Source organism: Aspergillus costaricaensis, assembly GCF_003184835.1.
Source record: "Aspergillus costaricaensis CBS 115574 unplaced genomic scaffold BO79scaffold_55, whole genome shotgun sequence".
In the NCBI taxonomy this organism is placed as follows: Eukaryota; Fungi; Ascomycota; class Eurotiomycetes; order Eurotiales; family Aspergillaceae; genus Aspergillus; species Aspergillus costaricensis.
In genome coordinates, this window is record NW_020291855.1 from 1 (window position 1) to 65,471 (window position 65,471).

Below are 65,471 nucleotides of genomic sequence, written 5' to 3' on the forward strand. Positions count from 1 at the left end.
TTTAAATTATATTAATAATATATAGATTTACTAATATCTACTAGAAATAATTAGATGTAATTAAAAGATTTATTTTATAATTTTATATATTTATGAAATTAATAAATTCTGATATTTATATAGTAATTTATAACTAGAGTTCTCCAGGTCGTAATTTTAATTAATTTTTTAATTTAAATTAGAAATTACTAGATTCTTTTAATAAAAATTAGTAAAAATACTGTAAATATAAAAGCTTACCAGGTTTATTACCTGGTAAGACAGTATATTTTTACAGCTTAGTTTTTCCAATAGTCAGTACTAGTAATAACCAGGTCCCATACTGGTAAGAACCAAAAATACGTACAACCTGGCGACCTGGGGACCTATACACCCGAATTTCTCCTTCTACACACAAGACGTCATCTCGCACTGTGTATGCTGTATGGTATCGGTAATACTATCTAAGAGCTCCCTGTATGTAATATTAATCATCAAGTTAGTTACCGTACACCACGTGCTCATTGGCGGTTTGGCATCAAAGGAAGCAAACATCCCCACGATTTATCAGGAACATTAAGACTAGTAGCAGCAATTCCTTTGCTTGTCAATTCTTCTCGGCGTTGATATCACCAGCCACTGCTCCGAGCTTAATTCTAGCTTTTCTCCATCTGGAAAGGCATCTTGATCTGGTCAGTATCATAATTACCCCCTTTCAGACCTTGTAAGCTATTCAAGAACGCACCTGTGGCCCCTCCCAATTCTGTATATTCTCCTATAGTGGAAGCCCCTCCGCGGGGCAGCTTGATTTATATAAAGGATGAATAGCCTGATCCTGAATATTCCTTGCAATTCCACTGAGAATTCAAGTCTGTTCAAGTCATTTCCTTTCGCCTTCTGAACATTTCCCTTGGCACTACTCTATCTAATTCGTGAACAAAGAAAGAACTAAGCCCCTCCCTGCTGGACTGCAAACACGGACAGACACAACGCTGTAGATCGTTGAGCTTCAGAAGCAGTTCAGCTTCCACAATCTTTCTATCTCAAGCACTCTGAAGAGCTTCAGGCTGCTCCAAAACCATGGCTTTTCAACCTACTCCGGCGGACATTTCTGTCGCCATTACCACGCCCATGGCAAGTTCCAGTGCCGAGCCACGCTTGCTAACAGAGCGTCGTATCACTCCCACTTGGAGTGTCTCGCAGCTTAAGGGCAAGCTGGAGACTATGACAGGCGTACCTCCCGGTAGCCAGCGGCTGCTTCTCAAGTCCCCTGGTCGTCCTGACCAATGGGTTGAAGGCGACGACTCCATCATTGGGGACTGGGGGTTGATGAAGGGTTGTGAGATTGAGGTAGGTCTTGTTCTTCTGTTCATCTCAATTTTTGGAATCCTCGACATTCTCCAGTCTCTGGGATAGTAGATCCTGGTCAATGATCGGTTTCGATTTATTACCCGCTCAACGAATCCATGTGTTGCTTCATTGAAGCCCTTGGTTTTCCTTTTATTCATCTTGGAAACACGTCTCAAGCAGGAAATTACCAACTATATCATGAGCATATACTCATGTCTCAACCTAGGTTCACGACACTCGTCCTCAAGCAGCCCGGCCAAATTTCACCGACCTATCATCCGTCGAGAAATACGTCCTTCCTACATCCACCTACGAATCACTCTCGAACTCTGTTCTAGCATGGAAGAAGAACCAAAAACTTGGCCGGTTCGATCCGAACGCTCTAACCCCGGAAGAGTCGGTTCGTCAGCAATCAGAGAGAGATGCTGCTGAGATTCAACAGAGAGGTGAGTAACCAGATGTCCTTGATCTTGTTACCCTGATCGGGGAGTTGGCTTCGCGAACTTTCCACTCGAAAAGGACCTGTCCTGGGGCTTGAAGCAGATGAATTCTGATGATTTTACTTATGTAGGTATTGCTGTTGATAAACGTGCTATCGTCTTGCCCTCGTCCCCGCCTCATATCCGACGAGGAACGATTCGATTTGTTGGTCCAGTGCCTACGATCCCTTTCCCGGGCGTGGACCCTAAGAAGGTGCAGTTAGATCCCGAGGCTCTCCCTCTCTGGGTGGGCATTGAGCTTGATGAGCCGTTGGGGAAGAACGATGGCAGCGTAGGCGGCCAAAGGTTCTTTACCTGCCCGAATAAGACTGGTGTTTTCGTGAAGCCCGAGAAAGTCGAGGTAGGAGACTTCCCGCCGTTGGACTTGGATGACTTGGATGATGAATTAATGGAGGAAATTTGATATGTTTCTTCCAAAGCGTCAAGTATGAACACACGGATTAACACAAAAATAAAGCAAAGCCTGCTACAATGTACTCCTAATCTCCCTCAAGTTACTCCGAAAAATCTACAGCTCATGTCCCCTTGTTCATTGATAACCCACTGTCTGCAAAATAAAAGGGGAGAAGAGAAGGAAAGAACACAGGAGAAGAAAAGAATGGGGGACGAAGCCTTGAGGACGTGAGCAGACTTCCATCCCAACAATTTCACGTAACTAGCGCTAATCCAGAGGTCAAAGCCCGGTGCTGGGCAGGATATAGGTGGTGGGTGTTTCAAGATGATAGGAGACGTATAGAGCGAACTCGGACACAACGTTTCATACGAGATCACGTTGCCTTACGTCCGCCTGCTTTCTGTTTGCCCTTCGGTCGACCTTTTACGCCGGTCGGACGGCCAGTCGGTGTACTTGAATCCCCGTCCATGGCTCCGGGTTTGGTTGCCGACCCGGGAGCAGAGTCGTCGTTCTCCACTGGGACGCAGCCTTGTGTGAAGAACAGCCGGGCATCCTTATTCTGCGTATTGGCAAAACTGTAATAGTTGCCTGCAAACTCGATTAGGATCTCCATCGGTACGGGGCCAAGTCTCCCATATTGTCAAGGAAAGTTGTAATACGGAGCTCACTCACCTCTTGGTACCTGGAAGACACATCCTTTGCCGGCACTGAATCGTACACCGGAGATGTCTACTTGCACCCGACCCTGGCAGATGTAGAAAACCATGTGCATCTTCTTAGAATTTTTGGGCTTCTTAACCCCTCCAGGCGGCAGTTCCACAATCCCAGAGCCCAAGAAAGGCGAACTGAGAAGTTTGGCAAACCGCCACGAGGAGTCCTTGACACTCCTTGTCTCCATTCCAGCAGGGGCGTACGCAAGGTCTACGAGCGACTACGTTAGTATACGGCAACCATAGTTAAAGGAGAGTACATACCAACGATCTCCTCTTCTTCACCAACCGCCTGGGCTTCCTCGTCCCACCTCCTGATATAGCCATGCAAAATCCCGCTTTCCTTCTCCCAGGGATCAACATATCCGTCTTCTTCATCCGAGGAATCGTCGTTTTTACCCTTCCTTGATTTAGATTTCTTATTAGGGCGGCGCTTGTTCGATTTCTGTTTCTCCGGTTCGAGTTCTTCCGTGCGAATGATCTCCTTGATGGTCGATAGCGGATACCGTTGGCCCTCCACAGCTTCACCATCGCCATAGACGCATCGTTCATTTCGCCAGTATGCAAGAGGCCTGACAGAAACACGCCCGGATCGTGTGTGGGTGGCAGCGCCTTCGGAAGGAACTTCGCGCTTCAGGATATAGAGACTCCGACCCTTCAATGGCCCTGTGCGGTTGACATAGTTCTCCACCACCTTGTCCAGCTCTGCATTGCCTGAAGGACTTGGGTTTTTATCAGCTTTGTCCGATACCCTAGGCTTTTTCGACGGCCGTTCTTTCTCCACTTCATCGCTAGACTTGCGTTGCGTTCGCGGCGGCCTCCCAGGACGTTTGCGTTTTGGTGCCGGCTGTTCTTCCTCATTCTCCTCAATCTCCTGCGCCTGCGCAGCCGTGGATGCCCCGGCCCTTGCACCTTTCACATCTCTAACAACCCTTGGAACAGGTTTGGCCTGTCCTCTCTTGCTGCGGGATTCGGAGACGGTTACCGGCGAGTCCAGGTCGGCGCCAGTGTCATCTTGTTCATCTGCATGGTCGTCCGTCGAGGCATCATCGCCTGCATTGAAGCTGTCCATAAAGTCATCGTGTGTCTGTGCAAATGAATGCCCGTTCTCGTCTCTGTTTAGCTGATTCTCGGTATCGCTATCGGAAAAGCCGGAGTCCATAGGCTCCTCTGTTGGTTCATCATTAAGTTTGTTGTTCCGTGCACCATTGACTTGGTTTAGAACCGGTGGCGCATTTATGGAACGACTAGTAAGTGGAGATACATCTCGTCGTGATTCCCCCCTGGCACTCCCCAGGCCTTTACCGTCTGAGGGACTGGAAGACGGTTGTTCGCGTTGCGGGCTTTGGGAGGATCGCAAGCCGGGAGTCCTCCGAGGTGAGCCAGTCAGCCCGGTCTTCATGGGAGAGCGCGCAACAGGAGGCGGGAAGTAAGAGCTCCGTCTGCTCTTTAGGAAATCGGTGGGGTTCGGACCATTCCCTGCCAAATAGTCATCATCGTTAGTATTCAGCTACAATAATGACGAGCTGTGAAACGCACCTTCGTCGATAGACATGCCATCCGAGCCGGTAGAATCCTCAGCTCGGTCACTGAAGCCATTCTCTTTTACGGGCGACGTCTCGGGCGAAGAGAATATCCCATCAACTTCTTCCATTCCATATTCATCACGTTTCCCTTCCTTCAACATTAACCCCGTGCGCCTGTGACAGTCACCTGCATCAGCCTCCCGAAATTCTAATAGGTGGAAGCGACTTGAACGGGAGCAGGGGATAGAACAAATACTGAACAGGGGTGATCAATGAGAACTGGCATCGATGATACCGACCTTCCAGCTTTGCCAACATTGGCATAATCGAACTCGCGAGCCTTCGCAGGGCCCCGGGGAGCCATTGTTCCGGAGATTCGGGAGCTGTATGCGGCAGCTTTGAGAGAGGCAACGAGAGGGGTTCAGTGGTGGTGAGACGCGTACGGACCGGGCAGGGTGCGCGGGAAACCTGCCGTGTAAAACGTCAAATAGGCGACTGTAGGAGATCACAGTAGTTGCGATTTAGCGGAGAGGGGAAAGAAAATCCCAGGTCTTGGGGATGGCAAATGAATGCTGCGGAGGGGAGTTGGAATCCGTGAGGGCGGCGAACAAACACGCGCGGAAGCGCCGCTAGTCCGGAACCGTTTGGGACGCGTCCAGCTTTCACTTTCAACAATTCATCTCAGTTGCACTCCCCGACTACACTTTTCTTTCCCTTTCGTTCGCTTATCGTGATCGCAAAGTCCCGCCTGGAACCAACACAATCATGGGCGATTCAGCAGACAACTCCACTGGCCCTCCCCCCGGGGAGTCTCCCGTTACTGCAACAGGCCTCTTCATCCCTCCAAGTATAGATCACTCTCGGCTCTTCGCCGGGGAGTCCTATGCTTACTATTCACCTTGTCCTCCTATCATTGCAACCTCCAAAGGCACTGAAACTGCTACGAGCTCTTCACCAAATCACCTTGTCTTGGGCGTAGACGAGGCCGGACGCGGTCCAGTTCTAGGCCCCATGGTCTACAGCGCTTTCTACTTGCCCCAAGATCTGCACCATTCCCTCTTGACTCGTGATTACAGCTTCAACGACAGCAAAGTTCTCACGCCCGGCGTGCGCGCTAACCTCATGAAGCTACTATGCACCCCGGGAAATCCCTTACACGAATCCTGCGGATGGGCCGTGAAGCTACTATCAGCGCGTGACATCTCGTCCGGTATGATGCGGCCTGGAGCGGGAGCTTATAACCTGAATGCGCAGGCAATGGATGCTACAATTGAACTCATCCGTGGGATCATTGAGGATCGCAACATGGATGTTCGAGAGGTCTACATCGATACGATTGGAAACCCCGCAACCTACCAACAGAAACTCGAAAAGATATTCCCATCACTCAGAATCACCGTGGCGAAGAAGGCCGACTCGTTATATCCGTGCGTGAGTGCTGCAAGTGTTGCTGCCAAAGTCACCAGAGACGTCGCATTGGATCTCTGTCATCAGGCTATATATGAAGACGTCCATGCGGAAGATGCATCAGAGGCGGTGATGCCACAGAGTTGGGGAAGCGGCTATCCCTCTGACTCAAAGTGTGCCAATTGGTTGAAGAAAAACATGGATCCGATCTTCGGATGGGGTAACGAATGCCGATTCAGTTGGGGCACCGCAAAAGAGTTGCTCGAATTGAAGGGAAGGCCAAAGGTCGACTGGCCTGGAGAAGAGGAAGAAAATACGCAGCTCAGGGACTTCCTCTTATCTTCAACCAGTAACACTACTAAAGCTCAGCACGAGCTGCTGGAATGGTACGGGTCAAGGTCCACTGAGGTCCTTTCTTAGCCAAACATGAGTTTATCCTACATCACACGCAGATGCGGAGGTGACGATAATAATGACCAAATGATACCCACTTTCTTTTGCAACGTGATTGCTCTTAGGTTCTATGGAAGCATATGAAATTGTTGTATTTTGCACTTATACGGGCAAGTTGAAGCAAAAATAGAATATAGCGATTTAACATATTAAAAGGGGATAGCTTGGGGATGGTAAGCCATCGGGTATCTAAGTTAAGTACGAGAAGACAGGCTGTGTGAGGTACAGAAGGCTCCCGAGGTAAAGCAAAATGCTGGCAAAAATGGCAGAAACATCTGACGCTGGCAGAACAAACACAGCGAACTTCACAGTGTTGTAGTCGCAAAGTAGTAGTTGTCCCAAAGATACTCGTAATCATCAATGACACTGCCTACCAAATCAAGCAGAGGTTTGCCCCTCATCTTGCCGGTCAGGCCTTTCAACCAGGATCTGTGTAAAAGTCAGTACAATAGTCTATCTCCTTGTCGGTAGTGTGGGAAAGGCGGGAGTGCCATACTTGGTAATGTTTTCATAGAAAGCCCCACGCATAAACCACCAACCCATCGCCCAACCTCTCTTCTTCAGTTCCTCCCGCTCCAGCCCGGTCAATCCCCGAAGGCCGCCTGCAACTCTTTCGCGAAGATCAGCTTTGGCTAGTTGTCGACAGCCATACTCCATGCCGAACCCGATGAGCCAGGGCTTCCAACTCCGCCTGTCTCTGCAGTATCGTTGCAGCATGAGCGCATAGACTACTGGTCGGAGGATGTATAGAATCTCGGCGAATTGGCCCTGGCCAGTGACTCGGTGCAACAGCGTTTTTGGTGGCTTGATATCGTCGGCTGTAAGTACTTTAGATATCAAGTAGTTCGAAAGGTCGTCCACATTAGGCAGAGAAGGAAGCGACAGGCCTGTGCGAGGCATAGTCCAGCACAAATCCGACGACTTTTCGCTAACAGGTGTCTGCATGCCATTCCAGTCGCTATTGTCCTCCTCTTCCAGCGATCTGGGATCTACTTCCCGTTCAGGAAGTGGAGGACTGACTAATGGTCTAGAGTTGGTGAGACGAAGGAGCAACAGGCGACAGATGGCCTTAGCGGCTTCGATTAGGACGATGACACGCCAGCGCACCTTCTCTCCACGACGCCTAGCCGCCATCTCCCACAGCAGTTCCGTATACTGAATCATCTGTAGTGCGATGGCGATCCTCTGATACAGTGAAGAGTGGGAGGTCCAATACTTCGTGTAGCGCGCATGAGGCGATGGTGTAGGCCGCGGGATCGTTGAAGGTAACCTAGAAATGACTCGCGAAACCAAAGAGTCATGGTAGAGAGACAGAAGCTGTACCCCTGAATGCACTTTTTCGCAAAAGTCAGTATTAAAAGGACGGCTGCTTCGTCTAGGAGGGAACCATTAGGAACGCTTGAATAACGTACCGCACTCTGAGCTTATCTCCGAATCTCGGTATCGTCCTACACATTGTCTTCAGCTTTCCATTTCCTCGGCCAAGTTCCCGTACCTCAAGCTTCATGCACTAACCTGGGATGATGTATGTTAGAGACCTCAACGCGGACTCCACTTGGCCCACAGAACTAGCATTCTTCGTCACGAACTCCTCGTACAGTGGGAGCCATTTGGAAGGTTGCAACAGTGCGGCAGGTATCGGGTTTTGGGCGCGCCATGATGATTCCATTTTCAGGGCAAAACCATGAAAAATATAGGGTGAGCTTGATGTCTTTGATATCAAGAAGTGCCTTGAAAGAATATGAGTGGAGGTTCCCCCAAGCGTACCCAGTCGTGTCAGCTGGGCTGGAAGAACGACTTTATCTACGGCGTGAGCTAGTTCCGGGTGGGTAGGGAGAGGTAGGCCGAGGTAGGCACCAGGGTAGCGGCTAAGGCACGTGTCGGTAGCTTGCCAAGAAATGCGATCTTGCAATAATACAGTGACCATATAAGAAAGCGACTTGGACAAACAAGCGATAATGCTTGGGTTATATTGGAAGTCCCGATAGAAAAACATTGGCTTCTATCTACTGCCTAGGTAGCTTTTGTGGAAGTTCTCCTGTAAACCCAAGCGCAGCCCTTAAAGCCCAGTGAACTGTGTTCACTCATCTGCAAACTTCCACAGGCCACCGGGACGCATTGCCTCTCGATATCGGTCTCGCACCTTCTCCCTTTCAATTTCCCTTGCCTCCTCATGATCACGCTGCAATTCCTGTGTATCAGGCATATCTGTGCGCCAGTATCCCGGTGGCGATCCCGATCGCTGGTGGTGATGCCTATGCTTCCCAAACCGATTGGCAATGAGCCTGGCGTTCGCCTCTTGCAGAAGGCTCTTTCGATCCTCCGTGCTTAGTTTATCGAGTATATGTGCTTCCTCTCCCAAATAGTCCTCCAGAATCTTCCGCTCTTCCTGTTCTCTGTCCTTATTAGAGGTTGCGTTCGTCGGAAGACCGCCCAGGCGTGCCATGGCATGGAACTTGCCTCCGCAGCAGCTGGGGCGCATACAACCCTTTGCACACTTGCGCTCGTCTGTGGTGCGGATGACACTGCTAAACGCAAAATTTACCCCTTGATTATAATTTGGATTAATCCTGAAATGGGTGAGTTCGAGGCAATGCAGCGGCAAAGTTCTATATGGTATACGCGTGGCGTTCTCCTTTACCCGTTGTGCTTCGCTTCCCGAAGACGAGGTGGCCTGAGTGAACCCATGTTGAATATCAAGTTTCGAACTCCCCTGCATGATTTCTGATTCGGCATTTGTCTGTCCTCCGCTGCTATTATTAGATGTTTGTGACAAAGTTCGTCCAACAGAAGGAGAGCGCTGCACTGTGCGGCCCCTTGTGAATTCTTCATTCATATTCTTGGGTTGGAGCTGTTGTTTAACAGGCACCGGTCCTTCAAGAAGTCCTTCCAGTCTCTGTACGGCAAATTGGCCTTCCTTTCCTGGGTCTGGATGTGGCGACCTAGATTCAAATGCCGACGTGTTAAATCGGTTTGGTGTAGCGAAGTTCACGTCATTCTCTTCGCCATCCTCAGCCATCGCCGAGATGGGGTATTTGAGTCTCGGTTTTGATCCCTTCGCGGCTGCTGTGCCTAACCGTTGATCATATCTATTGACGCTTGTGTTGCCATTGACCGATTGCAGTACCGTGGGTCGTCTCGAGAATGATTGAGATGTTGCTGGGGGCAGGCCTTTGCGTCTGGCTTCAATCGCTGGTGAAGCCGCTCGCTCGGAGCCAATTTCCTTATACTTCTTTCTCTTAGTTGGCGTTTCAACCAAGACACCAACCTCGTCTAGGTCCTGGGTCCCAATAGCCCCGCAACTGGATAATGGCCCCCCCAAAGGGCTAGATGACAAGCCCTCGTCTTTGATAGGAATAGGCTGGCTTGAACCACTGTTACCATGATTAGGGGCATTATCGTGAAGTGTTGGGCATATTTGATGAGGCGGTTGTGATGCTGAACGTTTTCGTTTGATAGTTGCGGCCGGAGCAGTTGCACTCTGAGCTGCAGCTGGCTCCCTTGGCACGTCGGCATTCGAAGATTCATCATAAGCACCTAGTCCTAAAGTATGCATAATAGGGGCGGAAGCTCCTCGCAAAACTGGATGCATGGCCGATTCCGAAGAGTTTATTGGTATAGATGTTGATAGATTAGTGAATAAGCGTGAATGTTCTTCACAGCTGTTTCTCTTAGCCCGCTGAAAATCAACTGCTTCTCCATCGAGCACCAATGTGAAATTGTCGCGGTCGAGGCTCTTTCTCCAATGCATTAATTTCTTTTTGTGACGTTTGACTTGTCTCCTAAGTTCGCCAGAGGCTTTCATAAGCGTCTGAGCTTCTGTGTAAAGCGCGGCATACAAGTCCCTCACAGCCATTATCTCAGTAGAGTCGAAGCTCTCGGAGTCCCTGCGGTTGGCACATATACGATCTATAAAACGATGCGGCGCGTACGTTGCTTCCAGTTCGATGGACTTCTGAGCAGTAACTTGGTCTTCAGTGGACCCAACATCCCCGAGACGCAGCTCATCCCGTAGAAGAGTAACCTCATCCTTTAAGGCTGTCAATTCTGCATCCGCTCTTTTCCGTGCTTCATCTGCAATTCTAAACCTCTCCTCGGCCGCCTGCACCTTCGCGTCTCGGAGAGCAAGTTCTTGTTGAAGGGTCTTGTGAACATCTTTGAAACAATCGCCAAAGGCTTGGGTAAGAGAGATTTGGAACTGCTCAAGAGCCTCCATTGGTTAAAGCCTATGCTAAATACAGGAGAGGTCTCCCGGATGTATGTAGTAGCATAGGGCGGCTGTGACACGCGACTTTGACGCGCAAAGATAGATACCCGCATTAATACCAGTAGTTTCCTGATTGTATGAAGTACAGAGGACCGCTCTATTACCTCGGCACGTACCGTATCGTTCGAAACATCGGTCCGCCATACATACCGTATCAACCACCCTCAGATAAGCCTCCGCCCTGACATTATTAGGCGGACAGGCGGAATAGGAAGTGGTACCTCCGTCTCAAGAGTGCGTTCATCCAGCAAGCACTGACTTGTGCAGTCGGTTGTTCCGGATTTCATGACTGCCTTTACCCCAGCATTGCATTCCCAGTCACAAAATGCCAAAGAGGCGCAATGTTGAAGATCTTCCCCCGCCAAAGCGTCTCCGCATGACCCCCAACGGCCATCTCGATCACATATCCAGACTGAGTGACGAGCTCCTACTTCATATATTGTCTTTTCTTCCCCTCCCCTCTCTGCTTGTCTGCCAACAGTATGTCCTCCTCATTTAGAGTGCCGGCCTCACAGCTCATCACTTCTCCCCACATAGACTCTCGCGTCGGTTCCATGTCTTAGCTGGAGATTCGGAGCTCTGGAAAAGACAGTATTATTCTCGATGGGTACGGCCTCGAGCGCGTCGGTTACCAAATGCTAGGCGTGCACTCTTATCCCGCTCTGAAATCGAGTATTCGCCTAGGGTGTCTACCTGGCTTGACCACAGTCACTTGGCAAAGGAAGGGGTGGCCACAAATTGGAAACGACAGTATCGTCTCCGACACAACTGGTCGAGGGGAGTCTGTCGGGTCACAGAGATCGAGTTTCCACAACCGCTTCGTCGACAGATGCTAGTAACATTTTGTGCTGGCATTGTGTTTACAGCGGATTCAGATCACGGCTTAAGGGCTTGGGCCGCCGAAAAGCCTGAACAATGCTTAGCAAGGTCTCCTTTGGCAAAATCGCCGTCGCGATCGTTACCCGCTCCCACAGCAATGGCGGCTGCAACGAGCGGTCCACAGCAGAGCTTGATAGATGTTACAATTGGTTTTGAGGATGGCCGTCTCGGTGTCTATACTCTAGACACAACAAATTTTTGGATTGAAACGCGCTTCGTCTACGTCGAAGGCACCGGTGAAGCCATCACGGCAATGGCCTCGTACTCCCCTTTCCTGCTTTTAGTTTCTCAACACAAGGTTCTATCTCTGTATGAAACAATCACAGACGAAGACGGTTGGTCATTAACTCCACGACTACTAACTACTCTCAAGGCGGACAGTATATTGGAGCCAATATCGCTATCTGTCCGCGCTGCGGGTCCCAAAATAGTAGCGTCTATAGTGTACAGTTTTTACCATATAGGCTGCGGCTGGTCACTAGGTATTCAAGAATTGCAATTCGGCTTGGACGGTCAGCAGCTGAGCTCTCGGCTTGCTACCACAGTCGACTGCCAATACGGGATTGTGTTACCAACTTCTCGCGGCCGGTCAAAAAGGGACTATCGCACCACAGATGTGGTAGGCTCCGGGAATGAGCTAAATACAAGGCTACCCGGACCTTCAATATCACACTATGAACCACCAACCTCGGTGTCTTATTCTCATCCTTACCTTTTGACTTCGCACGCGGACAATACCTTGACTGTGTACCTTGTGGTCTCCACTTCGACGAGCCTTTCCGTGACAAGCTGCCAGCGTCTCTGGGGCCATACATCGTCCGTCTCAGCCGTGCAGGTTAGTGATCGTGGTAAGGCAGTTTCGGTGAGTTCTAGAGGAGATGACATCAGAATATGGGAACTCGAATCTTTGGTCTCTTCACTCGGAGGGCACAGGGCGTTAAGGGACGGGAATAGCATCCGAGTAAGCCCAGGGAATAGGGCAGATCAGCGACATGACAGCCTTGACTTAGTGTCGGAGTCTTCTCAGGGTCAGCTCAACGCAACCCGATCAAGCTCGGTCGATAATACCTACGGGTTAACGAGGATGCACAACTGTGTTGGATTCGACGATGAGCGAGTCCTTCTACTCCGCGAAAAGGAAGTCGGGACGCAGATGCTCGAATTATATGACTTCACGTGAAATGACAATTTTGTAATCTATAGATACCATAGATCAGAGTTCAAGCCTGGTCAGGAAACCCCTTATGAACTACCTGCTATCCAAAACGTCTAAATATGTCGCTAATAAACTTCCAAACGTCCATTCGAGAAGAGGTATTCATGGCAAAAGGAATCAGTAGGATGAGAAAAACCGAAGAGTAAGCGTAGACCATTCCGGATCGACATGACAAACCTCAAGTTGCAAGCAACCAAGGTGTCCGGTCCCGGAGAGGACCTTGGGAGGGAGCCATAAGAGTCACGGCGTAGTTTAAAGCATTACCATCCTGCCCTGAAGTAACGGATAGTTTCCCTCTCCTCGTACCTTTCTTTCTCCTGCGGTCATGCTCGATGTTATTTACTGTTCGACACGAGCGGCCTACTAGGGGACAGTCTCGTCATACTGTCCTCACTTCTACCCTGTGATATATGGCTGCGCATACACTCGCTAATTGAAAGGCATCAAATTTATCAGCACCTAGTGCGAAATAAATTTCAGCGACTGATGAGATATCATCTTGGATAGGATGAGCCTGCTTTCGTCCTCGTTGTCGCGGAGGAAAAGCAGGAGTAATGTACCAATCTCACGAAGGTCTGGTTAAGGTCCCGCCAAAGACCCCTCCTCTCCTTCCTCATCGTGACTGCTGCGATCGCCACCACATGTACGGGCATAATGGCGGATCGCTAAACGCTACCTGGAAAAGCTAAGTAGGACTTGGCTTAAGGGCACAGCATGGGTGTGGGTATGGCGCGAAAAGCCAGGATCACACCCAGGTCTGGAAGCGGGCAGGTGTTGTGTGTTGCGGCCTCCCGGCGTTAAAGCCCTGCAGGAACCACGGGAAGCGCTCCCCCGCACCGACTGTCCGCATGTCTGATTTATTTTTCCTTCTGGTTATTATTTATCGGCGCTAGCAAGAAATCCCTACCTAAATTTCTGATCGCCCAGTTTCCACCCCCCTCTCAAACCCTCACCTGGCCATCACCATCCTCTCTCTTACTTACCTCTTCACCCCAAAAGTTCTTTACCAGTTCACCTACACCCTATATTCACAATGAGTTTCCAAGCTGGAGGTCGTGGCTGCTTCAACTGTGAGTCCCTGCCCCCCCGCTCTGTTCCGTCGATTGTCAAACCTGAGCCCTTCGATTCTGTCATGCACCTTGTGTGCCTCCATTCCCGCAGCTCCAGCCGAGGGGGAGAAAAAAAACGGTTTTTCTTGATCATGATTGCCCATCATCCACCGAGTTTTACTTGGTGTCCTCAGTTTACAGCTGGGATCCCTTGAATTTCCATGATCACCTATCTATCTTTTCCATTTTTCTCATAGCGAATGGTCTTGCCGTCTTAGCGCGGTGGCTACCATTCCTGCTGAAGCGAATTTCTGGATTGGCACGGAAAAGCTAACAAAAGATCTTCATTCATTTTAGGCGGTGATGCTTCTCACCAGGTAAACCTTTCCCTGTCACCATCGTCTCCTCATACCATCCTCGTCCAGCATTTTCTGGGATTGTCTCTATAATCATGGTTTGGCCACGTTCTAATCTCTAATCTCTACAGGCCCGTGACTGTCCCAAGAAGGGCACTCCTACCTGGTATGCTTAACTTGCACTGTCCATTTTCCTCTTACTGTAAACATTATTGACGAAATTCGGTAGCTACAACTGTGGTGGTATGTCTCCCGACCTCGTCTCTACATCAATGATCAATCTCCCTCGTTCCTTTTCGTTCACTGGCCCAATTCATTGCGCCTTTTTCCGTTGATTCTTAGCCACTCTATCTAACCGCACCTTTGTACCATCACAGGACAGGGACACGTCAGTAAGTCAACCAGCAAATTCTCCAGTTCTCCGTCTTTTGATCATATATATATCTTCCTTTGTCTTGCCGAGATGCTAACACGCCTATCATGCAGGCCGTGAATGCACTGTAGCACCCAAGGAGAAGTCCTGCTACCGCTGCGGTGGTGTGGGCCACATCTCCCGTGAGTGCCAGGCTAGCCCCGCCGAGGGTTTCGGTGGTGCTGCTGCTGGTGGTGGCCAGGAGTGCTACAAGTGCGGCCGTGTCGGTCACATTGCTAGGAACTGCCCTCAGAGCGGCGGCTACGGTGGTGGCTTTGGCGGCCGTCAGCAGACTTGCTACTCTTGCGGTGGCTTCGGACACATGGCTCGCGACTGCACCAACGGCCAGAAGTGCTACAACTGTAGGCTACTGCACCCTTCACAATCTCTCAGGTTCAGTCAGACACGCTAACACTGTATTCCTAGGCGGTGAGGTCGGCCACGTCTCCCGCGACTGCCCTACGGAGGCCAAGGGTGAGCGGGTGTGCTACAACTGCAAGCAACCTGGTCACGTCCAGGCTGCTTGCCCTAACTAAATAGTTGATCTGCATGCTGCATCGTTTGTCTTCTGTCGCGCTATCATACGCGAGACCAGGATATCGGGATGACCTTTATCGCGCTCGCCGTGATGATCTACAATCTCTTTACCCCGATTTCTCTGGTCTAATGCACGACTTGGCTTGCGAGCCTGTCTCTGATTGACTTCCTCCGCCGGCTGACAATGATATCCAAAATGATATCCAGTTATCGTGGAATCAGACGGATGAAGTCCGGTGTTCCAAACAATAAAAGCGGGAGAATCAGTTTGTAAGACTGATAAGTGGTGGCCTGGGTTTGCGGGTGGGCAAACATGTGAAATGATGTGTAATGCGGAAGAAAACTTGTCCACAAAACTAGCATATGAAAGCAATTTCAATTCCACGGTTCCATCTTAGTCAGGCCTTTGCCTGCTCGGCATGTACCTCCAGGGAATCGTTAGGGGAGTAGTCTTTATCTGTCAGAAAGAGGGTGGAAACAATATTTTTTGGTGATCATTTTCAGTTCTCCGTAGCATCAGCTACTTGCATCAAAAATTACATTATTCTAAATACATCATAACGCCGCGGACTTTAATGTATCGGTCGCCGTTTGTGGGAACACGTTCAAGAACTGCAGCTGCACATCATGGCTCTCTTGAAGCGAGGGACATCCCCACAAAAGCGCTCCTCTTCATCATGATTCTGCCCCCATTCTTCATTGAAGGGATTAAGTGCCATATGCATCACCCTTCCGAGTACCTCTCGATCTCCACGGCGTTCAACACGTTCAATAACTTCATCGAGGATCCAGCCGCGAGGCAGAAACTAAAGAAACATAACCACCCATTAGTGTCGTGGCGGGCCAGCAGCGAAAATGGTAATGGTAGGCTTACCTTTGGGTTTGTACTCTTCATGATCCTTTGTCTTTCCAAGTCTTGATCAACGCCCCAGTCTTCTATAATTCGTTGTCTCCACTTGTCAAGCCAATCTCCGACTCGTTGCCTCGCGGAATCCTCGGTGTATCCGATGCCACCAAACCCTTCGTTATGAAAGAAGATAGATGCTATCCTCTCTCTCGTCTCTTTCGTCTCTATATCCGACAGCGATATGTTTGACAGTCTTCGGAAAAAGTGATTGAAGTCTAACTCCAAAGCTTCCAATGTATCGAGCAGTTCCGAAAACAATACTTGGAAGTCAGTTTCCTTATGGCTGCGCAAGCCTAGCCTGTTGCTCATGATGCGTTTATATTCGTTCAGGAACACCATCCTGAACTCCTTGCCTGTTCGGTCAATGATCTCCTCCGCACGTTTGATGATGGCAGGCGCGGCTTCCTCTGTCACACCATCCTTCACAAACTCTTCCTTGTCAACGTCTTCACCTGCACCAATAAGTTCTCCGAGTGACTCGCCGAGCCTAACCAGATTCCACCAGATGATGCTAGGTTGGTTCTTGTAACAATATCTCAGGAGATGGTCATCATGGTTAGGCGTGTACTGAGGATCGAAGTTGTCCATGAACGCGAATGGGCCATAATCTAATGATAGGCCATAGATTGAAGTATTGTCAGTGTTCAACACCCCGTTCATAAATCCATATGCTTGCCAAGCAGCAACGGTTTTAGCATTTCGTCGTGCAATTTCACGGTACAACCTTGCAAACCGATTCTCTTCCGAGCCTGGCGGCCCTTCAACTTGGTCCCAGGATACATGTCTGGGAGGGTTGTCTACAGTATCAGATGACTGACTCTGGTCCAGCGGCAGCATAGCGGGCAAAGCCTCCCAGCCCTGGAACACATCCTCTGCGACATACGTCGCCAATTGTCTAATCAGCTCACGGTCTCCTCGTGCCCGTAGGAGGTCAAATGTTCCGATCCTCAGCCACGATTCAGCAAATCGAGCAACTATAGCTCCGGGCTCCAAACGTTCGCGCAACACCTTTGACTGAGGCAATAGGGTTATAGACAAAGCTCGAGTGGTTGGAACACCAAGTGCAGAAAGGGCTTTGCTCGCAGTTAGTCGAAGCTGCACTAATAGGACATGCGGAAGCAATACCTTCCGATACTATGTATTCCCTGATGCTAGAGCGAAGCACAGCCTTTCCATCGGCGAAGCGGGAATAAGGAGTCCGCCCCGCACCTTTCAGTTGTAACTCATAGCGAGTACGGGTTTTCGGGTTTGTGGTTTCGAAAAGGCTGATTGCACGCTGGAAAATCAATTATTAAGCTCCATCATTGAAGAGTTGTATCTAGAAACAAGCACTTACTCCGTCGCCGAGTTGCCCAGCCCACGAGCCGCTGCGATTTGTCAATTTCGAGAAACAAAGATATTTACTGTCAGGAAACATACAATTGCCATCCTTGAAGGTATTAGTGACTATTGATCTCCGTCTAAGAAATTGAAAGGTCTCCGACGTCTCTCACCTCCGTAACATTGTGCCCAAGGATATATGCCACCCTCGTTTTCATCCCAGTAAAATTCATTTCCCGCAACTAAAGCTTTGAACTTCGGGGAAAGCTCTTCACCGGGCTTTAAACCAAGATCATTCATGGCCTTTGGACTCACCCCCAGAAGTTCGCTCTCCTCCGCCGGCTCAGGTCTGACGAAGGTATATAAAGCACCTTTTACTAACCGTGGGCCGAGTGTCTCACGGGGAGCTCGATGTGACACCTCAGGGGTCTCAAAAGCTGGGTCGGGGGGAAGCTTGGAAGTGAAGACATTGGACTTAGGGAGTTCGGCCAACGAAAGCCCTCCGTTTGCGTCGGAGAGCTGCGACGCCATTTGAGTTAAGCGATTTCGACTGATCCGCGATGGATAGAGGGTACTGCGGGCCAACATAAAACGAGCGCGGAGAAGGCCAGGATGAGCGACAAATAAGCCCATGGAAGACCTAAAACAGTGAGCGAGGGATGTGTCAAATATATACGGACCCTCGACAAGCTACTTAGGCAAATAGGAGGATGGCTTTTACCGGGTTCTATAAGAAGAGTAGCTGTTAAGTTTAGTTTATCAGTTAGTTAACCGACGAGTACTCTCTGTATTAGCAATTGACCCGGGTCAGTTTAAGTAAGCCGGCGAGGCGAGACCTGGGCTATGACATCATTCTCCTCAACCATTTCCGCCTACCGATCCCGCATTTGTCTGCCCCTTGATGGACTACACGCTGGTAACGCAATGTCTACCATTGTAAAATAGAACCTCTTCGTCGGACTATGGTGGGGCAAGGCGGAAGGCTCGGAGATTCAGGACATGCGCAGCCGCAGCGCGGGATGGAGCTGGATGATGGCTTGTGGAGCCGGAGCTGATCCGATCCGGTTCGTAGTACGGAGTATTAATACATCATCCATTCTGCACCCGAGTATAGAACTTCCAAAGGTCTCCTCTGCCTTGCGAAAGAAAAGAAAGAAAGTGGGGTTGGTCGTGTTTACGAACAAGGATATCACCACACCAGTCATACTGAATAGCAACAAAGATGGCCAACACCCTGAAATCTATGCCATCCGTCAGGTTGAACGATGGCACGTGTGTTCCCCAGGTAAGTTGTGGGAGCAGCAGACTCATTTGCAATTTTATCCTTCTGGCAACCAATTCAGTTACCCTTAATAACGGAAGCAGCTTGGATATGGCTGCGGCACAGCTTGGTATAAGAAGGAAGGAGACACTAGTATCAACCGGGAGCTCGTTGAATCCATCAAAGATGCTATTCGACTGGGGTATCTCCACCTTGATGGCGCCGAGACTTACAGAACTGAGCCTGAGCTTGGTCTTGCTATCAAGGAGAGTGGCGTGGAACGAAATAAGCTATTCGTAACCACCAAGGTGAGCGTAAATATCGCAGATATTCCGAGGGCAATCGACGCAAGTCTAGAAAAGCTTCAGCTGGATTACGTTGATCTGTAGGTGATCGGCCCGCCAATATGTTTCTACCGGCTCGAAGAACTTTGGTTTACTGCCAGATGCGAGGACTAACGGGTGTTACATATAGGTATCTAATTCACTCGCCTTTTTTCGCCAGCTCAGATAGCGACCTTCAAACAGCCTGGGCTGCTATGGAGCAGGTGAAGGCCGCTGGAAAGGCACGGTCAATCGGCGTGTCTAACTTCCTGCAAAGCCATTTGGAGGCTATTTTGGAGACAGCCACAGTTCCGCCATCCATCAACCAGATTGAATTCCACCCCTATCTACAGCATGGCAATCTACTCGACTTTCATAAGAGCCAAGGCATCCAAACAGCCAGCTATGGGCCTTTGACTCCTATCATCCGATCAAAGGGAGGGCCAGTGGATGACCTGCTGCCACATCTGGCTAAAAAATATGCTGTCAGTGAAGGGGAGATCCTCCTGAGATGGTCCATAGACCGTGGCTGTATAACAATCACGACTAGTAGCAAAGAATCCCGCTTAAGCAGCTACTTGCGCGCCTTAACCTTTCAGTTGACTCCTAGGGAGATTGATGACATCTCCGCTGCGGGGCAGCAGAAGCATTTCAGGGCATTCTGGCAGGGAAAGTTCGCGTCAGAAGATCGTTCGTGAAAAGGATTGGTCGTATTTGTATACAGTGTCAACTCAAGCCTGTTCTGAGATTGTTGGATGAATTTAGATTCAAGCCTGGTGATTTCTAAGAACCCGTCAAGCCAATGGTATTTGAGCGCATTGCCTCTAATGCGGATTTACCGGTGACAACCAACTACTAGGACATCCAGACCTGAGTCTTCCGTTTGCCACTGCATACAGATAGGAACAAAAAGATCGGGGGCCATGGAGCATTGCAAGCGGTACGTAGTCGGAGAAGACTGGTTGAGAAGTAAGAGCTTCAATCTTCGAAGTATGGTACGGAGTAAGGTGCCTAGTAGATAAGCGGAGGAGACCCGCTCTAGACTAATCATAAGCAAATCAATTACTGCCAAGCGTTTCCGCTTCGACCGCCAGCCAGCATCCCCAGTCGCGACTAAGCCCCCCCAACCCACCCTCATTGTCGGACGGAAAGGCGATCCCATCTCCAGAGGAAGCTCCTCGGCGCTCTCCTTCCTTGTCGTCTATTCCTTGCTGTTACGCCCACATCAAAACTAGCGAGCCAGAGGCTCCCGTCCTCTATCCTTATGGCCTCGAGAGTCTCATTCTAGCTCCGGCATACATTGGCTGTTTGTCGACGCTACTTCTGTACGACAGGTCGGGGCTGGTTTCTTATCGCGTTCCCCATTCCAGCCAATTTTGTGCAGTTTTTCCCGCCAGCTGAATCTAGACCGGCTGGCTGTGGGTGAATTTATTCGGATCCAAAGCGCTTCTGTTGTTGAACGCTCGTTTATTTCGGTCTCTCTCTTAGCGTCACAGGTCGCAGTTTTGGGGAGGGCAGTCGGCAAAGGCCAACGAGGAGCTCAGTCCGCTCGGTATCCAGATTCCGACACGGGATAGAGGGAAAGGGGAAGACTCAATAAATAATACGAAGGCGCGCTGGCAGTTCTTGAAAGGTGACTTTTCACAAGGTCACACTACGTGGTCCCTGAACCTGTTCCTGGGAAGTGCGATGTTCGATAGTGGCGGCAATTGAACTCCAATTCGCGTAGCCACATGATACTGGGAGCTAACGCCATTCAGGGAGGTCAAAAGAGAAGGAAGGAATACTTGGTATCGGTTCATGGTCAGTCGAAAAGAGCTTGCTCGCCGTCAGCCACGTAGGCTTTTGATCAACGGACTGCAATGTCGGGGGACCAGCCCTATCGCTCCGCGGATGATGAAATAAAAGATCCCAAGTTCATTAACGAACAGACACATAACTCCGGTCAATCTTCAATCGACCAACGATTGAAGCGGCTTAGGGAAGAGATTCTTCCGTTCTACCCCTTCCTGCTCACTGTTCCCACTGATGTGCCTTTCCGCCTGGGGAGTCGCTTTGTCAACAACTGGGCTGTGGGTAATGACGGGCCGTTTACACCGGAGGAGCAACAACTACAATATATGACATTCCTTACACATCACGAAGGAGATTCCTTGCTAGTGGCTGTGGGTGACTGGTCTGACGCGACAGGAAACGTCATGTCCGATCAGCGTTCCGGAGGCCAGAGTGCTGCAAGCACACCATCCATCAACTCGGTGAAGAAAAAGATAAGTTTGAACGACTACAAGAACAGAAGGAAGAGTGGCGCCTCCGCTTCCCCTGTCGGCCCTGAAGTCAGTAAGCAAAGCACCTCAGTCCTTGATACCCCCGATGCAAGTCAGCGAGCTGCTAGGGCTAGCCTTCCTAGCAATGACTCGCAAAAGCCCGTGGGAAAAGCTCCCGTCCAATCGCGAGCTTCGTCTAACCCCGGGGGCATCGAGCGCAAGCGCCCGTTTGTCGATGGCACCACCGATTCTTCGAGGTCACAGCATAAGGTCGCGGCCCCCAAAAAGCCGAGGATATCTCCGAGTCCTGCAAAGACCGACCGGCTGAAGGGTAACGGCTTGCCTGCTCTCCTGTCACCGACCCTTCCCCCTACTTCAAGCAGTCCAAGACTGCCTCGGCTTCTGTCTCCTACTCTTCCGCCTGATATTGAGAAGGAATTAGCTGGGCTTGGAGAAGGCCTCCTGGGCCTAGTATCATCACAAAGCGACGGCGCTTCGAATAATGATTTGTCATCGGGATCAAAAATTCAGAAGGCCAAATCTGCCGTTCACGCTCCGTCACAGCCAGACTCGGCACACTCTTCGGGCTTGCATAGCAAGCAATTTTATCATGGAAATGACAAACGACGGCCCTCAAGCACGGATGTCTCAACTTTGGACAGTTCTCTGGCCTCCAAAGGTAATCCAAAGAACCATGCCGGAAATATGATGTCAAGATCAATCGGCTCGCCACCGGTTCTACAGGATACCTCGGCTAGAATGCAGTTGGTCGTGAAATTGAAATATGGAAGATCAAACCGGAAGCGGATCGAGGCTCTCCTGAAATTTTCTGGCAAAAAGAAACCGGCCCCGCCGGGGTCACCTGTGAAGAGTGCGCTAGACATTGAGCCCTCTCAGACTCAAAAAGCCAGGCAGGTGGCCGCGAAGGCTCCAGCGTCGGAACATCCCGATCACAACAAGCCACAACGGTTGGAAGGAAAAGGGAAGCATATGGGCACAATTAACGTCTCTCGGGAGCACTCAAAAGTCCCTGAAAAGCCTCAAACGCCTATGTCTTTCTCCTCAAATCTAGCTGTGAATCCTCCAGACAGATCGAAAGCTAGTTCAACGACGCCGGTAAAAGACCCTAAGTCTTCTGCCAGCCGGTTTGAATCATTCAGCGGCAATGACGGAAAGCCGTCTTCTCATCCAGCCGTCAAGCGCCCCGGTAATTCGGCCACTCCTACAAAACTCGCATCTCCGCAATCGAGCAATACGGCATCACGTCAATGCGACCGTCGAGCTTGGAAAGATGAGTATCAGAAATATTCAAATTTGGGACGTGATTTAAAGCATGCTGCGGAGCGACACACAGCCAAAGATCACGTAACTACCGTTGATGAAAAACTCGCGGCCGCTACAGCAATTGAGGCTATTCTTTGCTTCATCGTGGCATTTGTTGCCGATGATCAGTCCAAAGCGCTATCCCGGCAAACTGCAGATTCGTCTTCCTGGCTATCTATCCTCGCATATTGGCGTGTTGTAAAAAAGAATAGCACTCCCTATCCGCGCCTGCATAGCCTCTGCCTCATACTTGGTGCTGTCTCTTATGATGCCATTCACGCACTTGATCTTGAGCGACTTGCCGCCACACCTTTACCTGGGGAGAACACGCCAGCCCCCACTCCAGGTAGCGATGAAAACGCTGCTGCATCGGAAGACCATAAGAAGAGCCGGAAAGAGTTTGTGGAGCTGAAGAATAGACCGCACGAGTGCTATAGAGAATCCCAGAAGTTATGGCTCGAAGGCTCACGCGGTCTCTGCGAAGATGTGCTTTCGCGTGAGTTTCCAAGTACCTGGTCTAAACGATCCAAGAATTTCTCAGATTTGGGAAGGCAACGCTTGAGAGCTGGCGACTATTCTGGCGAATTTTTTTTGCCAGTTGGACGGACCAACGCCCCCCTAGACGTAGTCCGGTTCAGTCACGCATTTCTGAGTGAGTGGTGCGCCAAGGAAGGTGTGGGATGGAACAGCCGACTCAAGCTGTAAATGTGACTAGTTCATCCAGGCGTTCTGCTATGTCGTTCGTGTCACAATCTGCGGTCCATTTCAATGGCTTTCAGTTGGCGTTTGTGGCAGCAGGCGTGTACAGGGAATATATTTTGCCTGCTGTTATTGTTACATGATACCACGGGTTGTATGTGCTTATGCTTAAGAGGAGGCAAACATTCATCTTTTATTTATCTGCAACGTAGGTCTGGGAGATACGTTGGGGGTGCAAGAATTTTCAATCGACTACGTGCTATATCATTTAGCGTACATCCATGGGATTGGAGCTTAGAATTTGAGACCCGGGCACTGGGGTCTGTAGGGTAATGCGCCTGTACACTTAGTAGCCACGTCTGGAAAGCGAACCTAACTACGCTACTACGCTAGTGGTAGTCATCTTGAAATTTTATCTTTTCTTATTATTTTCTATTTAATGATTTATTCTCTTCCGGGAAAAAAGTACAACCAGGCGAATTAATACGCTCCGAGGTGCCTTACGCCAAAGTGGCAAAGAGTCAAATAAGATGATATAGGCTCTAATAACGATCTAGATATGATACCTGGCATAAGTCGTTCATTTAACAGCAGATGTCTCCCGCAGACATGGTGATAAAAGAATAAACACAATCGCTAAGCCGAAGCCTCTCAACACCACCCCCCCCCGGAAGCGCAATACCGCCATCGCCAGATATTCGAAAATCCCATCGAGCTCAGGATTGACAGTGCGATGATTACTAAGCGGTAGATGTCCTCTCAAAGATAATCTGACAACCCTTTCATGGTCGCACAGGTATACCTACCAAGTGATAGCTCATGGATCCTCAAAGCGCGTATTCCTGGAAACAGACCCAGGCTCTTGGCCGAAGAGCCAGCCAGCTTCTCGGCAGTACCTTGCTTCCCGGCCGTAGGCTCCAACTTCGCTACTCCAACAAATGATTGATGCATCGACAGTATCTGCAATTACACCTTCAATTGCTCCCAGCACACTCCAACCGATCGTCCCAGCAATGATCCCGACCATGTAGGCATACATGCTTCCGCGGATTGAACCGTTGGTCCCCATCACACTTAGGCTCCGAGCAGTGCTCACCCAGCCACCAAACCCAAGCGCAAGAGACATCATGAGACGGGCCGCATGCAGGATGAGCTTGGAAAGTCGATAAGGGAGAAGAGTTGCAGAATGTCCACGAGACCAAGAGAACGACCGTGGGTGTAGAGAAGTCGTCGCTATGGAGGGCGTCAGGTTTGTCATCTGCACCAGACCACGAGCGGACACTGTAAGCGGCTGGGAATGAATGGAAGCATATGTGAGGGTTAGAGGGTCCGTGAGGGCAGTTATAGGAGTTGGGACAAAGGAATAGGCGCAGAAACTCAAAAGTGACGCGATACGACCGGGAAGCAACAAAAGCGGGACGCGGATCATTAGAGCCAGGAGGCTCGATAGGCAAATTGTACCGAAAAGGGTTGTAGCGGAGTGCAGAGTTGCGGCTTGGACTATTTGCCTGGAGGTCGGCGCTGGCGTCGTAAAGCGATGAAAATACCATTGACTCACCGCGGCAGCTGTGACTGTACGTCGAATACCAGCGATGACTCCCAGTGACCATGCGTAAACGAGCACATAGTAGATTCCTAAGCACCAGCTGCTTGAATCGACAACAAAAAGGCTGGACCGAGAAATATGACCTTCCAAAAACACTCGCGTAAACATGAGCATCCATAACCAGGTCCATAAGACAATGAGAATGAGGGCACCGAGCCCCAAAGCTAGAAGCTCTGGATTCACGGCGAGGATGCGGCATGCAAACTCAAGTATGTCGACAGCCCTTCCTATAGCGCGGCGGCCTCGAACGACGTTGTAAATCCATGCGCTAGCCAAAATAAAGGGAATAATAGACCCGCATCTCATGACTTTGTCCTGAACACTTGATCCGTGCCAGACACCCCCAAAGCTCGAGATAAAGGGGTAGAGAAAGAAGGAATACAGTATTATGGGAACGGCGACGAGGATAGCGTAAACCAACGGACGTACATAGGAGCGTAATAGTGCCAGCCAAAGCAGAGATATAGATATCGACACGATGGTATAGGTACCCAGCAGGTAGAATGAACTGTGGATGGTCAAGTAGACAGTGTCACCCCATTTCGACTTGTCACCGGAAGGAGGTGAAGTGTCAAGGTAGATAAGAAATGACGTAGCGAAGAGAGAGGCCACGGATATTAGAAACAAGTGACCCCAAAAGCCATCATGGGCTGGAGAGCTAGCGCCTACCGGTGGGGTCGACGTTCGATATGGCCGTGACGTGCCTGGCGGCTGGGATGTTTCTGGCACTACTGCGTTATCTGAGTCTATAGGAAGGAGAACTGAGTCTAGTCCGAGATTGCCCGTTCGTGACTGTGGCTGCTCTCGAAACCGTTGAACGGAAGGCGGTTTATCATCACCAAATCCGGGAGAGTCAGCTCGGTCGCGGCCAACATCGGATGCCAGTGTATCTTCCAGGTGAACGTCAACTAATTTCCCCCTGAGCCTGCTTCTACTTCGCTCTGTGTGAATAGACTCCTCCGTTCCGTTTGGCTCCCCGTCGTACTCAACACGCGAATCTTGCGCTCTGTCACTAGTTTCGGCGTCGCGCCAGGAGCTCCAAATGCCCTTCCCCCTAGTATAAGGGGGCTGTTGTTCCTTCGAGCTAGCAGATTCGTTATCGTCGCCAATTTCTGAAGACTCCCTAAGGTAGCTGCTCCCAAATTGGCGCCGAGATTTTTGCAAGGCATAGAAGTCAGCAATCTCTCGCTCATGCTCAACCTCATCATCCTCCTCTCGGAATTCATCAGTAGCGCTGTAGAAGAGAGGCGCAGGTTGAGACACGACCCTTGAACCAAACGGGAAGCCTGATAGTTGAGAACCGGCAGGTTGGTATGGGTCGGCCGCATTCCTGTGGAAGAAAGAGCGCGAAGAGGGCAAAAGAGAATTTCGAGGTTGTTGCAAGAGACGTTCATGCCCCTTTCTTCGGGGGTCTTCTGGATGGTTCACGACCCGTGACTGGGACTGTGCGAGAAAACGGGAGGCATCTGGGCAGGGAGTGAGCGATGAGGAGCACGGTATATGATGTATAAGAGACGGAATAGTAGAGGGTATTCATACATTCGGAGAACATGTCGGACCTGGTTCTCTATCTTTGTTTTCGTCTTCTTGACACCTTGACCCTTAACCAATGAGCCGCTAAACCTTCTTATATTCAAATAACTGATTGTCCAGATTATAGCAGACGAAGCGGTGTGAGCGGTATGAACCCGATGCAGTTGAAATTCAGTGGGAATCGAAGGACTACATAGCAAAGAAGCCAGATGGGACAGAGCTATCCATCAAATAGGAAAGAGATGACGGATTGGGGTATAAACTGCAGAAAGAGTTCAGACAGGCAGAAAGCGTATGAAGGTAGCAGTAGTTTTCCCTTGCGATCAGTAGGTGAGGTTGCAAGCGTCATCAGGCAAGGTCATGGTGATAGATGACTCAGCATCCATGCCATTCGTCTGATCGGTTTAACTTGCTTGGACTGCAGAATGCGCCCAGTAAGTACAAATGTTCTCGGTGTGCAGAGCAGGAAACTGGAGCACTTCCGACCATACCGGAAAGAAAGGTAAAAAAAAAAACAAGGGGGTTGCGGTGGAATTTTCCTTGCAGTCAATATATGTGAGGCTTGAACAAGGTAGATAACAGTAGTAGTTTGGGGAACTACTACTAGAGGGGACTAAACTATCGCAGCTCCTCCCGTCCTTAACCAGTGGATAACTAGTCAGAAAGACCATCATTACATAACAGCTACTTGCTCTGTACCCAGCATTCCTCGGTAGCTCCACTATAGCTTGGTTGGTCATCTACTGGCTACTCCAGACTGGTTCACTACTTATCTTATCCCGCACTCTCTAGTAGGTTGAAATCCAGCGTTATACCCGACTGAGTTTAGTAAGGCTGAACGTAAAAAGAGAATCCCTTCCCGTGCTGAGGACGAAGAAGTTCACAAAGTACTACTACTTAGCATCATTAATTATCATACGATTATCTCCACATAGGCCGACTGACACCAGGTTGAGCCAACCTTTCCGTTTCCCAAGGCGAGTATCCGTTTTATTTGGTCGCCATCTTCCATCAGTTGATTTTATGGGAGCATGACTCCTACAGACCTTTAAAGTCCACGGGCATTGATCGATCGAAAGAAAAATTAATTCACCTAAAGTCTCGAGTGCCGGCATAAGCGACATTCCTCTGCTGTATCCATGTCACAGCCATGGGATTATATTGCTAAACTTGTTTGCATCGGGGACTCGGGAACTGGGAAGTCTAGTGTGGGTACACTCACGCTTGACAGACCATCATACCGCTGACACACGGCCGCGACTTTCTAGTTGACGATCCGACTCTGCGAAGGGCGCTTTTCGTCCTCCCATGATGTTACAATCGGTGTCGAGTTCGGTTCACGGATTGTTCCGGTGGGCCCGCCGGCTTCAAAGGCCTTGGGAGGCGAGTTCGACGATTCTATCCGCAATCGTGCCCCTTCACTCACATCTTCGCCCTCATTGCCCGCTACGGCTACAGCCAGCGAATCAGTCGCTTCTGGACTGCCCAGTCCTCCACGTAGGGTACAGGAGCTCCAGAAAAGAATGAAGTTGTCGCTATGGGACACCGCTGGCCAAGAAACGTACAAATCTATTACCCGCTCTTATTTCCGTGGTGCTTCGGGTGCCCTACTGGTCTTCGATATCACTAGACCTTCTACATTTGTATCGTGCACACAGTGGCTCCATGATCTGCGCCAAATTGCGGAAGATGGCATTGTAATTGTTCTGGTCGGCAACAAGAGCGATCTTGCCGCTGACGAGTCGAGATCGCATCAGACAGTCACTAGGCAAGAAGCGGAGGAGTGGTGCCGTTTGAATAACATCACACGGTATGTTGAGACAAGCGCGAAATCCGGAGAGAACGTGGAGCGTGCGTTTCTTGAGGTAGCCGAGATGATATACCGCAACATCGAAGCTGGCAAATATGACCTCTACGACCGTCGAAGTGGTGTGAAGGGCTATGGGGCTACTGGTGGATCAAACTCAGGTATCCCAAATACTGTCACTTTAGGCTTGGATGATGCCATGCGCAAGGGTGGAAGTGGCCTGGCAGGAGGCTGTTGTTGATGGATACAGGATATTATACCTTATATCGAGCTTGTTGTTCAAAGTTGTCACGGGACTATATCTTGTGCACACACGTAACGGTCCTTTATAGTCGCCCTTGGAGAAGTATAGTTGTCTAGGAATATAGAATAGGCTCAGATTTCGCCCAGTAATCTCTGTGACCTTAGTTTATATACATCTCGAGCCAATGAGGATCGAGGTAATTGGTACAGAAGAGCGAAGCAATGTACATTGACTGCTACAAAATAACAGAGGCGTGGGGCACATATACCAAAACCTGAAACACGGCCAATCTAAATGTCTTACAGCTGACTAGAGTATATATAGTCCACGAGCCAACAATAGCAGTGACAAGTATGGTATTGCATATAAGGTACAGCGATGACGAGAAGCGGTATATGTAAACAGGTGTTGACGATAAGGGTGGCGATTACGGTGGTGATGAGATGGAACGGCTCAATTGCCAATCCGCCAGCCACTGAACCAGTTCAAATGAGACCACTGCTGGCTGGGGCCTTCAATACCAAACACAATAGCCCGGAAGTATGCAAACAAGCCAACGATCGCGCAGTAAAGCAAGGTATAGATCGCCCAACGTAGCTTGTTGCTCATCTGCTGTGTGAACCAGTCAACGCAGAATCCGAATGTGAGTATGGCATAGTAGAGTGCCGGATAGTAATGATGAACGTAAGTCACTCGTGCCATGACCGCAAAAGGTAGATAATGCAACACCCACCCAATGACAGGGTATAGACCGGAATAGTGGATGTGGTCAATATCCGCTTGGGTAAGTTCAGTATATCCTCGCTGCCAACGCACGAGATACCAAAGAACCAGGAGGGCAAATATTCCAAGACTTAGAGTACTCCCCCAATATACGAAAGGGTTTCCGAGAAGGTAGTACTTGATGGTGTTGTCATCCCAGGAGCACATACGAAGGCCCACATTGAGTATAGGCCATTGCCAAAACTTAGAGGCGAGGTCATCTTGCTTGTCCGGATCAGGGACAAGAGCATTGTTGGACGTCATCATAGCGACATTCAGATGGATAAAATCCTTCCAGAACGGAGACTTGTAAGATCCGGGATCACCTGGTGGAACTGGGTAACAAAATCAATATCCGATCGCCACAATCTGGAAGGAATAGACCAGGAATAGGGATGAACTTACGCCTCTCGTTGTAGTGTGACTCGACATTCCAATGAGTATAGACATCACTGGGCTTATTCTCCTTCACGCATGTGGTCTCAATCTGTTTGAAGCCCCATTGGGGCAGGTTTACATTTCCTGCACGCAAGTAACAGCCCAGGACAGGATGTCTCAGGCGAAATGCCGTAGTAAGAGTTCGAATCCTGCTCCTGTCCCTGGATGCAACATCATCGACGACTTCAACCGCCCAATGATCTTTGTCATCGCCAATGGTAATGTTGCCATAACAGGAGACTTCAAATTGGCTCTTAGTAACCGGTGCAGATATAGCATGCGAATGTAGATTTCGACCCGTCTGCCCATGGATTAGACGGATGATGTCTCCGTCACCAACGAATCTCAAGGAGCCCTCGGGGTCATAGTCCGGCTCATACCTATTGGGGTAGATGAACCAGTCGTTGTTGGAGTCCTTGTGATGATAGCACGTCACCTGCTGTTGTGTTGACCCTTCAGGATACGTTTGGATATGCGAATGGAGAAGTCCACCACCATACCCCATGTTTTTCAGAGTCACCCTCGATCCCAGTGCTATCTCAAGAGGACTATCCTTCCCGACCTCGGTGCCCTTCAAGTTTGCCTGGAAAAGTGAGCTCATCTGGGCATCTCCTGGACCACTATTCTCGAGAACCCAGAAATGAACATAGAAAGACAGAATGTAGACAATGCAGGGCACGATAATGAGGCCCACTATGCGAGCAACTAGATGTTTCGCTACCACAACCTGCCGAGCATTAACCACCGAGCTGAAGACGTTTACATTCCAGTAAGTCACTTACCTCAGGCATTTTAAGGTCGCCAAACTTGTTCCATAGATCTTCAACTGTATAAAGGCCCACAATAGCGGTGCAGAAGAAACCGACCCATTTGACACTGCAGACACAGCCAATGCTCACGCCGGTGAGAAAGAGCCACGCAAACCATTCTGCCGAAAAACTAGCTTTCTGCAGTCGATGAAATTTGGCCCAACATAATGTGGTTGTAAACGTGAAGCAAAGTAGCATGGAATCAAGGAGGATGAATCTCGAGATGGTGGCATACGAGTTTTCGAATAGCACCATCAGACTGATAAGCCAGACAGTAGCCTTGCGAAAACCCAGCTCCCGTGCGGTATAGTAAGCAAGCGGGACACATACCGCTCCGAAAGCCGCATTGAAAACACGCATGAACGTATAGTTGACGTCTTCGGGATACTTCTCACCGGATTTGAATTCGAACGAGCCATTATAACCAGCAAGAAATCCCGACAAGCCAACTAGCATCTTCCCCAGAGGCGGGTGTACATCAAAATAAAATTCGCGCTTCAGATAGTGTGAGCCAAATTTTCCAAAGCTGCATATTATTATCAGGACAAGACGTTAGCACTCTATACTGGCAAAAAGAAAGATTAAGATAGAGAGGTTTTTGGTCTTACTGTGCCTCATCCCATGTCACGATATCTGAACGACCAATTTGATACATTCGAGTGAAAATTGCCAGAGCAGTCAGAAAGAGAGGCGCAAATATAGGCTCCCAGCTGGCCAGCGCAGAACGAAACGAGGAGGGCTAAGATACGCGTCAATATTAACGGCTATCAGGTGCAGTAAAGCTTTATGAAGCTTCGGTCTAAGGCGAGCATCATACCTCTTGCTTCGATTTCTTGGCATCATATGCATCATGATCAGGAGCACGGCTGGGCTCCTGCGTAAGAGGGGCAGTTCTGCGCCGCACTTCAGAGGAGAGATCAACCCCAGAGCTTGACGCCTGGTTTACTCCCGCCATAATTGCGGTATAATGGGCAGCTAAACAAATGCGGGGACAGGTAGTGGCGAAAGAGAAAGCAAGTAGAGAGTATCAGACTGCCACAGGAAGCTGGTTGAATGTAGAGCAGCTCGCTGGGATTGACTTCAGGTGTGAGTTGCAAACATTTCTTATGAGAAAATCACAATGATTGGTCTAGCGTGCAGGACTCCAGCTTTTGTTGAGAGTCTGGAGAGAAGAAAGAAGAAAAAAGAGAGGGGCCGATGAGAAGGTACCTTGAGAACACAAGGCAAAAGTATGGAGGGGAAATCAGGATAGATTGAGCAGACACCGCTTAACCAGGGTCAAATGGGTAAAGTAAGGTAAAGAATGGAAGGTTTGTTAAATTGATAAAGGCAATCTGAAAATTTGAGGCAATGAAAGGGAAGAATAGAAAGATCGGAAGCAAAAGAAAAGGGGTCGAATGTTGAGGGTGGGAAAGAAAGTCAGCCTCTCGAAGGGTTCCCTACTCAGAATGTAAGACGGAGTGGAAGCGCAAATGGCGAGTTGGCCTGGAGATAACACGGAAAGCTCGGGCGCGTGGCCTGAAAGCTCCGTTCCGCCTGGGCCACTTCTGAAACCTCGACTGCATCCTCCGTCTTGTTCGTCGGCAATGACGGCGAATTACTGAGAGAGGTATAGCGTGTCTAATGGGGGCAGGCATGTATGTCACTGCCATTTGTGGCATCATATATGTGTATGACCTCTACAATGGAAACTGTACTGACTGTTCAAAGGGTGGTCAACCTTCCCATCCTTGGACAGAAATTTGGTCCCAGATGCTTCGAAGTGGCCTTACTGTTCAACTGGTTCTCCAATTTTCCCCATACTTAACTAGCCGGGCTTGATTACTGTCATGATTCATCACCGTCGTGCCTCACTGTCGCGGATTAAAGATATTAAAGAAATGCGACCAAAAAAAAAAAAAAAAAAAAAAAGAGAGATTGCCGTGGGTTGGCGATTCCAGCTTTTGCTGCTCTCCTTAGATTCAAACTGAACTGAGTATCACCAGTAGAACAGGCATCTGATAGTCTATTAACGAAAAGTACTTATCAGGCAGGTACCATGGAGTCGATGAAGTTTGCCTTTTACGGTATTTTGCGAAACTTCACGGAGACGAAAGCCAATATGTCGAATCGAATGCAATCATGCAACGCACAAGTTTTGAATGGGAACATTCTTGTGGAGTCAGCGTATCCTACCTCACCGGCTGTTGGTTAGACATTCCATGTTCGAATGTATAAGGTTCTCCACCTCTATTCAGGGAGGAGGAGGAGGAGGAAGGCGGTGTGATCTGCCTGCTGATTTAGCTTCAGGGCATGAGGAGCCACGGACAATTCGCAGATGGTTCGGGGTATAGATTGATAATGAATGAATCTACGCTGGCTGTGTGTACGCAACGAGGGTCGTAAACCCGAAACTAGACGAATAACGTCTACGCTATCACTATGACAGGCAGGGTGCTTTGTTTGACATAGGGACACAAGTGCGTGCCATGGTAAGCTTCCCAAGCTTCTCATGTATCTAGGTCGGCATAAGACGTGCGAAATAATTTTCTTTCCTTTTTCGATAACCTCGTTGGTACTATGATAAGCAAGGGGACCAGAAATTATTTTTCTCTGATCGTTTATGACCACCCTTCCACATCGATGGATTGTGGCAGCATAATATGCAAGTCAGAGAAATACCTCTGAGCCTGAAAGGCCCTTGATAACACTGAGTCTTCGAGATGAAAGTTGCACGCGGATTCTCATTTTTGAAGTCACGGAGTAGGATATCGCGCGATATGTGCCTCACGCTTCAAACATTTCACAAACCGTCATGCTTTAAAACCTATTCTGGGGCATGGTATACGTCTCGGTATATATTTACATGCATACATGTAGATGATGCCAGAAAGAGAAAACGGTGCAGTAAATCGAAATAGAGCCTCGACAAGATCAGAATATGCGAGACCAGGGTCGAGAATATCCTAGTGTCAGTCCATGAGAAAAGGAAAAGAATACAGTTAAGTCGGTGTACATAAGGATGAAAAGAGAAAACAAGAGTGAAAGAGGTAGGTACAGCAACAGGATGTTTATATGTCTGTATCTGTTACATGAGACTGGACCATACGCGGTGGCCCTACTCATTCTCCTCCTGCCCAAGACGTCTATACTGACCGGCCTGTCCTGTTGATTCCGATCCTTTGTGTCGGGTAATCATATTTGAAATCCAGCCTCCAAAGCCCTCTGGTCGACTACTAGTGTCTTCCCGGAAGCCTGTCCTGCCAGGCTTGCTACCGGTACTAGAACTTACATTCGGTGGATCAATGTCCAAGCCAGGAATGGCGCTGTCTGCCCCCAGACGGCCATACTGGCGTCTGATGTCAAGCGAAGGTACAGGAGAGCCTGCACTCATGAGAGAGCCACGTTCTCCCTGAGTTGCTGGTGTTGGCATGGCAGTAGTTGCATCCCCAAACAGCAAATTCATGTCTTCCAAGCGGACACCACTCGTTTCCGGATATAAAAAGTAAACTGTAGTAATGTATTAGACTTTTGGTTAATGATGGAAAAATCGACATGGCGCTTACCCAGGACAAAGCTGCAGGCACAGAAAAACGCATGCACCAGGTACAAGCGCCACTTGATAGCAGCTTGTAAAACAGGCGTGACCTCTCCGACAAGCCAATTAAAAGCCCAATTAGTGGCTGTACTAAGACTTGCGCCTTTTGCACGAATGCTCAATGGGAGAATTTCCGGGGGGTAGAGCCATGGTATGGGTCCCCATGATGCACCAAAAGCAGCATTGTAAATCATGACAAAGATGACAGTGAGAGTAGGTGTTGCCACGACGTCGATATATATGAAATAGGAAATCAGGGAGAGTGAAACAATCATTGCCACCGCTCCAGAAAGAAGGATGGGGCGCCTCCCCCAGCGATCCACCAGATACCATGGAGGTACTGTAGAGGCCAGATACGAGATTGCGTTGATCCCAGTCATTAGGATAGCGTCACGGCCAGCCCAACCTGCTGATTCGAATACAAGCGGGGCATAATACGAGATGACGTTGATACCGTTGAGCTGAGCTAAGGCCTGTGCCGACATCGCTATCAAGACCCTTTTGTAGTAACGCCTGAACATATCAGCGTAAGATCTTTCGCCTTCTTGCCTTTGCAAAAGAACGTTCATCTTGATCTCTCTATACTCTTGTCTGGCTTTGTCACTGTGCAAATCTCCACTTCCATATAGATTTGCAATGACAACCATACCCTCTTCATCGTGGTCATTGTCCAACAGCCACCTGGTCTTGCATTAGCATGGTGAAAAGCTAAGTTTTCTCCTGCATCACGCATGGACTCACCTTGGCGACTCGCAAATGATGAGGCTACCCACACCAAGAAGAGCACCCATGACGCACTGGAACAATAATGGTAGGCGCCACGAGTAATTACTTTCTATAAAGCTACAGAAATAATCCACCCAGACGCTGGCTGCGTATCCGGAGATGTTCCCTGTAAACTCGATACATGCCAGTTTCCCTCGGTTGTGGGGAGGCTTAGAGAACATTAGCAAATCAACCGAAGCATCATGCAACAAGGGTGATTGTGAATACCGATATTTCAGACTGGTAGACAGGTACAATTGTCGATAAGGCCCCAACGCCCAAACCTGCGACGATTCGACCGGCCATCATCATAGGCAACCCGGTAGCAAAGGCCTGCAATGCACCGCCAATAAAGAATACTATGGAGCCATACAGGATCGTTTTGCGGCGTCCGATTAAGTCGCCGAGTCGACCCACAAGTAAAGAAGATATGAAAGCCCCTACTTCGAGGATCGCAACCACCGTACCTATTGCAGCTCGCGAGGGTTGATTGAAGTAATCCTTGAAATACCAGCCTCTGATCGTGTGTCAGCAAAGCCCTCCATTCCGTTGAAGAAAGAGAAGACGGACGTTATGATCCCAGACATAACACCTTGGTCATAGCCAAAAAGGAAGACGCCCAAGGATACGAAAACACTCGTAAAGTACCTACATAGCTGGTCAGCAGAGCTAGTAGGTAGCATTTGTCGATGACGAAACCTCTTACAGTAATGGCTTCCCAACCAAGCCATGCAAGTGTGCGCTTTGTCGATTATTGGGTGACATTATGACAGCTAAGAGGCGCTCTGCCCGAGGAATCTTCCGGGGTGGAGGGCAGGGTATTTCAATCTTCTCGACGTCGTCTTCGCCGATAACAAGCTGGCTGGGGTAATGGACACGATTCTGTTTCTCGGTCCGTACACTGGATTCCACCCGACCAGAGCTTTCACGATCTTCAGAGCTTCTGAGTGGGATGCGAAGATAATCTTCGGCATTAGCAAGCTGTTCCGTCAGATCTCCACTGTCAGTCCAGGTAAAATGCTCAGACCCAGTGGAGCGAGTCGCTATAGAGGAAGAGCGTCGACTGCTCCTCCCACTAGCAGGTTCTACTACTTTAGCGGGTTGAGGGACAGAGGACCTTGAACTTGAAGGAAGAGTTTGCAAGGGTATGCCAGAGGAAGTATGGGTCGGGGTCGTTGTGAGAGGAATGTTGGCGGTTGTAATGGGCTGGGATTTACAGCCCCCCTTTCTTGGTTGAATATTAGCTTTTTTCTTTCTGTCACCACTCTTTCACGCGACCAGAATATAAGATCGCTGCGAGTAAAAATCAAGGAGGGCTGGTAATTTTCGTAACGCTCCGCAACAATCCGAATTGTGAGTTTTCATCAAAGCGGCATGTAAAGACAACTGCTAATCTATTTGAAAGGGATGGATCAGAAGGACAGCGGTGCAGAGTAATCGCTGCAATAGGATGGAAGACCACGCGCCAAAGCGGAGACAAGCGAGTGAGGTGAACCAACTGTTCACAAGGATACCGAAAGGGTGTAGAAAGCGGTGATGACAATCCTTTGGGGGGTTTGCTCACGAGACAGGCAATACTTGGCAGATCAACAGCGCAGGATGACGGTGCCCGGAGGTCCAACAGCCTAAAAATGATCAGGTGAGAAACTTAAGAGGGGAGAAAGGAAAGCAGATGAGGTAAGGCTGAATGGCATATGTTTGGCAATCAGTCCAGAGGTAACCTTTGGCTTGTGTACATAAAATCGTCCCAAGGTTGCTTGCTGGGTTTCCCAGGGGGACTAGCCATGATTTAGGGAGGCAGCTGTCAAGCCATCGATGTGACTACCGTTACGTACCTTGATGGGGTTCTCGGAGACCCCGCAAACACTGACGCTAAGTGGGTACGAGATTCTGCCCAGTAAACTACGTAGTATTTTAGTGTACCAACCATGTTACCGGCAGTGCCCATCAGCGATTCCATCTGTGGCGGTGCGATCAACGAGGGTACCCTTCCAGTACGTGCCTAATGATATTTAGGAAGATCAAGAAGACTTAATATGAGGCGCGGTATTATATGATTCTCACGTACAAGGGTCGCTTTTCATTTCTTACTATATATATATAACATCTCATTTGGTGGTATTGTTTTAACAATACTGTCATGCAAGGCATATCTTTGGGTGGATCCCTTAGAGCCTAGATTATGTGAAAAGAGCCCATATAGACCCAGGAATCAGTATCGCATCATCGATCTCTGTATTATACACTCCTATATATAGACCTGTAATTGTAGGCTTGTGGTGTCTCGGCTAATTACTCGTGATACAATGAAATGCTTCAAAAGGAGTGACGCAAAGCTGGCTGGTCATTGCGGCTATCGCCTGGAGCACACAAGTAGACAAGACTCCTTGTATGTGTTGGCAGAAAATTATGATTATTTTGTAGGACATCGTTGGTTAAAGAACATTGTTGTTTATCGCCTGTTTTGATTCTAGTAGATAGTAATCATGCACCGGTAGCCCCTTTGCTACTCGTCGTTACTATGTATACCTAGCTTTCATGGACCACGAGCGACAATGAACGTTTATCATCTTGACACTTTCTATTCGAAATCAACTTAGCGGTTATACCGAACACACTACACATCGTTTCTCGATAGCCAATGGCTTTTTCTTCCCCCTGGGGGAAGCGCAATGATTAAACCAGCATATTTATCATGTCAAAAGAATGTCATAGCCATCTTTCTGGATATATACAGCGTCTGCCATATTAGCGTACTTACGACGCACCAGCTCGAATATCACCAAGCCTGCACTAGTGCTAGGTACTTGACGGATGGCGTCCCTTGCAAACCCACGGAACAGCCAACGACGCCAGCCACCTGCTCTGGATGCCTTTCTCCTGCATCTCTTCAAGGTTTCTTGGTATGCAGAGTAATACAGGCGTAGCATTTCTCGTCTTGAAGGATGAAGACTCGCTTGATGGTCAATGTATTCCAGGCGAGCAACATGGAGACTTTGGATAGCACTTAGCGGGTGCTGTATACTCTGTTGAGCAACTGAAGCTGCAACACCTGCAGCCATCAAGAAACATGGCTCCAGAGCATAATGTGGCCTTATGAGCGGTACGCCGCGGTCACTCGATTGGATGTGCTGTAACTGTTCCGCGTAATGAGTCCGCCGTGAGCCGTAGTACCAGGTCAGAAATGAATAGTAGGCCTGCGACTTCACGAACTCGAAGAAAGAGAAAAATACTGCATAACCAAAAGCGTCGCGAGTGAAGGATAAACCCCACCCTGCGAATATACCACGGACTCCAATTTGATTGAGTTTATGGCGGCCATAATGCCACATGCTCTTGTATGGGCCCTCAAGCAAGTCACTCGCTCGGAGACGGACCTGAAGCGCATCCAGAGGAGCGGCTACTACTGACTGAATTGTACCCGCTATAAACCCAGCTGCAAATGTGTTTGAAGGGGGAGCAGGTGGATATACGCGTTTGATGCCTTGGGACGCCGGTTCGTACAAAGCGCCAAGGACTTGTAGATATGACGTGTAAAGGACGGCTCCAATTCTATCTATAACAGTTAGACAACCCAGGCAACCAAATTTGAGACTAGGTAAACCAACCCAGCATTCGCTAGGAGAGGTGGCATAACTTGATTAGGGATGAAGCGCCACCCATATGTGCGAACGGCATGGACAAGTAACCCCGGAGTAGTTGTGTGCAGAGACCAACCGGTTTTCGCAGAATGAGGATTGACAGCTCTAGCGAAGGCCTAGCGAAATAACAGGAAGAGCCATATATATCAGTTGACATGGACTCCAGAGATCAGTGCAACCAGGCCGGCGAAGGAACAATGCAACCGCATACCATATAACTGAACAAGAGCATGGGCTGTCAGTCACTGAAGGGACAATACTTATGAGACAGTCTGGTATCATACTCAACTCGGGTGCGAAAAAATGCCTTGATAGGTGCTCTGAAGTAAAATGCAACCAATTGTGCACTAAGAGCACGCACCCCCGCAGCAGAGGCACCAGTAGCTGCATTCTGTCGCGATTTTCTGCGTGACGGATTCCCCGAGTCCAAGCTCGAGGTATGATCAAATGCGGGTAATGTCTGAGTAGTGGCCATGCTGAGGCGTGTGAGAAAGCATTAGAGGTGACAGTTTATCAGTGATGTACAAATATAAGCATAGCGCTTATTCCAGTGACATTGCCAGCCCGCGCTGCAAGATTCCATGAAAGATGTCCTAACTAGAGGCACATCATACACTGAATGAGGGCTAACTCGTAAGGTGAGGATAGCTATGATGAAAACTGTTGATGACTAAATAGAATGGCAGCTTCATATGAGGAGCTAGAAGTGAATAGCCCACGAGATACTGAGGAAGTCAATGTCCGAGATGAAATATTTAGCCTTGAGGTGGAGAGGTACTAAGCATGGAAGGGTACTTTTGAGCAAACAACTCAAACACCGCTGATTTGTCAGGAACACTTGAGCGAACGCGCCTTCGGAGGTTTCGCGTTTGCGCTACCCTATCTTAGTTTCTTCTACAGAAGTAAGAGCTAGTCGATGAGTTTCAATCTACTCTCTTCCATTGCTCAAGTGAAGATATTCTCCAGTATATCTCTTTCTTTACCTTCCGCAAATCTGGTACATTGAATTTCTCATCACGAAACTTCGCTCACTGACCTCCACTAAATCCCACCCTACCTTCTAAGGTTCCTACGGGGACTTTCTGCACAAGCTGAAGTTTACGCCAAGCTGGCAGGCTGCACCGATTGATACACTCACATCATGGCCGAAGAGATTGTGATAGACAAATCTACTTTCTTCAATAGATTATCAAGCTTCTATAATGCATGGAAAGCCGACAAACGATCTAGTCATGCCAGTTTCGGTGGTGTGTCGTCGATTGTAATCCTAATGGGCAAAACCGACGAAGCGAACAGCTTTCAGAAGAACAACGCAATGCACGTATGTCTTTCATTACCTCTTAATTCTATTCTTGTCGGCTCACCTGCCATCATAAATAGTTCTGGCTCCTTGGCTATGAATTTCCGGCTACGCTTCTTGTTTTTACGACGGAGATGGTGTATGTGGTGACTACCGCGAAGAAAGGTGAGTTTTATCATAAGATGTGAATTCAGCATGGCCTCGATTACTGACATGCACATTTTGTTTGCAGCCAAGCACCTTGAACCCTTGAAAGGTGGCAAGATTCCGGTTGAGATATTAGTGACATCCAAGACTCCAGATGAGAAGATGAAATCTTTCGAAAAGTGCATTGACGTTATCAAAAATGCTGGTGTGAGTCCTACTGTCCTCAGCGTTAGCGATCTTGGATGGAACTGACTGTCCTGAAATGATAAGAAAAAAGTTGGCGTATTGCCGAAAGACACAACCGCAGGTCCTTTCGCAGAAGATTGGAAGAAGGCTTATGCAACATTGTCAAATGAAGTTGAGGAAGTTGATATTTCGCCCGCTCTTTCAGCTACTCTCTCTGTCAAGGATACTGATGAATTAGTAAGTTTTACATGTCTTCGGAGGTGTGATTGGCTGACATGACAAAGGTATCTATACGTAATGCATCGCGGGCATGCAGTGGTCTGATGTCTGAGTACTTCGTGGATGAAATGTCCCGCCTACTTGATGAAGAGAAGCAGATGAGCCACAAAGCTCTTTCAATGCGGATTGATGCGAAAATAGACGATGCAAAATTCTTCAACAAGTTAGCGAAATTGCCGGCCGAATTTGACCCCCAACAAATCGATTGGGCATATGGACCAGTGATCCAAAGTGGAGGGAAATATGATCTCAAGCTGACTGCGATATCCGACAACAACAATTTGCAGCCGGGGATAATAATTGCTGGCTTCGGCATTCGTTATAAGACCTACAGTTCGATGATTGCACGCACCTACCTAGTTGACCCGACGAAAACTCAGGAGGCAAATTACGCCTTTCTGCTAAGCGTCCGCGAAGCGATTTTGAAAGACGTCCGTGACGGGGCCGTGGCTAAGGACCTATACAGCAAGGCGATGAATATGGTTCGGACAAAGAAGCCTGAACTTGAATCTCATTTCCTGAAAACTGTCGGCGCTGGCATAGGAATTGAGCTTCGAGACGCTAATATGGTTCTTAACGGAAAGAACGATAAAGTTTTGAAGAGCGGAATGACATTTGCTGTCACAGTTGGTCTGACTGACGTTGAAGACGCGAGCATCAAAGACAAGAATAGAACCGTTTATTCGATGATCATTACAGACACTGTTCGCGTCGGAGAAACCGGGCCTCTGGTGTTTACGAAAGATGCTGGTGTTGACATGGACTCTGTATCGTTCTACTTTGGGGATGAAGAAGAGCCACAGAGACCAGTAAAGGAGAAGAAGGAGGCGAAATCAAGCTCTGTTGCCAATAGGAATGTTACGAGAACGAAGCTTCGTGCTGAAAGACCCACTCAGATTAATGAAGGTGCCGAAGCACGGCGACGTGAGCATCAAAAGGAGTTGGCTGGCAAAAAGACCAAGGAAGGTCTGGACAGATTTGCCGGTACGACTGGCGATGATAACGGAGTCACACAGAAAAAGTTCAAGAGATTCGAGTCTTACAAGAGGGACAATCAGCTCCCAACGAGGGTGAAAGACCTAACCGTTTATGTAGATCAGAAGGCTTCCACGGTTATTGTGCCAATTATGGGTCGGCCAGTACCCTTCCATATTAACACGATCAAAAATGCTAGCAAAAGTGATGAGGGAGAGTATGCGTATCTCCGAATCAATTTCCTTTCACCGGGTCAAGGCGTGGGCCGAAAGGATGATCAGCCTTTCGAAGACCTCTCCGCACATTTTCTGCGCAATTTGACACTCCGGTCCAAGGACAACGACCGACTGGCCCAGATCGCTCAAGACATCACAGAACTTCGAAAGAATGCTCTGCGGCGGGAACAAGAGAAGAAGGAAATGGAAGATGTGGTAGAACAAGACAAGTTGGTTGAAATCAGGAGTAAGTATTGCTACTCAACCATCTGAATGCACGGGGACTGACTAGGTTAGATCGTCGTCCTGTAAAACTGCCTGATGTATACCTTCGGCCTCCTCTGGATGGTAAACGTGTTCCAGGGGAAGTTGAGATCCATCAGAACGGTCTTCGTTACATGTCACCTTTTCGAAATGAACATGTAGATGTCCTGTTCAGCAACGTGAAGCACTTGTTCTTCCAACCTTGCGCTCACGAATTGATTGTTCTGATACATGTTCATCTGAAAACACCTATTATGATAGGGAAAAGGAAGACTAGAGATGTGCAGTTCTACCGGGAGGCAACCGAAATGCAGTTTGATGAAACCGGCAATCGTAGGCGCAAGCATCGTTATGGGGATGAAGAGGAGTTCGAAGCCGAACAGGAAGAGAGACGGCGGAGAGCCGCTCTGGATCGGGAGTTCAAGGCTTTCGCCGAAAAGATTGCAGATGCCGGAAAAGACGAAAGCGTGGATGTTGACATCCCTTTCAGAGAAATTGGTTTTACTGGCGTACCAAACCGCTCTAATGTTTTGATTCAACCCACAACAGATGCTCTTGTCCAATTGACAGAGCCGCCCTTCCTGGTGATTACTCTGAATGAGGTAGAGATTGCTCATTTAGAGAGAGTACAGGTAAGTGCGAATTTTACCACTGGTATTTTACTGCTGCTAATGTCACCAGTTTGGACTCAAAAACTTTGACCTGGTTTTTGTTTTCAAGGATTTCCACAGGGCCCCTGTTCATATCAATACAATCCCTGTCGAATCGCTAGAGGGTGTTAAAGACTGGCTAGATTCTGTTGATATCGCATTCACAGAGGGTCCACTGAACTTAAACTGGACAACAATCATGAAGACAGTCGTAAGTGACCCATACGGTTTCTTCGCTGACGGGGGCTGGTCATTCTTGGCCGCAGAGTCGGATTCAGAGGGCGGATCAGACGAAGACGAGGAGTCCGCGTTTGAGCTTTCTGAATCAGAGCTGGCGGCAGCCGACGAGAGTTCAGAAGACGACAGTGAATTCGACGATGATGCCAGTGCCGAGGCTAGCGATGACTTCAGTGCCGACGAAGAGAGTGGCGAAGACTGGGACGAACTCGAAACGAAGGCAAAGAAAAAGGACAGGGAAAGTGGTCTGGATGATGAAGATCGTGGTAAAAAGCGCAAGCGATGATCTGATCCCGCATACTACATGACAGCTAGCTGTGAATTTCGAACAAGTGGCCTTTAATCTGCATCAGTCGCTATTTAATACTGAATTGTACGAGATGTTCAAAAATTGTAATCGTCAGTTCCTAAGGAACTCGGGGGACCAGAAAACGAGACATTAATATTCGTGCTACCATTCTTTTCTATCTATAGCTGGTATATGTGCAAATTATATATACCCCTGCATGCGTCCGTCACTTCCCTTCCCGCATAGCGGACCACATGCTCCTCATTCTCTCGGCTTGATCTGGAGTAAAACTCTCATAACAGTCATCAGATGAATAGTCCATAAAATTATGGATTGCATCGAGGCCAGGAAGATCTGGGCATGAATCCTTCTCGGCGGGGCATCCGCTCGTAGGCTCAGATTGCTCAGGGGTGTCATCAATGTAATCGCCTTCATTATCAGGGGAGCACGATTCACCTTCGAACGTGTGCAGCAGCCCGTTCCAATGGCCAACCTCATGAACCGCTGTGCCGCCCTGGTTGTACTGCGCTAAACTACCACCCGGCATGGTATCGGCTAACACGTTACAACCATCCTTGATGTAACTAGAACGAGGGCTGCTGGAATTCACGCTCGGGTCAGGCAACGTACAGAAGCCAAGGACAGTTGTTGATGATTGATCCGATACATCTGTTCGTCGATTGCCGTTATAGGGGAAGCCCCGGGAAGTGTCGTCGGAAGAAGCCTGAAGATCTGTTTGGAAATAGACATTCAAAGTGCTATAATTGCCCCTTCGTAGGGCATTCTTCATCCCCAATTCGTCATCATTCCGCGCCCAAGAGTCATTTATATGACGAGTAATGCCCTCCAACCGATAGCTGATAGTCGCACTTTCATATGCCTTCTGAAGATAGGAAAGCTAGGAGTTGTTAGTCCAACGCAGGACATTGCGCAGGCATAAGTCAACAAATCAACGGTGACGGACCTGACTGGTAATCATGTCGTCTGATACTGTGTTTGATGCTTCATTGCTGCTTACGATATGAAACCATGTCTCGATTTCAATCATAGACACCACCTCCCGGCTTTCCTCAGCGGTGCTGCCACGTTGGGCCTGTAGATCATACAATCTCCTGTGCTCTGCTCGGAGTGACTCATTGGGCGCCGGTGTGGAGCAAAAGTCACGTCCAGAGAGCAGTGCGCTGCATCTGGTTGAAAGATTGGCAACAACAATGACGGTAAAGAGCGCGTGTAAGTTGAATAACAATGTCATATTGTTTATCGGGCAGTGAAGATTTTCTATTGCACCGAAGACAAGAGACGAGGTGAGAGATATAAGATCATAAGCCTCATTGCCAACCGCTACATGGAATCTGGAAAGATCCCAAACAATCCTCCGTGTCAGGAATGCTGCATGCCAGGGAAATGTCCCACAGAAGGGATACACGCGTTTCGCCGAGAAGATTGACACTCTCCCATATCGCGCCAACAGGAAGGGCACAGCGACTAGCAGGTGCGGTTTATTTTTCCTAGATAGACAGATGTGTCGAACCTATCATAAAAACATAGGCCCACGGGAAATACCTGTGGGCATCAGATCCTTTTTAGGAACGCCACCTACAAACGCCTAGTATAAATTCACACTGTAAGTTAGGTCCGCAGACCAAGAAGAGCAAGAGCAGAACCAACATCGATGAACAATAAGTGAAGGGGAAAGTGAAAGTATGCTTCTTAAGTAGCATGAGAACCAAATCTGCCGTCCCGCCCGGTTGCCACAGCCGAGCTCTCCTGTTCATTGTTCCAGGTCAAGTAAGTGTGGTCGCCAAGTTTCCTAATAAATCAGCCTAGGCGCGGACAAAACACGTTAAGTTCACCAAATCTCCTTACCTCGGCCGAACAAGATGTGCAATGGTAAATAATGCCCCGAGAACAATGCACAGTCCACCTACAACCACGTAGGCAATACCCATGAATGGATTTTGCCCGCCCATCACAGTCCGTGTTGATATGAGTATCGATTTAGTACCTCCGTACTCGGTGACAGGGAAGCCTGTGCGCGTTTAGCGTTGACCTTGATGTTAAGTTGGATCTGGAAGCTTACGGTCTTCAATGTCCAATTGATAGATTCCTGCAGTCATTGCCGTCGTGTCGTTTCTGCGGGATAGCTTACTGAAAGCCGGCAGCGCAGCAGTTCTCATCCATACCATAAACTCTTCGTCTTCATGAAGGTTAGGTATACCGTCGACATAACCGTTAGGGTATCGATCGTGCCAATTAGGCGGAGGAACCACCTGCCATTTATTATACTGAGTCTTCTTGATGAGCTGCTTGTCACTGTCCCAAGCAATGCCTTTATTAGTCATGTTGTAGGTCTCAGCAGTCACACCATTGTTAATAAGCTTTGGGCTGCGGATGGTATCGTTGAATTGAGAATTGGCTATAAGGCCGCATGGATAATATGCTTTGCCAGTTGAGGGGTCAAGTTTGAGGGGGTCACAAGAGCCACCATTTATGGTGTTGTTGTCAACTGCTTTTCCTTTCAGCTGATCTGTGTCCATGGACTTAACGTATCTCCGATGGTTCTGATAGAAGTTCGTTAAACGATAATATAGAAGCACAGGCGGCTCCAAGGTATCCGGAATCTCAAACATCAATCGACAGACTGTAGTGCCGCTCTCATTGAGTCTTTGCCACGTTGGAATGGAATTATCGCCTGATGATTTGAACGAAGATTTAACTTGGTCTGAAATCGAGGCTGCATAGGAGGTGGGCGCCTTCTCAGCACATTCAGAATAGTCTATGACAATCTCTTGTACCTGGTGATCGCTCGTTGGTTATTGAGAAGAGGCCCTATGGGAGGTATTACATACCTGTGAACTGGCCCATAGCAGGAGACCACCAATGGGGGCGAATATCACACCGATAACAAAGAAAAGAGGCAGTACGCTCTTTGGGGTCAATATTGGTCTATATGCGTCAGCACGAGGGCAAAGTATACCATCAAAGTAACTTACTGCCAGGCTTTCAAACGCTGCTGTCTGAAAGCAGTATCTGTGGTGATAAACTAGAGTTAATAAAGAATAGTCCATCTCATTCAGAACGAGCCAAAAGTCTCACTTGCTGGTCTCCTGTTCTTAGACTTCTTATCGTCAGCTCCCCCCCTATGTTCTTGCTCGTCCAAAGACTCCGCACGGGTCGCTTCGGGATGGGACATTTTTGTTCAAGTCCTCCATCAAATGTCCTGGGCAATTACTACAGTAGTTGCACAAGCACTAGAAGAAGTGATATTCTGGGAGAGTAATTATAAAGATGGATAGAGATTGAGGGTGAATGATGGTGGCGCAGGCTTAGCAGGCGACGGGATTGCGTAATTGGCGGGCTTTGACATCCCGACATCCGCTTGGGGGATACTGTTACATTGTCATGAACATTATTTTTGTTCTTGGACGCTCCGAGGATTCTGATGCGCTCAAAAGCAGTGCATGGATTGTCACTGTTACGATACTACCTATTGCTACCCCACTGTATACCTATTTTTGGAAAATATGTCAATTGAGCAACGAGAAACAATCTACCACTCTAATGAAAACTAGACGCCATGGCAAGCCGACGGCATAATGATCAGGAGAACGACGTGAGAGACAAAACCTAACCTATCGCAGCCAATTGTTCCAGCCCTTGAGAAATAATAACGCCAGACAAAAAATGAGGGTAATTGAAAGCTGTCCGAAGACGCCAAGTGTTGAATCGAATCAATAACATCCGTATCTGATGGCCTAACGCAGCGAAAGGGAAATGGGGGAAAGAAAGAGCAATATAACACCGTATGCAGTCTTGCCACTTGTTGCAGAGAATCCAGCTATGCTCAGTGACAAATGTAAGTACCGTACCAATATCCGATGGCTAATTGACGGGCGCGAAAGTTGTGAGTTGAGAAATGCAATTGGACCAATGATGGTACAGACATGCGACCACGTCTCTGACGCATCATTACCAGTATATCAATGGGGAAGGCAGGTTATCGGGATCCACAGGGTTCAACAGTTCCAAGCATATTATCTTCGATACTGTCGGAAATGTTCGGGATCGAACCAACCAACCCGCTCATACGCCGTCCAGAGCTTGCTTGCTTTATTGACATCAATCTTGCAAGCCTGCTGAGCATCGGTCTTCCGAAATTCCTTACCAACATTCAAAGCCTTCACCCGGGCTTCGAAAATGCGACGCTTGCTGCATAGGTAGGTTGCACATGAAAGTCTTAAAGTAGCAGCAAGGTTGAGCTCTGCAGAGCTCAGCAAATGCCGATCCGGATCATGGCTAAGATCTAACACTTGGCCTTTCCAATCTGCCTTTAGTGCCTTTGCGTTGCCTCCTAGGGTCTCTATTGAGGGGCAATAGTCCTTGATGGAATTGTAATCTGTATCATCCCGGTTTGTGCCTATGGCGCGAGGCGGCTTGGCACTTGACGGGGGTGAGTCAAATGTCTCGAGAATCCTTTGCTTCGGTGTGGACTTTGGGGTCCGCTTTACCCTTGGTGTCCGTTGCAGACGAGGCTGGGCAGCAACTGCCCTCTTTGCAGGAGCCGGAGCGATCTTCTTCAGCTTCGCATCCATAGCACGTGGACGACACCGATTCATCATCAAAAGCTGGCGTTCTAAGGTCTCCCGCTCTTCCCTAGCCCATGCTGCTGGGTTCCGGTTAAATTGGGCAGATACAATCGGCACGCATGAAAGAGCTAGAAGATATTCGTCACGCGTCGGCTTGTTAAGTTTATTTTCAAATCTCGCCATGTGAGAATTTATATGCTGGTCAACCAACGCTTCCGCAGATGGGGGGAGCATGGACCCAAACAACGGCTCATCAGTGGCAATATCAGTAAGGCCTTCGTGGCGGGGAAAGAGAACAGGGTCCCTGGAGGAACCGACGACGACATCCTTATCAATCGGTTCTGGTCCATTTGATCGCCGTTTCTTATTCCCAGTATAGGGAGTGACTGGCGGCGATGGCAAGTTCATTTCCGACTGTGTTCGCTTGTGATCACTCGGCATGGGAGGAAGCCTCACTTCATGGTTATACGGCGGATCCTGGGACATTGTATACGGTGAAATTGTGGTGGGACTGAAGCTCTCGAGGGGCTTGGACTCTGGGGGGGACATTAAACTCGAAACAGACGGCAGACGACTCATATTGACCTTATCACCACGACTGGTCAAAGAAGCAGCAGTGAATGAGGTCATCGCCTGAAACAATCTGATGATTTGATTGCTTCACAATGGAAAAGTGAGCAGAATGTGTGGCGAGACGACTAGCTGAGAATAAATACAACACGAAATCTGCTTCTGAGGTCAGTTTCAGGTAGTCATCTGTTTGAAGGCGAAAGAACGTTTGTACGCTGATGAGATGGTGATATGGAAGTCAATGGAACAGATGTTTGGCAATAATGTTGGCAGACACACGTGCAAATGATTTGTCAGGGCCGCCTCTTTGTCTGGTGGCAATAAATGGATATTGGTTGGGTCTCGGCGATAAGGCTCACAATGGCCGAGTAAGTAGGCTAGAGTTACTGATTATGAGTAATCAATCTATTTCTCCTGGTGTTCCGTATTGCGTGTCCAAGTTTACTCGAATTTTTGGGTTCCTTGAGGAGCAGAATCAATTAAGACTTGTAGGACAGCGAGCTGGTTCCTATCGAACGGGTAAGAACCGGCACTCAGGCGTATGAGTCAATGTGCCGGATGGGAACTACTAGTAGCAGTAATGAAATACATCAACATTGTTCATGCGGGGTTGGCGCGTGGCAGTAAAGGGGAACCGTGCCAGCGTCTAATCCCAAACGCCTAACACCGGATAGCTGGGAGCAAGATCAGAGGTTGAGGCTGGTGACCTAGCGCTTGAGCAATTACAAGTCAAATATGAATCAGAAGGAACGGCCTGGCGCTTTGACAGCGAATAATATGATGTTATGGGAAAGCCATATGATGAGAGGGTTTGGTAAATGATCTACCACATGACGACAACAGCCATGGGAAAGCGGGGTCGAGTACTGATTACTGTGTAATAATAGAAAAAGGGGGGTGGAGCGCAAAGGCTGTTGGCTGTCTGTTTGGGATCCATTGAGGGGCTCCAATTCCGTTTAGCGGTGTACCCACCAATGGCTACTTCTTGTGACTTGGTAGGCTTTCTCCGGCATGTTAGGCTGAAAACTATGACTACATCTTCGTACTGTGTACGGACTCAACAAAGGTCAGATCATCTGTTGCTGCATCGCAGCCTAATATACAGTAGCTGACACTGAGCCCCACAGATTCCATTGTTGCCTGACAAGTCAGACTGGGCATCCTTCATGACTTCCTTAGACTAACGTATTGTACTCATGGGGGTATTTAGCCGTCAATGAGAGTTGTCATGCAGTGGCTTCGTTGACCCTTGCATAAATACCTAGTGGGGTGTATGTACTTAACAGTTCTCTCTCTGATCAACAGCCGGACAATCAGTCGTCATCTGTCCTCCATAGGCATAATACAGGCAATAAATATGTTTAATATAACAATCTATATCCGGGTTATCAACAGACAATTATAACTGCTTGCTTCGCTCGTGCTGATTCTAATAGTTTAGCAACCTAAACAAGTTACCCCAGTCAGCAGAGCAATGTCCCAGTCATCAGTCCCCCTACATAAAATCATCTGTCTTACCTGATATTAGCAAAAGGATGTCCGGAGATGTACTTCAACAGTCATTAACAAGCGCCTCTAGTGGTTTAGTGGTAAGCTTACAATCTTACCTATATTAATATGTTGTATTTACAACAAAAGGTGTTATAGAGCTATTTAAACTGACCTTTTTATGTAAATATCCTTTAATGCAATTCTTATAATTAATTCTTGCGTATCTGTCTGCCTGTCTATATATTAGAAGCGGAGCAGCCGGCTGGCTGTAATCTAGCAGATTAGATGATTCGCGCAGTGTTATTAGTCATATAATCCAGGTAAGATTATATAACTAAACTTTATATAATACAAGTCTTTCAAATCTACAGGTGGAAAGTGATAAGTTCTGAGTAGATCAGTAATTATTATTGTTACGGATGCATCATCATGGTTATAACTTCTAAAATCTTATAATATTCATTATTCTGTAGACATGAGATATAATATTTATGGAATATATTAAGAGACTTATCTGATACTGGTTCTTATTTAATAATTACATCTTATAGATTATACTGTCAATAACCATGACTCTGTGATAAAAAACCTAGTTATCAGGAGTAAAGCTGTTATAAGGATAAATATAATAAGATAGTGTGAAGAATATATCTTATTTATAAATATTAAAATACAAGATCAATTTTCTTAAGAGATTATGACTAACTATTTTATCTCTGTCCGTGAATAATAAGATATTTATAAATAATTTATAAATTATATGAAATATTAACCAGGTCTTATAATAGAATTATTATTAGTAAAAATATTTCTTATAATACTAAATATTATAAGAATTATAGAAATTTAAATTTTTATAATTATTTTATTATAAATTTATTTTGCAGTAGCCGGTAATATATAATAATTTTTATAATAAATTAAATACTATTAAAAACTCTGTACATAAATTTTTATAAAAAATTAAATAAAGAAAAAATTATTTACTTTTTTATTTTATAGGATTTTTATAAGATTTTTTATATTATCTTCTGTAGTACTCTCTCGCGAGATTTTTTATAATATAAATTGTTATATATTCTGTACAGATCAGTTATTTTTATAATTTTTTTATATATTATTTTTTTATAAATTATATAAAATATTATTTTATTATATACAGGGCTCTATAATTTACTGTAGAATTTTAGATTTTTTATAAGATTTATTTCAAAATTATATAATATATATTAATAATAAATTTATTTTAAATTATAAATTAGGATTCAGGACTCAGGATTTCTCGTAAGATTTTATATAATTTCTTTTATTTAAAATTTAATTTTTTTATAGTTCTTTTTTTTCTCCGGCTCTCTTTCTCTTGTATGAAAATATTCTGTAATAGTTAATTATTTATTTTTTATAATATATTTTCTTATTCTTATAATAATATTATTTCAATATTATTTTTTATAAAGTTAAATAAAAATATTTATTATTATTATTATATATAATTATTTTTTATTCTTTCTTACCTCTCTTTTTATAAAGATTAGTAAGTAGTTTTTTTGTGGGTAGTTATTATATCTTATATAATATAATATTTTTATATAAAATATACTTTTTTACTATTATATATTAATATATCATTACTGTTAAACAGGCTTATCTTATAATTATTATTTTTTTTCTTATTAATTTATTTTTATTATCTATAGTTTTTTTGTCTTTTTTATAGTAAGTTTAGCCTTTACATAAGTATAATTAGATTTATAATTAATTATAATAATTATTTATTATTATTATTGATAATAATATAATTTCTTTTATGTCTTCTGTAGCTCTACCTGTAACTTTTATATTTTTTATTATAATAAATCATTTTATTCTTATAAATATCCGTGTGTGTATAAATACTGATTTATAATAATTTATAATTTTTATAAATAAATTTAATATTATTTAGTCTTCTATAATATTTATTATTGATAATTCCTACTAAAATAGAATTTGCAGTTAATAATATATATTAATAAATGTATTAATAATTTTAATTATAAAAGTTTTTTATATTTACAGGTTATCCCCGCCTCCTGCAGATATTTTTAAATTAATTTAAAATTGATTTATAAAATTATTTATAGATACCTGGTTTACTAGATTTTTTATAATATATTTGATTATTTTATCTAAGTTCTTTTCCTATAAATATTATTAAATAATAATATCTGTTTTCTATTCTGTTTCCTTTACTAAGTTTATTTTATAAAAATAATTAAAAAAGTATATCTAATTTTATAAAATTATATTTATTATTTAATTTAGAGTGTGACTCCTGTCTAGTTAAAAATATAATAAATATTATAAATACTAAAATAATATTTTAATATTTATAGTATATATTAATACTTATTATTATATTTTTATAATAATTATTTTTATACTGGTTATAAGATTTGTTTATTTTAATATTAATTAAAGTATATATTTCGCGGAGCTAGTATAATTTATTTATTTATAATTAATATTTTATCTATATATAATATAAGAATATTTAATAATTAAGATTTATAAAAATTAGATAATCTCTTTAATCTTTATAATATAATTTCTATTATTTTTTTATTTTTTAATAATAAAGACTATCTTCCGGTTATATTATTTATATATAATTATAAATAATATAAATTTATAATAGGTTTTCAGGTATTATTTTTATTAAATATTTTTTTATTAAAATTTTTATAATTTAATTTTATTATTATGAGATAAGTAACATCTCTGGATAATATTTATAAAAATTTCTTATAAATGAAAATATTCTTATAAATTTACTCTATTTATTTTATAAATCTAGTTTCTTGCTAAATTACTTTTATAAAGAATATTTTATAAAGAATTAAATTATTTGACTTATTATAATGTTTTTAAATTATTCTTTATAAGTAACTGCTAAGTTTTTCTTAATTTTCTTATAAATATCTTAAATTTTCTTGATTTTTATAGAAATATTTAATTTTTTTAATTTTTTTTCTAAAAATCGAGTTTGATTATTCACAGATATTCTATGGATATAATATAAAAAATATTTTTTAATTAAAATTTATAAGAAATTATTATATATAAATTTTATAAATAATAAAAGATCTATTTAGTTATTTTATTTAAGATTTATATAATTTTATAAGTACTATTCAAGAATACTATTTAATTATTTTATTTAATTATTTATTTATAAATAATAAATTATATTTAATTTCTATTTTATTATAAAAATATATATAAAATCTAACTGGAATTTTCTTATAAATATATTATTTTAATTAGTAATAATCTTCACAGATATTTTATATAATTAAAATATCTTTTATAAAAAGATTCTCATGAGGTTCTCTTCTGTAAGATTCTTCTATAAAAAAAATAAAATAGATTATTTTATTATATTTATTTATTCTTATTAAAATATTATTAAAGATCTTTTATAAGTTCTTTATAATATTAATACTTATGAATAAATTAAAAATAAAGTTTATTATAATTTTTTTTATAATTTTATAATTACTAGAAATAGTTCTAGCAGATTTTATTATTTTCTATAAATTATTTCTTTTCTTTAATTAATTTTATAAATTTAATAATATTTTTATATAAAATTTTTAATTCCTGCCCACCACAATCTTTATAAAATTAAAATTTTTAAAAATTATAATTTTTTTATTACTTTTTTCTCTGTAAGCTGTTGCTGGATTAAAATATTTTTACATATTAGAATTTATTTAATTATTATATATTTTTATATAATATATTTATAGTAAATTAAAGAGCTGTTATGGTATTATTTTTTCTAATTTTCAAAAATTTTTTGTAAGTATTTTTCTTTTATAAAATGAATATTATAATAGGGTGTCTGCAGGATTCTAGATCTCTAAGTAATATATAATATAAAATCTAAATATTATGAAATATTATATTTATTATACTTAATTTTATAATAATTTTTTATTAGTTATAAAGTATTTCAGGATTTTATAATTTATTATAATTTTTATTGTAAGATCTGCTTTTTCAAATTAATAATATTATTTTTTGAAAATTTTAATTATCCTAAATAGCTCCTGGTCTAGAATTCTAGAATTCTATTTTATTAAAATTAGTTTTTATAAGTAAAATATAACTAATATTTATTGGTTATTCTTATTTTTTTATAATAATATTTTATTATTTATAAATAATAAGATATCAGTTTCAATATATACTTATTTTTGGAAAAAAATAAGCTATAATAATATTCTTTGTAAATATATTTTTTAATTGATAAAAACTTTTACAAGATTTTAATATTAGAAAGTCTAGACCTGGTTTTTTTTCTTTTATAAGATTTTTTAATTAGATTAATAAATAAATTAAATATTTATAAATATCTTTATACAAACTAGCAATATTAATTTATAACATCTATAAGTGATAAGATTTTCTTTATATTCTGTGCCTCTGGTTATTTATAGATTATTTTATATTAATTTATTATTATTTATATATTTTTAAAATTAATAATAAATTCTGGAAAGTTAGCTTCTAATTCTGTAAAATAATATTCATTTTATTTTATATATAATCCTATTCTCTTTAAAATTTATAATATTTTATAAATCCCGCAGAGATATTCATTAATTTAAAAATTGTAATTATATATTTAAATAATCTATACTTTGTATGGAATACTATTTTTAAATTATAATTTTTATAACTTATATCATATAATTAAAGTTAATTATAATCTTTCTTATAATAAAAGTTTTTTTCTAGGCTGACAGTAACCTATAATAATATATAATTAATGATATCTTTTAATATTATAATTTTAAAAGTATTTTTCTATAATATATTACTAATCTACATTAAGATAATATAAAAATTTCTTAAAAATTTATTAAAATTCCTGTTATTTTATTAAAGAAAATATAATCTTCTAAAAAAAAATTTAGTTCTTACTTATTTTTATAAATCTTATTGAATTTTTTTATCTTTTTATAAATAATTATATTATTTATATCTTAATATTATAATAGAAATCTTTTTTCTATACTATTTTTTAGTTATTTAAATATATAAATTACTCAGGATATATTATTAGAATATATAACTAAATTTATAAAGAACTTAAATTATAAATATATTTTAAATTTTAAATAATCTTATTTATCTTACTTATTAAACAGTTTAACTTTAAAATCTAAGAATTTTAATTAGTAATTATATATTAAAAAATAATATTATTATAAAATATATTATTTATAGTCTATATGTCAACAATACTTTATAATTTATTAATATATTAATTAAGTTATTTATATTTATTCTACTGAACTTATTAATAATAATTTTATTATTTTATTATTTTATTATTTTATTATTTTATTATTTTATTATTTTATTATTTTATTATTTTATTATTTTAGTATTTTATTATTTTATTATTTTAGTATTTTATTATTTTATTATTTTATTATTTTATTATTATTTTATTATTTTATTATTATTTTATTATTTTATTTTATTCTGTTTTATTTTATTTATTATACAGTCAGATTCTGTTCCGTGGATTATTTAAAAAGGTTATTTCTAATATTAAAAATTATTTCTTAGTTCTAAAAGTATATTATCTGTTAGATAAAAGGAAATAACTGGTGTTTAAACAGGGATCTTGAAATATTTAAGATTTTATATATATTAGTTAATCAGCAGGCAGCTATAAGACTGGGTAGCCGAGTCCTCTAGTAAGGACTTGTCCCATAATACTAGAGAAGACTAAGAATATAATTTAAATAGATTATTATAATATAGATTCTTTATTTCTTATTTTAATTATTTATTTCCGCGGTTGATTCTTGCTGAGTAATAAAGAATTAATAAATAATATAATTATAAATACTATAATATTTACTATTCTATAAAAAACAGATATAAATATTTAAGTATTTGAAAATTATATAAAGATTTTTACATTTATTTAGATTTCCGCGGGTTTTTTTTTAATTTTATAATAATTTCTAGTTTTAATTCCAGATTTATAATTTACTTGAGTAAATTAAGTTATTTATAAAATTTATCTAGAGAGATTTATTTCCTTTTTAAATTCTTTTATAATTATTTTATAATAATCTTACGGACCAAAAAATCAGAAAATTCAGAGAATTTGTTATAAATATAATTATATCTTCGGGGTAATAATCTTAAATTAATTCTATAATTAAAAACTAGATTAACCAGAGTCTCTGTCTTAGAATTTTACTAATTATATTTTATTATAGTTTATTTTAAATAATATAGATTAAAATCATTAATAATTAAATATTTACTATAAATATTCATGATTTTATAAAAAGATTTTAGTATTAAGATATGTTTCCGTGGCTCGGGATTATAAATATTATATATATAAATAATTTTAGTCTCTGTAAGGCCCAGTCCCTGTAAAATTTAAATATTAAAATATTAAATATAATATTAAATAAATTATATTTTTAAACTTATTTTTTTTATTAATAGAAAAATAAACTCATAGTAATTTCTCCTTGGATATACTTTTTAGAGTAAATTATATAATCATAAAATAATTTTATTTCTAATATTTTCCATATTATCTTTCCAGTATTTTATAATATTATAGTTATACCATTATAAAAAACTGTTAGAAAGATTACATGGTCTCTAATAACTAAATTAAATTATATATAAGAATTTATATATTTAAATAAATACTTTATTAGATGATACTAATAATTTCAGATATTTTCAGAAAAAGTAATAACAGATATAAATCTCTAGAAAGTATTTTTTTAAATTCTTTAATTATTATAATTATATTTATAAAAAAATAGGGGCCTCCTTCCTGGATATAATTATAAAACTTTTTATAAAAATTAAAAATATTATATATTTATAGTAGGCTGACCAGTTCAGCTGATTAAATTTATTATAGTGTTAAAGAATAAAAACTCTGTGGTACTTACAGCCTTAATATTATAATTATATTTAGAAATAATAAAATAAGAATTTACATCAATCTCTAAATTATATACATCTAAATAGCTTAATAAAATATATATTAAAAACAATATTACCAGCTTAATTTAATTAATTATTGTTGAATTATATAATCAGATATTAGATTATATAATCAGGTCATGTGATACTGGTCCTAATCAGGAAACTAGATATCAGAATAATAAAGATAGATGATCAGGTCAGATGATACTAGTCTTAATTAAGAAATTAGATATTAAAATAATAATAATAAATATAATTAATAAACTTGTTAAAGGGAAGCAAATATTTATTTATTTTTTAAATAAAAAATAAGTAGATTCTTTAAATAGAAAATATATAAATTTATATATATATATTTATTTACTTACTTGCTTTAGCTAGGGAATGAAAGATTTTTTTTATTATTTTTAATAAATAATTTTAGATTAAAATCATGAATTATTAATTTAGTTATTAAATAAAAAAAAATGGAGTAAGCAAGTGGGATAAAAAAATAATAAATAAATAAATATTAATTAAATAATTAGAATAATATTAGTAATATAAGATCTTATATAAAAAATAATTTATTTATATATTATTTATCTTAGCTGGAATTCCCATAAGATTTATATAAAATTCTTAGCTGAGTTGGGTAGTTAAAAAATAATTATTTTAATTAATAAGAATTTCTAATTTTTAGCTAATATACTTTTCCAGATTTATATATATATAAACCTGTTAATTTAGCTAATTTATAATATTTAATAAATTTATTTTTACTGATTTTTGAATTAAATATTTAATATCTTTTATATTTAAATATTTAATAAAATTTTAATATTTTTAATTAATTAATTATTTAGTTAGGCCATCAGCAGGCATCTAATTAATTAAAATCTATTTTATTTTAATTTTATTTATATTAATTAGAGTGGTTAACGGCCAGGGTAGGGTAGGTTAATGGAAAAATTTATACCTGCTGTCAGGTTAATGATTAGGTATAAGATTTCCTGATATCTAACTGCGGAACAGCTAAAAATAAGATAATTAACTATCTTAACTATTCTTAATACTAAGATTTACTTATTATACTCTTTTAAATTTTAGCATGGATAAGATATGCTCAGGTTAATAATTATTTATCTTGACTATTTATATCTTTACTAATAATTAATATAAGATTAATTTTCTTGATTCTAAAAATAATCAGAAGAAAGAAAACAGTATATTTTATTTATTTTTATTTATTTAATCTGATATTATCTCAGGTGGTAATAATAATTAAATTTATAAAAAAAAATTACTTTTACTATATAAAATAATAATAAATATATATATTTATAATTTTATTTTAGTTATATATTACTAGTAAATTATTAATATTTTTTAAATTAATTTTTCAGATTAGTAAATCTCTCTGAAAATTATTCTATATAATAATAAATAAATTTACTATTTTTTTTATATACTTAAAATACTATTTAAATATTTATAATAGATCTAAAAACTGCAAATTATCTGTATTATTTAATTATAATATTCTATATAATTTTATTTATTTAATTTATTTAAAAATCTATACTTTTTATAATTTATTAATTATAAATATAAAGATTCAGGTAGTATTCTTTAAGTAAAATTTATAAAAAAATTTTATAAACTCTATTAATAATATTATTATAATAATTATATAATATTTTTATAGAATTTTTTCTTATATTACTTAATAAAATCTAATTATCTATTATATTAAAGATATTTTATATAATAATTACTGGATACTGCAAACTCTTATCTATAAATAAAATTAAAAAATATTTTTAATAAAAATTTATTATTATTAAATATCTTTAATATATGTAAATATGATAGATTATATTTATATTAATATATATTTAAAAATAAAATAATATTATATCAGTTAAGTTTTTTTTATTTTTTATTTTCTTTGATTTCTTGTACAGATGGATAATTTATTATAAATTAATTATAATTATTAAATTTATTTTTAAAAAATATTATTAAATTTTTTTTTCTATCTTATAGATCTTTATAAATTATAATAATAATTAAATAAAAAGTAGCTTTTTAATCTATATTAATTTTTTTTAAATCTTAATATTAAATATATTATAAAAAATTAAAAAATTATTTTATATCTAGCTCTCCCGGAAAAGACTTTTATCTTTTATAATTAATAAAAGATAATTATCTTTAATTAAATTTATATATAAGGCTAGAAGCTATTTATTTATTTTAATTAAAAAAATAATAATAATATAAATTTATGTTTAAAAAAATATATTATTTTTTAATAATATTTTTTATATTTTTTATATTATATATTTATATATTCTACAATATCTAGTAGTTAATAACTTTAGGACTAATTTTATAAATTATTATTTTTATAAAAATTATAAAAAATAAATATTCTAATATATTTTTAAATAAACTATTAAATAGATACTAGAAAAAGAATTATTATAAATATATAATTATTAATAATATTTTTATAAATAAATTCTCCAGCAGATTATTATTATTAATATTTATTAAATTATTTCTAGACTTCTACTGTTTATAATAAAAGAAGTTTTTTTAATTAAATATTATATTTTTTTATTATCTGCCATCTGCTGTTTTGTATTATTAAATATATTTAATTTAAATAAATAATTAATTTTATTATTTTAATATTTTTTAAATATTTATTCTTTTTTATTAAATATAGATTAAAGAATATTTTTTAAAACTGTTAAAAAAATATATATTTAATTATTATTAAAATTTCCAGATAACAAGCGCATGTTAATTATAATTAATTATTAGATTAATCTAGATTAAAAAATATTTCTTGCTTTAACTAGATATTTTTTAATAAAAAATATAGATTATTATAAGATTCTATTAGATTTTTAACTAATATCTAGATTTTATATTAATAAGAATCTAATTTAGATTATTTTAAAAATCTTATAAAAATACTATCTTATTTACTGGCTGTTGGATATAATTACTAATAATATTAATAATAATAATATTATATTTAATATTATTATATTAAAATTCTGGGTTTAACTCAGCCAGAGTATCTATTTTTATAATATTTTAATAAATTTTAATTTTATAAAAATTATTTCAAACTAGTATTATATCTTATATTTAATTCATATTATTCAGCTTTCTATTAATATTTTTTTCAAAATTTTAAATTAAAATTATTAATAAAGCTGTTAAATATATATAAAATAATAATAATAAAAAGCTGGAAACCTCTTTTAATATTTTTTAAATAATTAAAAAAATATATAATAAAAATTATTTATAAAAGTTTTATATAAAATATTTTAAAAGTTATCTACAAAAAGCTTTTATAAATAATTTTTATATTTTATTTATTATTTCTTGTTTACTCTTAATTCTTAATTATAAATTTAGAAAATTATATATTTTATAAATATAAGTTTTTAATACTAGAAGAAGTTTTAGTTTATTTAATAATTAAAATTTATTTTAATATATTATCTTCTTTTTAATTATAAAATTTAATAAAACTTAATATATTTTATAATTTATTATATATTTAAATTATATCCAGCTATTAAAAGTTTTATTTAATATTAAAATTATAATAATATTAATTATCTTTATCCTATTTTAATAAAATAAAAATAATTAAAATATTTATTTAAATTTTTATATTTTTTTTATTTCCTGTCTATCAGAGAACAGTAAATCTATAATTTATAAAATTTATAATATTTATAATAACTTTTTTAATTATTTTAATTAATTTATTAATTAGCTGGCACGAAAGCAGATATTTTAAAAAAAGATTTTTTCTAAAATTTAAGAAATATATATTAGAAATTTTATAAATACTATTATTAGATTTATCAGGCTGAAAACTATATTTATATAATTATAATAATTCTAGATTTTTTATTAAAATTGAAAAAATTCAAGAAGAATGCCTGGCTAGATAATAATATTAATTAATATTTAAAATATTAAATTATTTTTAAAAAAATCTTTTATTTTTATTATTAATAAAATTTTATTATTAATATATTATTTTTAATCTTTAGTATACTCTCAGATCTAGATAAAATCTTTTATAATATCTTAAAGTACTAGAAGCTCTTGTCTTTTATAATAATATTTAAAAAGCTTAAAATTTATCTTAATATTAAAAATATATAAATTATCAAAGACTGGAATAATAAATTAATTATATTAAAAATTATATTTATATTAACAGTTATCTAGAAATTATTAGATATTCTAATATTTTTATTTATTAAAAATCCTGCTGTAATCAATTTTTTATCTTTTATTATATAATTAAAAATTTTCTAATTATTATAACTAATAATATTAATATTAAATATCTTTTTAATGATTTTTAAAATATTTATTATTATTACTGGAGCCATCTGTATCCTGAAACTATTAAAATTCTTATATTTTAAATATATATTAATTACTTTATTATTACTGAGAAATATTAAAATATTTTTAATAATTCTTTTTAAATTTTATTATATTTACAGCCGAGGATTAAGAAGATAATAAATTAATAATAATTTTTTATATTAATAAGAATAAGAATATAGATAATCTTAATAATAATTTTAAAAATAAAATATTATTAAAAAATCTAATTTTTTTTAATTTAATAATATTACATATATTCAGATATAGATAAATATTTAAATTATATACTTTTTTTATTATCATGACTACCAACCAGGATAATATAAAAAATAATTTAAATAATAATTAATATATTTTTCTTTAGTAATCTAATCTAATTATATTTAAATTTCTAATATTATTTATAAAAATCTAATACAGAAGTGACTAGGCTGCTGGTTATTAATTAAAAAATTAAATTATTATTAATTAATAATTAATCTAATATCTGTTTTAATAATATAATAATTAAAAATATATTACTCCTAGTATATTATTCTTATAAAGATTTTATATAAATTATTAATTAATCTATAATTATTAATTTTTTAAGTATACCTGACCTTTCTAACCAGTAGTTAAAATTAGTTAAAGTAATTTCTTAACTATAATCTATTCTTAATTATATAGTTAAGAGAATTTTTATATCTTAATCTAACTATCAGATTACAGTTAAGATTAGGTTAAGATATAACAGTTAAATATAATTACTCTAAATATTTATAAAATTATAAAATTAAATAAATTATTTTTATTATTTTTATTATAATTTTAATTAATTTTCATGTATTTTTGCCTTATTTTTATATATATATATTAAAATTTATTATTTTTATATATTTTTTTAAATCTTTTAATAACTTATGGATCTGGTTTCTAATTATTTAATTATTTTATTTTATTTATATATAAATATTTATTAAAAAGATAAATCTTATTATTTAATTCTAATTTATATAGATATTTTAACTTATTTATATATTTTAAATAATTTATTAAATAATCTAGTTAATTTTTAAAAATTATATTTAAATTTAATAAATTATTTATTTAATTTAAAAAAATTATATTTACAAGTTTTAATTTAAATTTTTAATTAATTTAATAATTTTTATTAAATTCATGAGTTCTATAGATTATCTTATAAAAATTAGAAATTAGAAGAGAATTTTTATTTAATTCAGTAATTCTTTTAAATTATATTATTAAGAATAAAGATAAAATATTTAATATTAATTTTAAAAATTATATTATATATAATAATTATTTAATCTCTGAAATTTATATTTATTTATATTTAGAATAAAGATTTTTTTATATTAAAATATAGGTCTCTAAGCCAGAGTAAAATTAGATCTATAATAAATAATATTAATAAATTAGATTATATTTTCTTACTTCTATAATAAAAATTAGTTTTTTTTTAATATTTATAAGATTTTATATATATTACCTATATTTAAAATTAACTTTTTATAGAAATAGAGCAGTAAATTATATATAATTAATAATATTATTAATAAATTATTTAAAATTATCTGATATTCTTTAAATAATATCTTGTAATCTTATATATAATTTTAATAAATTTTATATTAATTAACTAATAAATTAAGAATTATTTAAATTATTTATTTAATTTACTGTATTTTTAGTTAATTTAATTAATTTAATATATTTAGTATATTTAGTTAATCTAAATTAATATAATTTTATATATATTTTAATTTAATAAATATTTAAATATTTTTAATCCATGCAGGCTAATTATATAATATAATTAATTAATTAATAAATTTATTTAATTTATTTATTATATTTATCTTCTTTAATCAGATAGATCAAATCTTTTAATTAAGATAAACTAAATTTATAATAATTAAATTATATAATTAAATATTAGATTATATAATTAAATTATATAATACTAATTCTAATCAGAAAATTAAATATTAAAATAATAAAAATAAATAATTAAGTCAGATAACACTAGTTCTAATTAAAAAATTAAATATTAAAATAATAATAATAAATATAATTAATAAACTTGTTAAAAGGAAGCAAATATTTATTTATTTTTTAAATAAAAAATAAATAGATTTTTTAAATATAAAAAAAATAAATTAAATTTATTTACTTGCTTCAGCTAGAGAATAAAAAATCTTATTTATTATTATTAATAAATAATTTTAGATTAGAATTATAAATTATTAATTTAATTATTAAATAAAGAAAATGGAGTAAGTAAGTAAGATAAAAAATAATAAATAAAAAAATATTAATTAAATAATCAGAATAATATCAGTAATATAAAATTTTATATAAAAAATAATTTATTTTTATATTATCTATCTTAGCTGGGATTTCTATAAAATTTATATAAAATTCTTAGTTAAGTTAAATAATTAAAAAATAATTATTTTAATTAATAAAGATTCCTGATATCTAGCTAATAATTATTATAAAAATTTCTAAAATTTTAAAATTCTAATTAAGCTAGAGCCTGTGGCTGAAAATTTTAAAATAAATTTTTAATATAATAATTTTATTATTTTAATATAAAAATTCTGTAGGTCAAGACCCCGAGAATAAATATAATATTTAAATATTATAAATATATTATAATCTTTATTAATATAAATAAATTAAATTTTTATTTATTATTAATATTTATCACTGGACTGCTATACTAATAAATATTATATATATTAATTAAATAAGATTTTAAAAAAAAATTATTTAAAAAGATTATTTTTCTGAATTAATAATAAAATTTAATAATAATTATACTATTAGCCAGGTTATCTGTATAAAAATCTTATTTAATAATAATAATTTTAATATTATAATTTATAATTAGAATTAATATATATTATAATATTATAAATATATATATTAATATTATTACAAGTACATGGCTTATATATATTATATAAAAATTTATAAAAAATATTAATTATTTTATATAAAAATAATACTGATAAGAATCATATATCTTATATTTTTATAATAAAAAATATTATATCTTTAACTATATTTATAAATATAGAAAAATATACTTGAAGATAATTTATTAATAATATTAAATATATTATTAAATTTTTTATTAATTTCTTAATCAGATATTATATAATATTATATATAAAAAATTTTTAATAAATTATTTAATATTACTATAACTGATATACAGGATATTATTATTATTATATATAATTAATACTTAATTAATTATAATATATAAAGTATTCTTACTCAGGAATTAAAAAAAAAATATTATAATAAAAATTATAAAATCTTCTAGAATTAATTATAAATTAAATAATTTAATATTAAATAATCTTATTTTAAATTCCAGAATATTAAATAGAGTTAGTTATAAAATATTAGAATAATTTATAAATAATTTTATTAAAAGATATCTGTCTCTGTTATTAAAATTAATAATAATATAATAATAAATATAATATTAATAATTTTTTATATAAGATTCCTGACTATTCAGATTAATAAAATTAAATTAATAAATTATTATAAAAATAATAATTATATAAATTTTAATAATAATATAAATAAGAACTTTCGAAGCCTTAATTTTAATTTTAATTTTATTAATTTTAATTATAATCTTATTTTAAATTTTTATCTCTAGAAAAATTCCTTATAATTTACCTGTAAATAATAGTTAGGAATTTAATTTATATAAAAATTAAATTTTTTAATTAAAGATTTATTTTAATAAAGCTAGTCTAGTTATATAATTATATTAGCTAAAATAAATAAATCTAGAATTTAATCTTATATATAATATAATAGAATATTATAAGATTTCTAAATAATATATTTATTTAAATTAAAGAATTCTAATTAATCAGGACCAGAGAATCAGAGTTAAAATAAAATTAAAAAATCTATATAATTAATTAGAGCTAAAAAATTAAAATTATAATTAATAAGTTTTAGAATAAAGCTTTATAAAAAAAAAAATAATTATAAAAAAATTAATTTTTATAAAAATAATTATCTAATTTTTTTTAAAATATATTTAAATATATAAAAGACTCTAGAAGCCCACAGAAATATTTATAAATAATAATAATTTTATAATCTTATTTTAAACTTTTACTTTTAAAAAAGTTTCTTATATATATTAACTACTTAAAAAGTCTTCTAGTTATATTATATTTTTTAAATAAAATAATATAAAATCTTAGTATAATAATTAATCAGAAATTAAATTTAAATTTTTATATATTATAAATTATTATTTATATACAGATCCTAGAGGATTATTTATATATAATTATATAATTTATTTTAAAAAATATATTTAATAAAATTACTTATTTACTCTGGGTCTACTTTACTAATAAAAAATTAAATTTAAAATTATAATTTATTTAATATTATTTCTAATATCTTAGTATTCTAATTCTTTGAAATCTTATAAATATTTTTTATAAAATTATAAATATCTATAG

The 65,471-nt window shown here is 40.1% G+C and overlaps 21 protein-coding genes across 21 annotated transcripts; 10 read left to right on the top strand and 11 right to left on the bottom strand.

Moving 5' to 3' along the window:
* Nucleotides 1–590: 590 nt before the first annotated feature.
* Nucleotides 591–2,232, top strand: BO79DRAFT_204669 (TBCB family protein; the record flags this gene model as incomplete). Its single annotated transcript, XM_025681803.1, has 4 exons — nt 591–671; nt 922–1,329; nt 1,556–1,775; nt 1,820–2,232. The coding sequence occupies exons 2-4, from the start codon at nt 1,060–1,062 to the stop codon at nt 2,230–2,232; spliced, it is 903 nt and encodes a 300-aa protein (XP_025534288.1). The 5' UTR covers nt 591–671; nt 922–1,059.
* BO79DRAFT_241151 (Cupin domain protein) lies at nt 2,207–4,998 on the bottom strand. The gene is made up of 5 exons (XM_025685089.1): nt 4,759–4,998; nt 4,473–4,633; nt 3,198–4,412; nt 2,896–3,144; nt 2,207–2,811 (listed from the first exon to the last, which is right to left on the bottom strand). The coding sequence occupies exons 1-5, from the start codon at nt 4,821–4,823 to the stop codon at nt 2,597–2,599; spliced, it is 1,905 nt and encodes a 634-aa protein (XP_025534289.1). The 5' UTR covers nt 4,824–4,998; the 3' UTR covers nt 2,207–2,596.
* A 162-nt stretch (nt 4,999–5,160) lies between these two features.
* Nucleotides 5,161–6,348, top strand: BO79DRAFT_211885 (ribonuclease H2 catalytic subunit RNH201). The gene has a single exon (XM_025683099.1). The coding sequence runs from the start codon at nt 5,225–5,227 to the stop codon at nt 6,284–6,286; it is 1,062 nt and encodes a 353-aa protein (XP_025534290.1). The 5' UTR covers nt 5,161–5,224; the 3' UTR covers nt 6,287–6,348.
* Nucleotides 6,349–6,435: 87 nt separating this feature from the next.
* Nucleotides 6,436–8,093, bottom strand: BO79DRAFT_204678 (peroxisomal membrane protein PEX16). Its single transcript, XM_025681804.1, has 4 exons — nt 7,835–8,093; nt 7,732–7,767; nt 6,816–7,653; nt 6,436–6,748 (listed from the first exon to the last, which is right to left on the bottom strand). The coding sequence occupies exons 1-4, from the start codon at nt 7,986–7,988 to the stop codon at nt 6,625–6,627; spliced, it is 1,152 nt and encodes a 383-aa protein (XP_025534291.1). The 5' UTR covers nt 7,989–8,093; the 3' UTR covers nt 6,436–6,624.
* Nucleotides 8,094–8,321: 228 nt separating this feature from the next.
* On the bottom strand, nt 8,322–10,535 carry BO79DRAFT_182956 (SAE2 C-terminal domain-containing protein; the record flags this gene model as incomplete). The annotated part of the gene is made up of 1 exon (XM_025680254.1): nt 8,322–10,535. One exon carries the CDS (start codon nt 10,533–10,535, stop codon nt 8,400–8,402), a length of 2,136 nt encoding a protein of 711 aa, XP_025534292.1. The 3' UTR covers nt 8,322–8,399.
* Nucleotides 10,536–10,839: 304 nt separating this feature from the next.
* Nucleotides 10,840–12,645, top strand: BO79DRAFT_204684 (WD domain protein; the record flags this gene model as incomplete). The annotated part of the gene is made up of 2 exons (XM_025681805.1): nt 10,840–11,066; nt 11,124–12,645. The coding sequence occupies exons 1-2, from the start codon at nt 10,912–10,914 to the stop codon at nt 12,643–12,645; spliced, it is 1,677 nt and encodes a 558-aa protein (XP_025534293.1). The 5' UTR covers nt 10,840–10,911.
* A 2,402-nt stretch (nt 12,646–15,047) lies between these two features.
* On the top strand, nt 15,048–15,200 carry BO79DRAFT_160819 (uncharacterized protein; the record flags this gene model as incomplete). Its single annotated transcript, XM_025679000.1, has 1 exon — nt 15,048–15,200. One exon carries the CDS (start codon nt 15,048–15,050, stop codon nt 15,198–15,200), a length of 153 nt encoding a protein of 50 aa, XP_025534294.1.
* Nucleotides 15,201–15,640: 440 nt separating this feature from the next.
* Nucleotides 15,641–17,793, bottom strand: BO79DRAFT_160847 (YdiU domain protein; the record flags this gene model as incomplete). The annotated part of the gene is made up of 6 exons (XM_025679002.1): nt 15,641–15,841; nt 15,910–17,015; nt 17,068–17,218; nt 17,279–17,309; nt 17,362–17,371; nt 17,436–17,793. 6 exons carry the CDS (start codon nt 17,791–17,793, stop codon nt 15,641–15,643), a joined length of 1,857 nt encoding a protein of 618 aa, XP_025534295.1.
* Nucleotides 17,794–18,367: 574 nt separating this feature from the next.
* BO79DRAFT_204690 (aldo/keto reductase) lies at nt 18,368–19,786 on the top strand. Its single transcript, XM_025681806.1, has 3 exons — nt 18,368–18,547; nt 18,628–18,908; nt 18,998–19,786. Exons 1-3 carry the CDS (start codon nt 18,485–18,487, stop codon nt 19,542–19,544), a joined length of 891 nt encoding a protein of 296 aa, XP_025534296.1. The 5' UTR covers nt 18,368–18,484; the 3' UTR covers nt 19,545–19,786.
* Nucleotides 19,787–20,708: 922 nt separating this feature from the next.
* Nucleotides 20,709–23,310, top strand: BO79DRAFT_291189 (uncharacterized protein; the record flags this gene model as incomplete). Its single annotated transcript, XM_025688965.1, has 1 exon — nt 20,709–23,310. The coding sequence occupies one exon, from the start codon at nt 20,709–20,711 to the stop codon at nt 23,136–23,138; it is 2,430 nt and encodes an 809-aa protein (XP_025534297.1). The 3' UTR covers nt 23,139–23,310.
* A 364-nt stretch (nt 23,311–23,674) lies between these two features.
* Nucleotides 23,675–26,581, bottom strand: BO79DRAFT_248799 (uncharacterized protein). Its single transcript, XM_025685741.1, has 2 exons — nt 26,278–26,581; nt 23,675–26,204 (listed from the first exon to the last, which is right to left on the bottom strand). Exons 1-2 carry the CDS (start codon nt 26,288–26,290, stop codon nt 23,950–23,952), a joined length of 2,268 nt encoding a protein of 755 aa, XP_025534298.1. The 5' UTR covers nt 26,291–26,581; the 3' UTR covers nt 23,675–23,949.
* A 451-nt stretch (nt 26,582–27,032) lies between these two features.
* BO79DRAFT_182974 (secretion related GTPase) lies at nt 27,033–28,432 on the top strand. Its single transcript, XM_025680255.1, has 3 exons — nt 27,033–27,062; nt 27,120–27,479; nt 27,540–28,432. Exons 2-3 carry the CDS (start codon nt 27,411–27,413, stop codon nt 28,317–28,319), a joined length of 849 nt encoding a protein of 282 aa, XP_025534299.1. The 5' UTR covers nt 27,033–27,062; nt 27,120–27,410; the 3' UTR covers nt 28,320–28,432.
* A 124-nt stretch (nt 28,433–28,556) lies between these two features.
* On the bottom strand, nt 28,557–31,770 carry pmt2 (protein O-mannosyl transferase). The gene is made up of 5 exons (XM_025681807.1): nt 31,149–31,770; nt 30,940–31,070; nt 30,305–30,857; nt 29,490–30,249; nt 28,557–29,419 (listed from the first exon to the last, which is right to left on the bottom strand). Exons 1-5 carry the CDS (start codon nt 31,284–31,286, stop codon nt 28,776–28,778), a joined length of 2,226 nt encoding a protein of 741 aa, XP_025534300.1. The 5' UTR covers nt 31,287–31,770; the 3' UTR covers nt 28,557–28,775.
* A 1,559-nt stretch (nt 31,771–33,329) lies between these two features.
* On the bottom strand, nt 33,330–35,705 carry BO79DRAFT_68019 (putative MFS monosaccharide transporter). The gene is made up of 6 exons (XM_025689590.1): nt 35,380–35,705; nt 35,244–35,321; nt 34,902–35,190; nt 34,650–34,843; nt 33,877–34,589; nt 33,330–33,820 (listed from the first exon to the last, which is right to left on the bottom strand). The coding sequence occupies exons 1-6, from the start codon at nt 35,436–35,438 to the stop codon at nt 33,429–33,431; spliced, it is 1,725 nt and encodes a 574-aa protein (XP_025534301.1). The 5' UTR covers nt 35,439–35,705; the 3' UTR covers nt 33,330–33,428.
* BO79DRAFT_233296 (uncharacterized protein) lies at nt 35,544–36,574 on the top strand (the record flags this gene model as incomplete). The annotated part of the gene is made up of 6 exons (XM_025684280.1): nt 35,544–35,685; nt 35,780–35,868; nt 35,955–35,992; nt 36,079–36,162; nt 36,259–36,312; nt 36,475–36,574. The coding sequence occupies 6 exons, from the start codon at nt 35,544–35,546 to the stop codon at nt 36,572–36,574; spliced, it is 507 nt and encodes a 168-aa protein (XP_025534302.1).
* A 727-nt stretch (nt 36,575–37,301) lies between these two features.
* BO79DRAFT_182982 (putative mitochondrial carrier protein) lies at nt 37,302–39,033 on the bottom strand. The gene is made up of 4 exons (XM_025680256.1): nt 38,599–39,033; nt 38,526–38,532; nt 38,282–38,430; nt 37,302–38,225 (listed from the first exon to the last, which is right to left on the bottom strand). Exons 1-4 carry the CDS (start codon nt 38,787–38,789, stop codon nt 37,367–37,369), a joined length of 1,206 nt encoding a protein of 401 aa, XP_025534303.1. The 5' UTR covers nt 38,790–39,033; the 3' UTR covers nt 37,302–37,366.
* Nucleotides 39,034–39,224: 191 nt separating this feature from the next.
* spt16 (chromatin-remodeling protein SPT16) lies at nt 39,225–42,972 on the top strand. Its single transcript, XM_025688966.1, has 7 exons — nt 39,225–39,635; nt 39,695–39,779; nt 39,847–39,968; nt 40,032–40,184; nt 40,232–41,663; nt 41,714–42,312; nt 42,362–42,972. Exons 1-7 carry the CDS (start codon nt 39,456–39,458, stop codon nt 42,851–42,853), a joined length of 3,063 nt encoding a protein of 1,020 aa, XP_025534304.1. The 5' UTR covers nt 39,225–39,455; the 3' UTR covers nt 42,854–42,972.
* A 51-nt stretch (nt 42,973–43,023) lies between these two features.
* BO79DRAFT_277892 (zinc metalloprotease) lies at nt 43,024–44,413 on the bottom strand. Its single transcript, XM_025687849.1, has 2 exons — nt 43,821–44,413; nt 43,024–43,754 (listed from the first exon to the last, which is right to left on the bottom strand). The coding sequence occupies exons 1-2, from the start codon at nt 44,106–44,108 to the stop codon at nt 43,083–43,085; spliced, it is 960 nt and encodes a 319-aa protein (XP_025534305.1). The 5' UTR covers nt 44,109–44,413; the 3' UTR covers nt 43,024–43,082.
* A 153-nt stretch (nt 44,414–44,566) lies between these two features.
* Nucleotides 44,567–46,049, bottom strand: BO79DRAFT_160835 (CDC50/LEM3 family protein; the record flags this gene model as incomplete). The annotated part of the gene is made up of 6 exons (XM_025679001.1): nt 44,567–44,666; nt 44,723–44,885; nt 44,937–45,651; nt 45,706–45,802; nt 45,850–45,886; nt 45,953–46,049. 6 exons carry the CDS (start codon nt 46,047–46,049, stop codon nt 44,567–44,569), a joined length of 1,209 nt encoding a protein of 402 aa, XP_025534306.1.
* Nucleotides 46,050–46,416: 367 nt separating this feature from the next.
* Nucleotides 46,417–48,496, bottom strand: BO79DRAFT_211895 (SWIRM domain-containing protein). Its single transcript, XM_025683100.1, has one exon. It carries the CDS (start codon nt 48,070–48,072, stop codon nt 46,891–46,893), a length of 1,182 nt encoding a protein of 393 aa, XP_025534307.1. The 5' UTR covers nt 48,073–48,496; the 3' UTR covers nt 46,417–46,890.
* Nucleotides 48,276–49,515, top strand: BO79DRAFT_233302 (uncharacterized protein; the record flags this gene model as incomplete). Its single annotated transcript, XM_025684281.1, has 6 exons — nt 48,276–48,380; nt 48,505–48,551; nt 48,642–48,714; nt 48,906–48,999; nt 49,299–49,371; nt 49,467–49,515. 6 exons carry the CDS (start codon nt 48,276–48,278, stop codon nt 49,513–49,515), a joined length of 441 nt encoding a protein of 146 aa, XP_025534308.1.
* Nucleotides 49,516–65,471: the final 15,956 nt, after the last annotated feature.

What these genes read in the sequence shown, in the direction of transcription:
- BO79DRAFT_277892 (XM_025687849.1), bottom strand. Translation starts at nt 44,108, where the DNA reads ATGACATTGTTATTCAACTTACACGCGCTCTTTACCGTCATTGTTGTT. An exon ending in ACGACATGATTACCAGTCAG is followed by an intron (nt 43,755 to 43,820) that starts GTCCGTCACCGT and finishes AACAACTCCTAG; the next exon opens with CTTTCCTATCTTCAGAAGGC.
- BO79DRAFT_211885 (XM_025683099.1), top strand. Translation starts at nt 5,225, where the DNA reads ATGGGCGATTCAGCAGACAACTCCACTGGCCCTCCCCCCGGGGAGTCT.
- BO79DRAFT_211895 (XM_025683100.1), bottom strand. Translation starts at nt 48,072, where the DNA reads ATGACCTCATTCACTGCTGCTTCTTTGACCAGTCGTGGTGATAAGGTC.
- pmt2 (XM_025681807.1), bottom strand. Translation starts at nt 31,286, where the DNA reads ATGGCGGGAGTAAACCAGGCGTCAAGCTCTGGGGTTGATCTCTCCTCT. An exon ending in GTGACATGGGATGAGGCACA is followed by an intron (nt 30,858 to 30,939) that starts GTAAGACCAAAA and finishes AATAATATGCAG; the next exon opens with CTTTGGAAAATTTGGCTCAC. An exon ending in GCGACCTTAAAATGCCTGAG is followed by an intron (nt 30,250 to 30,304) that starts GTAAGTGACTTA and finishes AATGCTCGGCAG; the next exon opens with GTTGTGGTAGCGAAACATCT.
- BO79DRAFT_182982 (XM_025680256.1), bottom strand. Translation starts at nt 38,789, where the DNA reads ATGGCCACTACTCAGACATTACCCGCATTTGATCATACCTCGAGCTTG. An exon ending in CCTCTCCTAGCGAATGCTGG is followed by an intron (nt 38,226 to 38,281) that starts GTTGGTTTACCT and finishes TGTTATAGATAG; the next exon opens with AATTGGAGCCGTCCTTTACA.
- BO79DRAFT_241151 (XM_025685089.1), bottom strand. Translation starts at nt 4,823, where the DNA reads ATGGCTCCCCGGGGCCCTGCGAAGGCTCGCGAGTTCGATTATGCCAAT. An exon ending in AATGTTGGCAAAGCTGGAAG is followed by an intron (nt 4,634 to 4,758) that starts GTCGGTATCATC and finishes TGACTGTCACAG; the next exon opens with GCGCACGGGGTTAATGTTGA. An exon ending in TGTCTTCCAGGTACCAAGAG is followed by an intron (nt 2,812 to 2,895) that starts GTGAGTGAGCTC and finishes TCGAGTTTGCAG; the next exon opens with GCAACTATTACAGTTTTGCC.
- spt16 (XM_025688966.1), top strand. Translation starts at nt 39,456, where the DNA reads ATGGCCGAAGAGATTGTGATAGACAAATCTACTTTCTTCAATAGATTA. An exon ending in AGAAGAACAACGCAATGCAC is followed by an intron (nt 39,636 to 39,694) that starts GTATGTCTTTCA and finishes CATCATAAATAG; the next exon opens with TTCTGGCTCCTTGGCTATGA. An exon ending in CTCATTTAGAGAGAGTACAG is followed by an intron (nt 42,313 to 42,361) that starts GTAAGTGCGAAT and finishes TAATGTCACCAG; the next exon opens with TTTGGACTCAAAAACTTTGA.
- BO79DRAFT_204690 (XM_025681806.1), top strand. Translation starts at nt 18,485, where the DNA reads ATGGCCAACACCCTGAAATCTATGCCATCCGTCAGGTTGAACGATGGC. An exon ending in ATGGCACGTGTGTTCCCCAG is followed by an intron (nt 18,548 to 18,627) that starts GTAAGTTGTGGG and finishes TAACGGAAGCAG; the next exon opens with CTTGGATATGGCTGCGGCAC. An exon ending in CAGCTGGATTACGTTGATCT is followed by an intron (nt 18,909 to 18,997) that starts GTAGGTGATCGG and finishes TGTTACATATAG; the next exon opens with GTATCTAATTCACTCGCCTT.
- BO79DRAFT_182974 (XM_025680255.1), top strand. Translation starts at nt 27,411, where the DNA reads ATGTCACAGCCATGGGATTATATTGCTAAACTTGTTTGCATCGGGGAC. An exon ending in CGGGAACTGGGAAGTCTAGT is followed by an intron (nt 27,480 to 27,539) that starts GTGGGTACACTC and finishes GCGACTTTCTAG; the next exon opens with TTGACGATCCGACTCTGCGA.
- BO79DRAFT_204678 (XM_025681804.1), bottom strand. Translation starts at nt 7,988, where the DNA reads ATGGAATCATCATGGCGCGCCCAAAACCCGATACCTGCCGCACTGTTG. An exon ending in TCTAACATACATCATCCCAG is followed by an intron (nt 7,768 to 7,834) that starts GTTAGTGCATGA and finishes GACAATGTGTAG; the next exon opens with GACGATACCGAGATTCGGAG. An exon ending in GGAGATAAGCTCAGAGTGCG is followed by an intron (nt 7,654 to 7,731) that starts GTACGTTATTCA and finishes TTTGCGAAAAAG; the next exon opens with TGCATTCAGGGGTACAGCTT.
- BO79DRAFT_68019 (XM_025689590.1), bottom strand. Translation starts at nt 35,438, where the DNA reads ATGTCACCCAATAATCGACAAAGCGCACACTTGCATGGCTTGGTTGGG. An exon ending in GTTATGTCTGGGATCATAAC is followed by an intron (nt 35,191 to 35,243) that starts GTCCGTCTTCTC and finishes ACACACGATCAG; the next exon opens with AGGCTGGTATTTCAAGGATT. An exon ending in TGCCTGCAGCTTTGTCCTGG is followed by an intron (nt 33,821 to 33,876) that starts GTAAGCGCCATG and finishes ACATTACTACAG; the next exon opens with TTTACTTTTTATATCCGGAA.